General features: G+C 40.3%; 1 protein-coding gene across 1 annotated transcript; it reads right to left on the reverse strand.

Moving 5' to 3' along the window:
• Positions 1 to 31,045: 31,045 nt before the first annotated feature.
• Positions 31,046 to 37,345, reverse strand: LOC135965065 (syncytin-1-like). Its single transcript, XM_065520540.2, has 2 exons — positions 37,102 to 37,345; positions 31,046 to 33,366 (listed from the first exon to the last, which is right to left on the reverse strand). Exons 1-2 carry the CDS (start codon positions 37,306 to 37,308, stop codon positions 32,521 to 32,523), a joined length of 1,053 nt encoding a protein of 350 aa, XP_065376612.1. The 5' UTR covers positions 37,309 to 37,345; the 3' UTR covers positions 31,046 to 32,520.
• Between the last annotated feature and the right edge of the window lie 34,509 nt (positions 37,346 to 71,854).

A 71,854-nucleotide genomic window follows, 5' to 3' on the forward strand; every position in this document is an offset into this window, starting at 1 on the left:
CATCTGAGCATATTTCCTTTTTAACCGTAGCTCTCTAAGGCATCGAAATATCACTTGCCAATTCCACAAGAACAGGCTGAGTGAAAGGCTTCTTGAGGGAAAAGCTGTAACTCTGTGAGATGAATTAACAGAAATCTAAGCAGTTTCTCAGAAAGCTTCTTTCCAGATATCATAAGAGGATATTTCCTCTTTCACCGTAGTCCTCTATGGGCATCGAAATATCACTTTGCCGATTCCACAAGAACAGGCTTAGCGAAAGGCTTCTTGAGGCGAAAGCTGTAACTCTGTGAGATGATTTCACAGAACACGAAGAAGTTTCTGAGAAAGCTTCTTTCTCTTTGTTATTGGAGGATATTTCCTTTGCCCCTATAGTCTTCAAAGGGATCCGAAATATCAGTTCTCACATTCCACAGATATAAGGCTAGCAATCAGATCCAAGAAATACAGATGTAACTCTGTGAGTGGAATTCACACATCACAAAGCGGTTTCTCAGAAAAATTCTTTCCGCTTTTTCTCGGAGGATATTTTCTTTTTCACCATAGCGCTCTAGGCGCTTCCAAATATCACTTTGCCACTTCTACAAGAACAGGCTTAGCGAACGGCTTCTTGAGGGGAAAGCTGTAACTCTGTGAATTGAATTAACAGAACACTAAGCAGTTTCTCAGAAAGCTTCTTTCCAGATGTCATCTGAGGATATTTCCTTTTTCGCATAAGAACTCTAAGGGCACCGAAATATCACTTTGCCCATTGCACAAGACCAGGGTTAGCGAAATGGTTCTTGAGGGGAAAGCTGTAACTCTGTGACATGATTTCACAGAACACAAAGAACTTTCTCAGAAAGCTTCTCTCTCTTTGTTATCGGAGGATATTTCCTTTGGCCCTATAGTCTTCAAAGGGATCCGAAATATCAGTTCTCACATTGCACGGAAATCAGGCTATGCAACAGATTCACGAAATACAGATGTAACTCTGTGAGTGGAAATCACACATCACAAAGCAGTTTCTCATAAAGCTTCCTTCCTGTTTTTCTCGGAAGATATTTTCTTTTTCACCATAGCCCTCTATGGGCTTCCAAATATCACTTTGCAAATTCCACAAGAACAGGCTTAGCGAAAGGCTTCTTGAGGGTAAAGCTGTAACACTTTGAGATGATTTCACAGAACACAAAGAAGTTTCTCAGAAAGCTTCTTTCTCTTTGTTATCGGAAGATATTTGCTTAGGCCCTAGAGTCTTCAAAGGGATCCGAAATATCAGTTCTCAGATTCCACAGAAATAAGGCTAGCAAACATATCCACGAAATACAGATGTAACTCTGAGTGGAAGTCACACATCACAAAGCAGTTTCTCAGAAAGTTTCTTTCCAGTTTTTCTTGGAGGATATTTTCTTTTTCACCATAGCCCACTATGGACTTCCAAATATCACTTTGCCAATAACACAAGAACAGGCTTAGCGAACGGCTTCATGAAGGGAAAGCTGTAACACTGTGAGATGAATTAACAGAACACTAAGCAGTTTCTCTAAAAGCTTCTTTCCAGATTTCATCTGACGATATTTAATTTTTCACCGTAGCCCTCAATGGGCATCGAAATATCACTTTGCCAATTCCAAAAGAACAGGCTTAGCGAAAGGCTTCTAGAGGGGAAAGCTGTAACTCTTTGACATGATTTCACAGAACACAAAGAGGTTTCTCCGAAAGCTTCCTTCTCTATGTTATCGGAGGATATTTCCTTTGGCCCTACAGCCTTCAAAGGGATCCGAAATATCACTTCTCAGATTCCACAGAAATAAGGCTAGCAAACAGATCCACGAAATACAGATGTTACTCTGTGAGTGGAAGTCACACTTCACAAAGTAGTTTCTCAGAAAGCTTCCTTCCAGTTTTTCTCGGAGGAAATTTTCTTTTTCACCATAGCCCTCTATGGGCTACCAAATATCACTTTCCCAATTAAACAAGAACAGGCTTAGCGAACGGCTTTTTGAGGGGAAAGCTGTAACTGCGTGAGCTGAATTAACAGAACACTAAGCACTTTCTCATAAAGCTTCTTTCCAGATTTCATCTGAGGATATTTCCTTTTTAACCGTAGCCCTCTAAGGCATCGAAATATCACTTGCCAATTCCACAACAACAGGCTTAGCGAAAGGCTTCTTGAGGACAAAGCTGTAACTCTGTGAGATGATTTCACAGAACACAAAGAAGTTTCTCAGAAAGCTTCTTTCTCTTTGTTATCGGAGGATATTTCCTTTGGCCTTAGAGTCTTCAAAGGTATCCGTAATATCAATTCTCAGATTCCGCACATATAAGCCTAGCAAACAGATCCACGAAATACATATGTAACTCTGTGAGTGGAAGTCACACATCACAAAGCAGTTTCTCAGAAAGCTTCTTTCCAGTTTTTCTCGGAGGATATTTTCTTTTTCACCATAGCCCTCTATGGGCTTCCAAATATCACTTTGCAAATTCCACAAGAACAGGCTTAGCGAACGGCTTCTTGAGGGGAAAGCTGTAACTCTGTGAGATGAATTAATAGAACACTAAGCAGTTTCTCAGAAATCTTCTTTCCAGATTTCATCTGAGGATATTTCTTTTTTCACATAAGAATTCTAAGGGCTTCGAAATATCACCTTGCCAATTCCACAAGACCAGGCTTAGCGAAAGGGTTCCTGAGGGAAAGCTGTAACTCTGTGAGATGATTTCAAAGAATATGAAGAAGTTTCTCTGAAAGCTTCTTTCTCTTTGTTATCGGAGGATATTTCCTTTGGCCCTATACTCTTCAAAGCGATCTGAATTATCAGTTCTCAGATTCCACAGAAATAAGGCTAGCAATCAGATCCACGAAATACAGATGTAACTCTGTGAGTGGAAGTAACACATCACAAAGCAGTTTCTCAGAAAGCCTCTTTCCACTTTTTCTCGGAGGATTTTTTCCTTTTCGCCATAGCCCTCTAAGGGCTTCCAAATATCACTTTGCCAATTCCACAAGAACAGGCTTAGTGGAAGTCTTCTTGAGGGAAAATCTGAAACTCTGTGAGATGAATTAACAGAAATCTAAGCAGTTTCTCAGAAAGCTTCTTTCCAGATTTCATCTGAGGATATTTCCTTTTTCACATAAGAACTCTAAGGGCACCGAAATATCACTTTCCCAATTGCAGAAGACCAGGGTTAGCGAAAGGGTTCTTGAGTGGAAAGCTGTAACTCTGTGAGATGATTTCAGAGAACACGAAGAAGATTCTCAGAACCTGCCTTCTCTTTGTTATCAGAGGATATTTCCTTTGGCCCTATAGTCTTCAAAGGGATCCGAAAAAAACAGTTCTCAGATTCCACAGAAATAAGGCTAACAAACAGATCCACGAAATACAGATGTAACTCTTTGAGTGGAAGTCACGCATCACAGAGCAGTTTCTCAGAAAGGTTCTTTCCAGTTTTTCTCGGAGGATATTTTCTTTTTCACCATAGCCCTCTATGGGCTTCCAAATATCACTTTGCCAATACCAGAAGAACAGGCTCAGCGAACGACTTTTGAAGGGAATGATGTAACTCTGTGAGATGAATTAACAGAACACTAAGCAGTTTCTCAGAAAGCTTCCTTCCAGATTTCATCTGTGGATATTTCCTTTTTCACCGTAGCCCTCTATGGACATCGAAATATCACTTTGCCAATTCCACAAGAATAGGCTTAGCGAAAGGCTTCTAGAGGGCAAAGCTGTAACTCTGTGAGATGATTTCACAGAATACAAAGAAGTTTCTCAGAAAGCTTCTTTCTCTTTGTTATCGGAGGATATTTACTTTGGCCGTATACTCTTCAGAGGGATCTGTATTATCAGTTCTCAGAATCAACAGAAAATAGGCTAGCAAACAGATCCACGAAATACAGATGTAACTCTGTGAGTGGAAGTCACACATCACAAAGCAGTTTCTCAGAAAGCTTCTTTCCAGATCTCATCTGAGGATATTTCCTTTTTCACCGTAGCCCTCTATGGGCATCGAAATATCACTTTGCCAATTCCACAAGAACAGGCTTAGCGAACGGCTTCTTTAGGGTAAAGCTGTAACTCTGTGAGATGAATTAACAGAACACTAGCCAGTTTGTTAAAAGCTTCTTTCCAGATTTCATCTGAGGATATTTCCTTTTTCACCGTAGCCCTCTATTGGCATCGAAATATCACTTTGCCAATTCCACAAGAACAGGCTTAGCAAAAGGATTCTTGAGGGAAAAGCTGTAACTCTTTGAGATGATTTCACAGAACACGAAGAAGTTTCTCAGAAAGCTTCTTTCTCTTTGTTATCGGAGGATATTTCCTTTGGCCCTATTGTCTTCAAAGGGATTCGAAATATCAGTTCTCAGATTCCAAGGAAATAAGGCTAGCAAACAGATCCACGAAATACAGATGTAACTCTGTGAGTGGAAGTCATACATCACTAAGCAGTTTCTCAGAAAGCTTCTTTCCAGATTTCATCTGAGGATATTTCCTTTTTCGCCGTAGTCCTCTATGGGCATCGAAATATCACTTTGCCAATTCCACAAGAATAGGCTTAGCGAAAGGCTTCTTGAGGGGAAAGCTGTTACTCTGTGAGATGATATCACAGAACACAAAGTAGTTTCTCAGAAACCTTCATTCTCCTTGTTATCAGAGGATATTTCCTTTGGCCCTATAGTCTTCAAAGGGATCCGAAATATCAGTTCTCAGATTCCAAGGAAATAAGGCTAGCAAAGAGATCCACGAAATACACATGTAACTCTGTCAGTGGAAGTCAAACATCACTAAGCAGTTTCTCAGAAAGCTTCTTTCCAGTTTGTCTCGGAGGATATTTTCTTTTTCACCATATCCCTCTATGGGCTTCCAAATATCAGTTTGCCAATTCCACAAGAAGAGGCTTAGCGAACGGCTTCTAGAGGGTAAAGCTGTAACTCTGTGACATGAAGTAACAGAACACTAAGCAGTTTCTCAGAAAGCTTCTTTCCAGATTTCATCTGAGAATATTTCCTTTTTCACCACAGCCCTCTAAGGGCATCGAAATATCACTTTGCCAATTCCACAAGAACAGGCTCAGCGAAAGGCTTATTTATGGCAAAGCTTTAACTCTGTGAGATGATTTCACAGAACACGAAGAAGTTTCTCATAAAGCTTCTTTCTCTTTGCTATCGGAGGATATTTCCTTTGGCCCTATAGTCTTCAAAGTGATCCGAAATATCAGTTCTCAGATTTCACAGAAATAAATCTAGCAAACAGATCCACGAAATAGAGATGTAATTCTGTGAGTGGAAGTCCCTCATCACAAAGCAGTTTCTCAGAAAGCTTCTTTCCAGTTTTTCTCGGAGGATATTTTCTTTTTCACCACAGCCCTCTGTGGGCTATCCTATATCACTATGCCAATTCCTCAAGAACAGGCTTAGCGAACGGCTTCTTGAGGGGAAAGCTGTAACTCTCTGAGATGAATTAACAGAACACTAAGCAGTTTCTCAAAAGCTTCTTTCCAGATTTCAACTGAGGATATTTTCTTTTTCACCGTAGCCCTCTATGGGCGTCGAAATATCACTTTGCCAATTCCACAAGAACAGGCTTAGCAAAAGGCTTCTTGAGGGGAAAGCTGTAACTCCGTGAGACGATTTCATAGAACACAAAGAAGTTTCTCAGAAAGCTGCTTTCTCCTTGTTATCGGAGGATATTTCCTTTGGCCCTATAGTCTTCAAAGGGATCCGATATATCAGTTCCCAGATTCCACAGAAATAAGGCTAGCAAACAGATCCACGAAATACAGATATAACTCTGTCAGTGGAAGTCACACATCACAAAGCAGTTTCTCAGAAAGCTTCTTTCCACTTTTTCTCGGAGGATACTTTCTTTTTCCCCATAGCCCTCTATGGGCTTCCAAATATCACTTTGCCAATTACACAAGAACAGGCTAAGCGAACGGCTTCTTTAGGGGAAAGCTGTAACTCTGTGAGATAAATTAACAGAACAGTAAGCAGTTTCTCAGAAAGCTGCTTTCCAGATTTCATCTGAGGATATTCCCTTTTTCACCATAGCCCTCTATGGGCATCGAAATATCACTTTACCAATTCCAGAAGAACAGGCTTAGCGAAAGGTTTCTTGAGGGGAAAGCTGTAACTCTGTGAGATGATTTCACAGAACACAAAGAAGTTTCTCAGAAAGCTTCTTTTTCTTTGTTATCTTATGATATTTCCTTTGGCCCTATAGTGTTCAATGGGATCCGAAATATCTGTTCTCAGATTCCACAGAAATAATTCTACCAAAGAGATCCACGAAAGACAGATGTAACTCTGTGAGTGGAAGTCACACATCACAAAGCAGTTTCTCAGAAAGCTTCTTTCCAGTTATTGTCTGAGGATATTTTCTTTTTCACCGTAGCCCTCTATGGGCTTCCAAATATCACTTTGCCAATTCCACAAGAAGAGGCTTAGCGAGCGGCCTCTTGAGGGGAAAGCCGTAACTCTGTGAGATGAATTAACAAAACACTAAGCAGTTTGTCAGAAAGCTTCTTTCCAGATTTCATCTGAGGATATTTCCTTTTTCACCATAGCCCTCTATGGGCTTCCAAATATCACTTTGCAAATTCCACAAGAACTGTCTTTGCGAAAGGCTTCTTGAGGGGAAAGCTGGAACTCTGTGAGATGATTTCACAGAACACAAAGAACTTTCTCAGAAAGCTTCTTTCTCTTTGTTACGGAGGATATTTCCTTTGGCCCTATAGTCATCAATGGGATCCGAAATATGTGTTCTCAGATTCCACAGAAATAAGGCGAGCAAAGAGATCCAAGAAATACAGATGCATCTCCGTGAGTAGAAGTCACACATCACAAAGCAGTTTCTAGAAAGCTTCTTTCCATTTTTTCTCTGAGGATATTTTCTTTTTCACCATAGCCCTCTAAGGGCTTCCAAATATCACTTTGCCAATTCCACAAGAACTGTCTTAGCGAAAGGCTTCTTGAGGGGAAAGCTGTAACTCTGTGAGATGATTTCACAGAACACAAAGAAGTTTCTCAGGAAGCTTCTTTCTCTTTGTTATCGGAGGATATTTCCTTTGGCCCTATAGTTTTCCAAGGGATCCGAAATATCTGTTCTCAGATTCCACAGAAATAAGGCTAGCAAAAAGATGCACGAAGTACTGATGTAACCCTGTGAGTGGAAGTCACACATCACAAAGCAGTTTTTCAGAAAGCTTCTTTCCAGTTTTTCTCTGAGGATATTTTCTTTTTCACCATAGCCCTCTATGGGCTTCCCAATTTCACTTTGCGAATTCCACAAGAACAGGCTTAGCGAGCGGCTTCTTGAGGGGAAAGCTTTAACTCTGTGAGGTGAATTAACAGGATACTAAGCCGTTTGTCAGAAAGCTTCTTTCGAGTTTTCATCTGAGGATATTTCCTTTTTCCCCATAGCCCAGTATGAGCTTCCAAATATCACTTTGCAAATTCCACAATATCTGTCTTAGTGAAAGGCTTCTTGAGCGGAAAGCTGTAACTCTTTGGGATGATTTTACAGAACACAAAGAAGTTTCTCAGAAAGCTTCCTTCTCTTTGTTATCAGAGGATATTTGCTTTGGCCCTATAATCTTCAAAGGGATGCGAAATATCTGTTTTCAGATTCCACAGAAATAAGACTAGCAATGAGATCCACGAAATACAGTTGTAGCTCTGTGAGAGGAAGTCACATTCACAAAGCAGTTTCTCAGAAAGCTTCTTTCCAGTTTTTTTCTGATAATATTTTCTTTTTCACCATAGCTCTCTATGGGCTTCCAAATATCACTTTGCGATTTCCACAAAAACAGGCTTAGCGAGGGGCTTCTTGAGGGGAAAGCTGTTACTCTGTGAGATGAATTAACAGAACACTAAGCAGTTTCTCAGAAAGCTTCTTTCCAGATTTCATTTGAGGATATTTCCTTTTTCACCATAGCCCTCTTTGGGCTTCCAAATATCACTATGCAAATTCCCCAAGAACTGTCTTAGCGGAAGGCTTCTTGAGGGGAAAGCTGTAACTCTGTGAGATGATTTCACAGAACACAAAGAAGTTTCTCAGAAAGCTTCCTTCTCTTTGTTATTGGAGGATATTTCCTTTGGCCCTCTAGTCTTTCAAGGGATCCGATATATCAGTTCTGAGATTCCACAGATATAAGGCTAGCAAAGAGATCTACGAAATACAGATGTAACTCTGTGAGTGGAAGACACACACCTCAAAGCTTTTTCTACGAAAGCTTCTTTCCAGGTTTTTTTAAATATATTTTCTTTATTACCATAGCCATCTATGGGCTTCCAAATATCACTTTGTGAATTCCACAAGAACAGGCTTAGAGAGCGGCTTCTTGAGGGAAAGCTGTAACTCTGTGAGATGAATTAACATAACACTAAGCAGTTTGTCAGAAAGATTCTTTGGAGTCTTCATTTGAGGATATTTCCTTTTTCACCATAGCCCTGTATGGGCTTCCAAATATCACTTTGCAAATTCCACAAGAACTGTCTTATCTAAAGGCTTGTTGAGGGGAAAGCTGTAACTCTATGAGATAATTTAACAGAACACAAAGCAGTTTTGCAGTATGCTTCTTTCTCTTTTTTATCGGAGGATATTTCCTTTGGCCCTATAGTCTTCAAAGGGATCCGAAATATCTGTTCTGAGATTCCCCAGAAATATAGCTAGAAAAGAGATCCCTGGTATACAAATGTAACTCTGTGAGTGGAAGTCCCTCATCACACAGTAGTTTTTCAGAAAGCTTCTTTCCTGTTTTTCTTTCAGGATATTTTCCTTTTCACCATAGCCCACTGTGGGCTTCGAAATATCACTTTGGGAATTCCACAAGAACAGGCTTAGCGAGCGGCTTCTTGAGGGGAAAGCTGTACCTGTGTGAGATGCATTAACAGAAAACTAAGGAGTTTGTCGGAAAGCTTCTTGCCAGATTTCATCTGAGGATATTTCCGTTTTCACCACAGCCCTCTATGGGCTTCCAAATATCACTTTGCAAATTTCACAAGAACTGTCTTAGCCAAAGGCTTCTTAAGGGGAAAGTTGTAACTCTGTGAGATGATTTCACAGAACACAAAGAAGTTTCTCAGAAAGCTTCTTTCTCTTTGTTATCGGAGGATATTTCCTCTGGCCCTATAGTCGTCAAAGGGATCCGAAATATCTGTTCTCAGATTCCACAGAATTAAGGCTACCAAAGATATCCACGAAATACAGATGTAACTCTGTGAGTGGAAGTCACACATCACAAAGCAGTTTCTCACAAAGCTTCTTTCCAGTTTTTCTCTGTGGATATTTTCTTTTTCACCGTAGCCTTCTATGGGCTTTAAAATATCACTTTGCCAATTCCACAAGAACAGGCTTAGCGAGCGACTTCTTGAGGGGAAACTGTAACTCTGTGAGATGAATTAACAGAACACCAAGCCGTTTGTCAGAAACCTTCTTTCGAGTTATCATCTGAGGATATTTCCTTTTTCACCATAGCCCTCTATGGGCTTCCAAATATCACTTTGCAAATTCCACAAGAACTGTGTTAGCCATAGGCTTCTTGTGGGGAAAGCTGTAACTCTGTGAGATGATTTCACAGAACACAAAGAAGTTTCTCAGAAAGCTTCCTTCTCTTTGTTATCGGAGGATATTTCCTTTGGCCCTATAGTCTTCAAAGGGATCCGAAATATCTGTTCTCAGATTCCACAGAAATAAGTCTAGCAAAGAGATCCACGAAATACAGATGTAACTCTGTGAGTGGAAGTCACACATCACAAAGCAGTTTCTCAGAAAGTTTCTTTTCAGTTTTTCTCGGAAGATATTTTCTTTTTCACCATAGCACTCTAGGGGTTAAAAATATCACTTTGCGAATTCCACAAGAACAGGCATAGCGAGCGGCTTCTTGAGGGTAAAAGTATAACTCTGTGAGATGAATTAACAGAACACTTAGCCGTTTGTCAGAAAGCTTCTTTCGAGTTTTCATCTGAGGATATTTTCTTTTTCACCATTGCCCTCTATGGGCTTCCAAATATCACTTCGCCAATTCCACAAGAACTGTCTTAGCGAAAGGCTTCTTGTGGGGAAAGCTGTAACTCTGTGAGATTAATTAACAAAACACAAAGCAGTTACTCAGAAAGCTTCTTTCTCTTTGTTATCGAAGGATATTTCCTTTGGCCCTATATACTTCAAAGGGATCTGAAATATCTGTTCTGAGATTAAACAAAAAAAAGGCTAGCAAAGAGATCCCCGATATACAGATGTTACTCTATGACTAGAAGTTTCACATCACAAAGCAGTTTCTCAGAAAGCTTCTTTCCAGTTTTTCTCTGAGGATATTTTCTTTTTCACCATAGACCTGTATTGGCTTCCAAATATCCCTTTGGGAATTCCACAAGAACAGGCTTAGCGAGCGTCTTCTTGAGGGGAAAGCTGTAATTCTGTGAGATGATTTCATAGAACACAAAGAAGTTTCTCAGAAAGCTTCTTTCTCTTTGTTATCGGAGGATATTTCCTTTGGCCCTATAGTCTTCAAAGGGATCCGATATATCAGTTCCCAGATTCCACAGAAATAAGGCTAGCAAACAGATCCACGAAATACAGATATAACTCTGTCAGTGGAAGTCACACATCACAAAGCAGTTTCTCAGAAAGCTTCTTTCCACTTTTTCTCGGAGGATACTTTCTTTTTCCCCATAGCCCTCTATGGGCTTCCAAATATCACTTTGCCAATTACACAAGAACAGGCTAAGCGAACGGCTTCTTTAGGGGAAAGCTGTAACTCTGTGAGATAAATTAACAGAACAGTAAGCAGTTTCTCAGAAAGCTGCTTTCCAGATTTCATCTGAGGATATTCCCTTTTTCACCATAGCCCTCTATGGGCATCGAAATATCACTTTACCAATTCCAGAAGAACAGGCTTAGCGAAAGGTTTCTTGAGGGGAAAGCTGTAACTCTGTGAGATGATTTCACAGAACACAAAGAAGTTTCTCAGAAAGCTTCTTTTTCTTTGTTATCTTATGATATTTCCTTTGGCCCTATAGTGTTCAATGGGATCCGAAATATCTGTTCTCAGATTCCACAGAAATAATTCTACCAAAGAGATCCACGAAAGACAGATGTAACTCTGTGAGTGGAAGTCACACATCACAAAGCAGTTTCTCAGAAAGCTTCTTTCCAGTTATTGTCTGAGGATATTTTCTTTTTCACCGTAGCCCTCTATGGGCTTCCAAATATCACTTTGCCAATTCCACAAGAAGAGGCTTAGCGAGCGGCCTCTTGAGGGGAAAGCCGTAACTCTGTGAGATGAATTAACAAAACACTAAGCAGTTTGTCAGAAAGCTTCTTTCCAGATTTCATCTGAGGATATTTCCTTTTTCACCATAGCCCTCTATGGGCTTCCAAATATCACTTTGCAAATTCCACAAGAACTGTCTTTGCGAAAGGCTTCTTGAGGGGAAAGCTGGAACTCTGTGAGATGATTTCACAGAACACAAAGAACTTTCTCAGAAAGCTTCTTTCTCTTTGTTACGGAGGATATTTCCTTTGGCCCTATAGTCATCAATGGGATCCGAAATATGTGTTCTCAGATTCCACAGAAATAAGGCGAGCAAAGAGATCCAAGAAATACAGATGCATCTCCGTGAGTAGAAGTCACACATCACAAAGCAGTTTCTAGAAAGCTTCTTTCCATTTTTTCTCTGAGGATATTTTCTTTTTCACCATAGCCCTCTAAGGGCTTCCAAATATCACTTTGCCAATTCCACAAGAACTGTCTTAGCGAAAGGCTTCTTGAGGGGAAAGCTGTAACTCTGTGAGATGATTTCACAGAACACAAAGAAGTTTCTCAGGAAGCTTCTTTCTCTTTGTTATCGGAGGATATTTCCTTTGGCCCTATAGTTTTCCAAGGGATCCGAAATATCTGTTCTCAGATTCCACAGAAATAAGGCTAGCAAAAAGATGCACGAAGTACTGATGTAACCCTGTGAGTGGAAGTCACACATCACAAAGCAGTTTTTCAGAAAGCTTCTTTCCAGTTTTTCTCTGAGGATATTTTCTTTTTCACCATAGCCCTCTATGGGCTTCCCAATTTCACTTTGCGAATTCCACAAGAACAGGCTTAGCGAGCGGCTTCTTGAGGGGAAAGCTTTAACTCTGTGAGGTGAATTAACAGGATACTAAGCCGTTTGTCAGAAAGCTTCTTTCGAGTTTTCATCTGAGGATATTTCCTTTTTCCCCATAGCCCAGTATGAGCTTCCAAATATCACTTTGCAAATTCCACAATATCTGTCTTAGTGAAAGGCTTCTTGAGCGGAAAGCTGTAACTCTTTGGGATGATTTTACAGAACACAAAGAAGTTTCTCAGAAAGCTTCCTTCTCTTTGTTATCAGAGGATATTTGCTTTGGCCCTATAATCTTCAAAGGGATGCGAAATATCTGTTTTCAGATTCCACAGAAATAAGACTAGCAATGAGATCCACGAAATACAGTTGTAGCTCTGTGAGAGGAAGTCACATTCACAAAGCAGTTTCTCAGAAAGCTTCTTTCCAGTTTTTTTCTGATAATATTTTCTTTTTCACCATAGCTCTCTATGGGCTTCCAAATATCACTTTGCGATTTCCACAAAAACAGGCTTAGCGAGGGGCTTCTTGAGGGGAAAGCTGTTACTCTGTGAGATGAATTAACAGAACACTAAGCAGTTTCTCAGAAAGCTTCTTTCCAGATTTCATTTGAGGATATTTCCTTTTTCACCATAGCCCTCTTTGGGCTTCCAAATATCACTATGCAAATTCCCCAAGAACTGTCTTAGCGGAAGGCTTCTTGAGGGGAAAGCTGTAACTCTGTGAGATGATTTCACAGAACACAAAGAAGTTTCTCAGAAAGCTTCCTTCTCTTTGTTATTGGAGGATATTTCCTTTGGCCCTCTAGTCTTTCAAGGGATCCGATATATCAGTTCTGAGATTCCACAGATATAAGGCTAGCAAAGAGATCTACGAAATACAGATGTAACTCTGTGAGTGGAAGACACACACCTCAAAGCTTTTTCTACGAAAGCTTCTTTCCAGGTTTTTTTAAATATATTTTCTTTATTACCATAGCCATCTATGGGCTTCCAAATATCACTTTGTGAATTCCACAAGAACAGGCTTAGAGAGCGGCTTCTTGAGGGAAAGCTGTAACTCTGTGAGATGAATTAACATAACACTAAGCAGTTTGTCAGAAAGATTCTTTGGAGTCTTCATTTGAGGATATTTCCTTTTTCACCATAGCCCTGTATGGGCTTCCAAATATCACTTTGCAAATTCCACAAGAACTGTCTTATCTAAAGGCTTGTTGAGGGGAAAGCTGTAACTCTATGAGATAATTTAACAGAACACAAAGCAGTTTTGCAGTATGCTTCTTTCTCTTTTTTATCGGAGGATATTTCCTTTGGCCCTATAGTCTTCAAAGGGATCCGAAATATCTGTTCTGAGATTCCCCAGAAATATAGCTAGAAAAGAGATCCCTGGTATACAAATGTAACTCTGTGAGTGGAAGTCCCTCATCACACAGTAGTTTTTCAGAAAGCTTCTTTCCTGTTTTTCTTTCAGGATATTTTCCTTTTCACCATAGCCCACTGTGGGCTTCGAAATATCACTTTGGGAATTCCACAAGAACAGGCTTAGCGAGCGGCTTCTTGAGGGGAAAGCTGTACCTGTGTGAGATGCATTAACAGAAAACTAAGGAGTTTGTCGGAAAGCTTCTTGCCAGATTTCATCTGAGGATATTTCCGTTTTCACCACAGCCCTCTATGGGCTTCCAAATATCACTTTGCAAATTTCACAAGAACTGTCTTAGCCAAAGGCTTCTTAAGGGGAAAGTTGTAACTCTGTGAGATGATTTCACAGAACACAAAGAAGTTTCTCAGAAAGCTTCTTTCTCTTTGTTATCGGAGGATATTTCCTCTGGCCCTATAGTCGTCAAAGGGATCCGAAATATCTGTTCTCAGATTCCACAGAATTAAGGCTACCAAAGATATCCACGAAATACAGATGTAACTCTGTGAGTGGAAGTCACACATCACAAAGCAGTTTCTCACAAAGCTTCTTTCCAGTTTTTCTCTGTGGATATTTTCTTTTTCACCGTAGCCTTCTATGGGCTTTAAAATATCACTTTGCCAATTCCACAAGAACAGGCTTAGCGAGCGACTTCTTGAGGGGAAACTGTAACTCTGTGAGATGAATTAACAGAACACCAAGCCGTTTGTCAGAAACCTTCTTTCGAGTTATCATCTGAGGATATTTCCTTTTTCACCATAGCCCTCTATGGGCTTCCAAATATCACTTTGCAAATTCCACAAGAACTGTGTTAGCCATAGGCTTCTTGTGGGGAAAGCTGTAACTCTGTGAGATGATTTCACAGAACACAAAGAAGTTTCTCAGAAAGCTTCCTTCTCTTTGTTATCGGAGGATATTTCCTTTGGCCCTATAGTCTTCAAAGGGATCCGAAATATCTGTTCTCAGATTCCACAGAAATAAGTCTAGCAAAGAGATCCACGAAATACAGATGTAACTCTGTGAGTGGAAGTCACACATCACAAAGCAGTTTCTCAGAAAGTTTCTTTTCAGTTTTTCTCGGAAGATATTTTCTTTTTCACCATAGCACTCTAGGGGTTAAAAATATCACTTTGCGAATTCCACAAGAACAGGCATAGCGAGCGGCTTCTTGAGGGTAAAAGTATAACTCTGTGAGATGAATTAACAGAACACTTAGCCGTTTGTCAGAAAGCTTCTTTCGAGTTTTCATCTGAGGATATTTTCTTTTTCACCATTGCCCTCTATGGGCTTCCAAATATCACTTCGCCAATTCCACAAGAACTGTCTTAGCGAAAGGCTTCTTGTGGGGAAAGCTGTAACTCTGTGAGATTAATTAACAAAACACAAAGCAGTTACTCAGAAAGCTTCTTTCTCTTTGTTATCGAAGGATATTTCCTTTGGCCCTATATACTTCAAAGGGATCTGAAATATCTGTTCTGAGATTAAACAAAAAAAAGGCTAGCAAAGAGATCCCCGATATACAGATGTTACTCTATGACTAGAAGTTTCACATCACAAAGCAGTTTCTCAGAAAGCTTCTTTCCAGTTTTTCTCTGAGGATATTTTCTTTTTCACCATAGACCTGTATTGGCTTCCAAATATCCCTTTGGGAATTCCACAAGAACAGGCTTAGCGAGCGGCTTCTTGAGGGGAAAGCTGTAATTCTGTGAGATGAATTAACAGAACACTAAGCAGTTTGTCAGAAAGCTTCTTTCCAGAATTCATCTGAGGATATTTCCTTTTTCACCTTAGCCCTCTATGGCCTTCCAAATATCACTTTGCAAATTCCACAAGAACTGTCTCAGTGTAAGGCTTCATGAGGGGAAATCTGTAACTCTGTGGGATAATTTTACAGAACACAAAGAAGTTTCTCAGAAAGCTTCTTTCTCTTTGTTATTGGAGGATATTTGCTTTGGCCCTATAGTCTACAAAGGGATCCGAAATATCTGCTTTCAGATTCCACAGAAATAACACTAGCAAAGAGATCCACGAAATACAGATGTAACTCTCTGAGTGGAAGTCACACATCACAAAGCAGTTTCTCAGAAAGCTTCTTTCCAGTTTTTTTCTGAGGATATTTAAATTTTCACCATAGCTCTCTACTGGCTTCTAATATCACTTTGCGAATTCCACAAGAACAGGCTTAGCGAGCGGCTTCTTGAGGGGAAAGCTGTTACTCTGTGAGATGAATTAACAGAACACTAAACAGTTTCTCAGAAAGCTTCTTTCCAGTTTTTCTCTGTGGATATTTTCTTTTTCACCATAGCCCTCTATGGGCTTTAAAATATCACTTTGCGAATTCCACAAGAACAGGCTTAGCAAACGGCTTCTTGAGGGGAAAACTGTAACTCTGTGAGATGAATTAACAAACAAAGAAGTTTCTCAGAAATCTTCTTTCTATTTGTTATAGGAGGATATTTCCTTTGACCCAATAGTCTTCAAAGGAATCCGAAATATCTATTCTCAGATTCCACAGAAACAGGGCTAGCAAAGAGATCCAAGAAATACAGATGTAACTCTGTGAGTGGAAGTCAAACATCACAAAGCAGATTCTCAGAAAGCTTCTTTCCAGTTTTTCTCTGAGGATATTTTCCTTTTCACCATAGCCCTCTATGGGCTTCCAAATATCACTTTGCAAATTCCACAAGAAAAGGCTTAGCGAGCGGCTTCTTGAGGGGAAAGCTGTAACTCTGTGAGATGAATTAACAGAACACTAAGCAGTTTGTCAGAAAGCTTCTTTCCAGTTTTCATCTGAGGATATTTCCTTTTTACCATAGCCCTCTAAGGGCTTCCAAATATCACTTTGCAAATTCCACAAGAACTGTCTTAGCGAAAGGCTTCTTGAGGGGAAAGCTGTAAATCTGTGAGATGATTTCACAGAACACAAATAACTTTCTCAGAAAGCTTCTTTCTCTTTGTTATCGGAGGATATTTCCTTTGGCCCTATAGTCCTCAAAGGGATCGGAAATATCTGTTCTCAGATTCCACAGAAATAAGGCTAGCAAAGACATCCACGAAGTACAGATGTAACTCTGTGAGTGGAAGTCACACATCACAAACACTTTCTCAGAAAGCTTCTTTCCAGTTTTTCTCTGAGGATATTTTCTTTTTCACCCTAGCCCTCTATGGGCTTCCCAAAATCACTTTGCGAATTCCACAAGAACAGGCTTACCGGGCGGCTTCTTGAGGGGAAAGCTGTAACTCTGTGAGATGAATTAGAACACTAAGCAGTTTGTCTGGAATCTTCTTTCCAGATTTCATCAGAGGATATTTCCTTTTTCACCATAGCCCTCTTTGGGCTTCCAAATATCACTTTGCTAATTCCACAGGAACTGTCTTAGGGAAAGGCTTTGAGGGGAAAGCTGTAACTCTGTGAGCTGATTTCACAGAACACAAAAAGTTTCTCAGAAAGCTTCTTTCCAGTTTTTCTCTGAGGATACTTTCTTTTTCACCATAGCCCTCTATGGGCTTCAAAGTATCCCTTTTCGTATTCAACAAGAACAAGCTTAGCGAGCAGCTTCTTGAGGGGAAAGCAGTAACTCTGTGAGATGAATTAACACACAAAGAATTTTCTCAGAAAGCCTCTTTCTCTTTGTTATCGGTGGATATTTCCTTTGACCCTATAGTCTTCAAAGGGATCCGAAATATCTGTTCTCAGATTGCACGGAAATAAGGCTAGCAAAGTGATCCACGAAATATAGATGTAACTCTGTGAGTGAAACTCACACATCACAAAGCAGTTTCTCAGAAAGCTTCTTTCCAGTTTTTCTCTGAGGATATTTTCTTTTTCAGCATAGACCGCTATGGGCTTCCAAATATCACTTTGCGCATTCCACGAAAACAGGCTTAGCGAGCGGCTTGTTGAGGGGAAAGCTGTAACTCTGGAGATGAATTAACTGAACAATAAGCAGTTTCTCTGAAATCTTCTTTCCAGATTTCATCTCAGGATAATGCCTTTTTCACCGTAGCCCACATTGGGCTCCCAAATATCACTTTGCAAATTCCACAAGAACTGTCTTAGCGAAAGGCTTCTTGAGGGGAAAGCTGTAACTCTGTGAGATGATTTCACAGAACACAAAGAAGTTTCTCAGAAAGCTTCTTTCTCTTTGTTATCGGAGGATATTTCCTTTTCCTTTATAGTCTTCAAAGGGATCCGAAATATCTGTTTTCAGATTCCACAGAAATAAGGCTAGCAAAGAGATCCACGAAATACACATGTAACTCTGTGAGTACAAGTCACACATCACAAAGCAGTTTCTCAGAAAGCTTCTTTCCAGTTTTTCTCTGACGATATTTTCCTTTTCGCCCTAGCCATCTATGGGCTTCCAAATATCACTTTGCGAATTCCACAAAAACAGGCTTAGCAAGCCGCTTCTTGAGCGAAAAGCTGTAACTCTGTGAGAGGAATTAACATAACAATAAACTGTTTCTCAGAAAGATTCTTTCCAGTTTTTCTCTGAGGATATTTTCCTTTTCACCATAGCCCTCTATGGGCTTCCCAATATCACTTTGCGAATTCCACAAGAACAGGCTTAGCGAGCGGCTTACGGAGGGGAAAGCTATAACTCTGTGAGATGAAGTAGAACACGAAGCAGTTTGTCCGAAAGCTTCTTTGAGATTTCATCTGAGGATATTTCCTTTTTCACAGTAGCCCTGTATGGGCTTCCAAATATAACTTTGCAAATTCCACAGGAACTGTCTTAGCGAGAGGCTTCTTGAGGGGAAAGCTGTAACTCTGTCAGAGGATTTCATAGAACACAAAAAGTTTCCCAGAAAACTTCTTTCTCTTTGTTATCTGAGGATATTTCCTTTGGCCCTATACTCTTCAAAGGGATCCGAAATATCTGTCCTCAGATTCCACAGAAATAAAGCTAGCAAAGACATCCACGAAATACAGATGTAACTCTGTGAGTGGAAGTCACACATCACAAAGCATTTTCGCAGAAAGCTTCTTTCCACTTTTTCTCTGAGGATATTTTCTTTTTCACCATAGCCCTCTACGGGCTTCGCAATATCACTTTGCGAATTCCACAAGAACAGGCTAGCGAGCGGCTTCTAAAGGGGAAAGCTGTAACTCTGTGTGATGAATTAACAGAACACTAGCAGTTTCTCAGAACGCTTCTTTCCGGATTTCATCTGAAGATATTTCCTTTTTCACCATAGCCCTCTATGGGCTTCCAAATATCACTTTGCAAATTCCACCAGAACTGTCTTAAGGAAAGGCTTCTTGAGGTGAAAATTTAACTCTGTGAGATGATTTCACAGAACACCAAGAGGTTTCTCAGAAAGCTTCTTTCTGTTTGTTATCGGAGGATATTTCCTTTGGCCCTTTAGTCTTCAAAGGGATCCGAAATATCTGTTCTCAGATTCCACAGAAATAAGGCTAGCAAAGAGATCCACGAAATACAGATGTAACTCTGTGAGTGGAAGTCACACATCACAAAGCAGTTTCTCAGAAAGCTTCTTTCCAGTTTTTCTTGGAGAATATTTTCTTTTTCACCTGAGGCGTCTAAGGGGTTCCCAATATCACTTTGCGAATTCCACAAGAACAGGCTTAGCGAGCGGCTTCTTGAGGGGAAAGCTGTAACTCTGTGAAATGAAGTAGAACACTAAGCAGTTTGTCCGAAAGCTTCTTCCAGATTTCATCTGAGGATATTTCCTTTTTCACAGTAGCCCTGTATGGGCTTCCAAATATAACTTTGCAAATTCCTCAGGAACTGTCTTAAGGGAAGGCTTTTTGAGGGGAAAGCTGTATCTCTGTCAGATGATTTCATAGAACACATAGAAGTTTCTCTGAAAGCTTCTTTCTCTTTGTTATCGGAGGATATTTCCTTTGGTCCTATAGTCTTAAAAGGGATCGGAAATATCTGTTCTCAGATTTCATAGAAATAAGGCTGGCAAAGAAATCCACGAAATACAGTTGTAACTCTGTGAGTGGAAGTCACACATCACAAAGCAGTTTCTCAGAAAGATTCTTTCCAGTTTTTCTCTGAGGATATTTTCTTTTTCACGAGAGCCCTTTAAGGGCTTCCAAATATCACTTTGCGAATTCCACAAGAACAGGATTAGCGATCGGCTTCTTGAGGGGAAAGCTGTAACTCTGTGAGATGAATTAACATAACACTAAGCAGATTCTCAGAAAGCTTCTTTTGAGTTTTCATCTGAGAATATTTCCTTTTTCACCATAGCCCTCTCTGGGCTTCCAAATATCACTTCGCAAAACCACAACAACTGTCTTAGCAAAAGGCTTCTTGAGGGGAAAGCCGTATCTCTGTGAGATGATTTCACAGAGCACAAAGAGGTTTCTCAGCGGGCTTCTTTCTCTTTGTTATCGGAGGATATTTCCTTTGGCCCTATAGTCTACAAAGGGATCCGAAATATCTGTTCTCAGATTCCACAGAAATAAGGCTAGCAAAGAGATCCACGAAATACAGATGTAACTCTGTGAATGGAAGTCACACATCACAAAGCAGTTTCTCAGAAAGCTTTTTTCCAGTTTTTCTCTGAGGATATTTTCTTTTTCACCATCGCCCTCTATGGTCTTGAAATATCACTTTGCCAATTCCACAAGAACTGTCTAAGCGAAAGGCTTCTTTAGGGGAAAGCTGTAACTCTGTGAAATGATTTCACAGAACACAAAGAAGTTTCTCAGAAAACTTCTTTCTCTTTGTTATCGAAGGATATTTCCTTTGGCCCTAGAGTCTTCAAAGGGTACCGAAATATCTGTTCTCAGATTCCACAGAAATAAGGCTAGCAAAGAGATCCAAGAAATACAGATGTAACTCTGTGAGTGGAAGTCCCACATCACAAAACAGTTTCTGGGAAAGTTTCTTTCCATTTTTCTCTGGGGATATTTTCTTTTTCACTGTAGCCCTCTATGAGCTTCCAAATATCACTTTGGGAATTCCACAAGAACAGGCTTAGCGAGTGGACATTTGAGGCCATAGCTGTAACTCTGTGAGACGAATTAACAGAACACCAGGCAGTTCCTCGGAAAGCTTCTTTCGAGTTTTCACCTGTGGATGTTTCCTTTTTCACCGGAGCTCTCTATGGGCTTCCAAATATCACTTTGCAAATTCCACAAGAACTGTCTTAACGAAAGGCTTCCTGAAGGGAAAGCTGTAACTCTGTGAGATGATTTCACAGAACACAAAGAAGTTTCTCAGAAATCTTCTTTCTCTTTGTTATAGGAGGTTATTTCCTCTGGCCAAAATCTTCAAAGGGATCCGAAATATCTGTTCTCAGATTCCACAGAAATAAGGCTTGCAAAGAGATCCACGAAATACAGATGTAACTCTGTGAGTGGAAGTCACACATCACAAAGCAGTTTCTCAGAAATCTTCTTTCCACTTTTTCTCTGAGGATATTTTCTTTTTCACCATAGCAAACTATGGGATTCCTAATACCACTTTGCGAATTCCACAAGAACAGGTTTAGCGAGCGTCTTCTTGAGGGGAAAGAGGTAACTCTGTGAGATGAATTAACAAACCGCTAAGCAGTTTGTCCGAAAGCTTCTTTAAAGTTTTCATCTGAGGATATGCCCTTTTTCACCATAGCCCTCTATGGGCTTCCAAATATGACTTTGCGAATTCCACAAGAACAGGCTTAGCGAGCGGTTTCTGGAGGGAAAAGCTGTAACTCTGTGAGATGAATTAACACACAAAGAAGTTTCTCAGAAAGCTTCTTTCTCTTTGTAATCAGAGGATATTTCCTTTGACCCTATAGTCTTCAAAGTAATCCGAAATATTAGCTCCCAGATTCTACAGAAATAACGCTAGCAAAGAGATCCACGAAATACAGATGTAACTCTGTGAGTGGAAGTCACACATCACAAAGCAGTTTCCAGAAATCTTCTTTGCAGTTTTTCTCTGAGGATACTTTCTTTATCACCATAGACCTCTATGGCCTTCCAAAAATCACTTTGCGTATTCCACAAGAACAGGCTTAGCGAGCGGCTTCTCGAGGGGAAAGCTGTAACTGTGGGAGTTGAATTAACATAACACTAAGCAGTTTCTCAGACAGCTTCTTTCCAGATTTCATCTGAGGATATTTCCTTTTTCAACATAGACCTCTTTGGGCTTCCAAATATCACTTTGCATATTCCACAAGAACTGTCGTAGCGAAAGGCTTCTTGAGGGGAGAGCTGTAACTCTGTGAGATGATTTCACAGAACACAAAGAAGTTTCTCCGAAAGCTTCTTTCTCTTTGTCATCGGAGGATATTTCCTTTGGCCCTATAGTCTTCCAAGGGATCAGAAATATCTGTTCTCAGATTCCAAAGAAACAAGGCTAGCAAAGAGATCCACAAAATACAGATGTATCTCTGTGAGTGGAATTCACACATCACAAAGCAGTTTCTCAGAATGCTTCTTTCCAGTTTTTCTCTGAGGATATTTTATTTTTCACCATAGTCCTCTATGGGCTTCCAAATATGACTTTGCGAATTCCACAAGAACAGGCTTAGCGAGCAGTTTCTTGACGGAAAGCTGCAACTCTGTGAGATGAATTAACACACAAAGAAGTTTCTCAGAATGGTTCTTACTCTTTGTTATCAGAGGATATTTCCTTTTGCCCTGTAGTCTTGAAAGTGATCCAAAATATCTGTTCCCAGATTCTACAGAAATAACGCTAGCAAAGAGATCCACGAAATAAAGATGTAACTCTGTGAGTGGAAGTCACACATCACAAAGCAGTTTCTACGAAAGCTTCTTTGCAGTTTTTCTCTGAGGATATTTTGTTTTTCACCATAGCCCTTTATGGGCTTCGCAATATCACTTTGCGAATTCCACAAGAACAGGCTTAGCGAGAGGCTTCTAAAGGGGAAAGCTGTAACTCTGTGAGACGAATTAACAGAACACTAAGCAGTTTGTCCTAAAGCATCTTTCAGATTTCTTCTGAGGATATTTCCTTTTTCACCATAGCACTGTATGGGCTTCCAAATATCACTTTGCAAACTCCACAAGAACTGTCTTAGCGAAAGGCTTCTTGAGGGGAAAACTTTAACTCTGTGAGATGATTTCACAGAACACAAAGAAGTTTCTCAGAAAGATTCATTCTCTTTGTTAACGGAGGATATTTCCTTTGGCCCTATAGTCTACAAAGGGATCCGAAATATCTGTTCTCAGATTCCACAGAAATAAGGCTAGCAAAGAGATCCACGAAATACAGATGTTACTCTGTGAGTGGAAGTCACACATCACAAAGCAGTTTCTCAGAAAGCTTCTTTCCAGTTTTTCTCGGAGGATATTTTCTTTTTCACCATAGCCTTCTAAGGGCTTCCAAATATCACTTTGCGAATTCCACAAGAACAGGCTTAGCGAGCGCCTTCTTGAGGGGAAAGCTGTAACTCTGTGAAATGAAGTAGTACACTAAGCAGTTTGACTGTAAGATTCTTCCAGATTTCATCGGAGGATATTTCCTTTTTCACAGTAGCCCTGTATGGGCTTCCAAATATAACTTTGCAAATTCCACAGGAACTGTCTTAAGGGAAGGCTTTTTGAGGGGAAAACTGTACCTCTGTCAGATGATTTCATAGAACACAAAGAAGTTTCTCTGAAATCTTCTTTCTCTTTGTTATCGGAAGATATTTCCTTTGGCCCTATAGTCTTCAAGGGGTCCGAAATATCTGTGCTCAGATTCCATAGAAATAAGGCTGGCAAAGAGATCCACGAAATACAGATGTAACTCTGTGAGTGGAAGTCACACATCACAAAGCAGTTTCTCAGAAAGATTCTTTCCAGTTTTTCTCTGAGGATATTTTCTTTTTCACCTTAGCTCTTTAAGGGCTTTCAAATATCACTTTGCGAATTCCACAAGAACAGGCTTAGCGAGCGGCTTCTTGAGGGGAAAGCTGTAACTCTGTGAGATGAATTAACAGAACACTAAGCAGATTCTCAGAAAACTTCTTTTGAGTTTTCATCTGAGAATATTTCCTTTTTCACCGTAGCCCTCTATGGGCTTCCAAATATCACTTCGCAAATTCCACGACAACTGTCTTAGCGAAAGGCTTCTTGAGGGGAAAACCGTATCTCTGTGAGATGATTTCACAGAGCACAAAGAAGTTTCTCACCAGGCTTCTTTCTCTTTGTTAACGGAGGATATTTCCTTTGGCCCTTTAGTCTTCAAAGGGATCCGATATATCTGTTCTCACATTCCACAGAAATAAGGCTAGCAAAGAGATCCACGAAATACAGATGTAACTATGTGAGTTGAAGTCACACATCACAAAGCAGTTTCTGAGAAAGCTTCTTTCCAATTTTTCTCTGGGGATATTTTCTTTTTCACCATAGCCCTCTATGGGATTCCCAATATCACTTTGCGAATTACACAAGAACAGCCTTAGCTAGCGGCTTCTAAAGGGAAAAGCTGTAACTCTGTGAGATGAATTAACAGAACACTAAGCAGTTTGTCCGAAAACTTCTTTCCAGATTTCTTCTGAGGATATTTCCTTTCTCAACATAGCCCTCTATGGGCTTCCAATTATCACTTTGCCAATTCCACAAGAACTGTCTTAGCGAAAGGCTTCTTGAGGGGAAAACTTTAACTCTGAGATGATTTCACAGAACACAAAGAAGTTTCTCAGAAAGCTTCTTTCTCTTTGTTATCGGAGGATATTTCCTTTCGCCCAATACTCTTCAAAGGGATCCGAAATATCTATTCTCAGATTCCACAGCAATAAGGCTAGCAAAGAGATCCACGAAATACTGAAGCAACTCTGTGAGTGGAAGTCACACATCACAAAGCAGTTTCTCAGAAAGCTTCTTTCAAGTTTTTCTCTGAGGATATTTTCTTTTTCACCATAGCACTCTAAGGGCTTCGCCATATCACTTTGCGAATTCCACAAGAACAGGCTTAGCGAACGGCTTCTAAAGGGGAAAGCTGTAACTCTGTGAGATGAATTAACAGAACACCAAGCAGTTTGTCCGAAAGCTTCTTTCCAGATTTCTTCTGAAGATATTTCCTTTTTCACCATAGCGGTCTATGGGCTTCCAAATATCACTTTGCAAATTCCACAGGAACTGTCTTAGCGAAAGGCTTCTTGAGGGGAAAACTTTAACTCTGTGAGATGATTTCACAGAACACAAAGAAGTTTCTCAGAAAGCTTCTTTCTCTTTGTTATCGGAGGATATGTCCTTTGGCCCTATACTCTTCAAAGGGATCCAAAATATCTGTTCTCAGATTCCACAGAAATAAGGCTACAAAGAGGTCCACGAAATACAGATGTAAATCTGTGAGTGGAAGTCACACATCACAAAGCAGTTTCTCTGAAAACTTCTTTTCAGTTTTTCTCTAAGGATATTTTCTTTTTCACCATAGCCCTCTATGGGCTTCCAAATATCACATTGCGAATTCCACAATAACAGGCTTAGCGAGCGGATTCCTGAGGGGAAAGCTGTAACTCTGTGAGATGATTTCACAGAACACTAGGCAGTTCCTCGGAAAGCTTCTTTCGAGTTTTCACCTGAGGATGTTTCCTTTTTCACTGGAGGCCGCTATGGGCTTCCAAATATCACTTTGCAAATTCCACAAGAACTGTCTTAACGAAAGGCTTCCTGAAGGGAAAGCTGTAACTCTGTGAGATGATTTCACAGTACACGAAGAAGTTTCTCAGAAATCTTCTTTCTCTTTGTTATCGGAGGATATTTCCTCTGGCCAAAATCTTCAAAGGGATCCGAAATATCAGTTTTCAGATTCCATAGAAATAAGGCTTGCAAAGAGATCCACGAAATACAGATGTAACTCTGTGAGTGGAAGTCACACATCACAAAGCAGTTTCTCAGAAATCTTCTTTCCAGTTCTTCTCTGAGGATATTTTCTTTTTCACCATAGCACACTATGGGTTTCCTAATATCACTTTGCGAATTCCACTAGAACAGGGTTAGCGAGCGGCTTCTTGAGGGGAAAGCTGTAACTCTGTGAGATGAATTAGAACACTAAGCAATTTGCCGGAAAAGCTACTTTCCAGATTTCATCTGAGGATATTTCCTTTTTCACCATAGCCCTCTATGGGCTTCCAAATATCACTTTTCAAATTCCACAGGAACTGTCTTAGGGAAAGGCTTCTTGAGGGGAAAGCTGTAACTCTGTGAGATGATTTCACAGAACACAAAGAAGTTTCTCAGAAAGCTTCTTTCTCTTGGTTATCGGAGGATATTTCCTTTGGCCCTATAGTCTTCAAAGGGATCCGATATATCTGTTCTCAGATTCCACAGAAATAAGGCTAGCAAAGAGATTCACGAAATACAAATGTAACTCTGTGAGTGGAAGTCACACATCACAAAGCAGATTCTCAGAAAGCTTCTTTCCAGTTTTTCTCTGAGAATATTTTCTTTTTCACCATAGCCCACTATGGGTTTCCATATATCACTTTGTGAATTCCAGAAGAACAGGCTTAGCGAGCGTCTTCTTGAGGGGAAAGAGGTAACTCTGTGAGATGAATTAACAAACCACTAAGCAGTTTGTCCGAAAGCTTCTTTAAAGTTTTCATCTGAGGATATTTCCTTTTTCACCATAGCCCTCTATGGGCTTCCAAATATGACTTTGCGAATTCCACAAGAACAGGCTTAGCGAGCGGTTTCTTGAGGGAAAAGCTGTAACTCTGTGAGATGAATTAACACACAAAGAAATTTCACAGAAAGCTTCTTTCTCTTTGTTATCGGAGGATATTTCCTTTGGCCCTATAGTCGTCAAAGGGATCCAAAATATCGGTTCTCAGATTGCACAGAAATAAGTCTAGCAAAGAGATCCACGAAATATAGATGTAATTCTGTGAGTGGACGTCACACATCACAAAGCAATTTCTCAGAAAGCTTCTTTCCTGTTTTTCTCTGAGGATATATTCTTTTTCACCATAGCCCTCTATGGGCTTCCCAATATCACTTTGCCAATTACACAAGAGCAGGCTTAGCGAGCGGCTTCTTGAGGGGAAAGCCGTAACTCTGTGTGATGAATTAGAACACTAAGCAGTTTTTCCGAAAGCTTCTTTCCAGATTTCATCTGAGGATATTTCCTTTTTCACCATAGCCCTCTATGGGCTTCCAAATATCACTTTGCAAATTCCACAAGAACTGTCTTAGGGAAAGGCTTCTTGAGGGGAAACCTGTTACTCTGTGAGATGAATTAACACAGAAAGAAATTTCTCAGACAGCTTCTTTCTCTTTGTTATCGGATGATATTTCCTTTGGCCCTATAGTCTTCCAAGTGATCCGAAATATCTGTTCTCAGATTCCACAGAAGTAAGGCTAGCAAAGGGAACCACAAAATACAGATGTATCTCTGTGAGTGGAAGTCACACATCACAAAGCAGTTTCTCAGAGAGTTTCTTTCCAGTTTTTCCCTGAGGATATTTTCTTTTTCACCATAGCCCTCTATGTGCTACCAAATATCACTTTGCAAATTCCACAAGAACTGTCTCAGCGAAAGGCTTCCTGCGGGGAAAGCTGTAACTCTGTGAGATGAATTAACACACAAAGGAGTTTCTCAGAAAGCTTCTTTCTCTCTGTTATCAGAGTATATTTCCTTTGACCCTATAGTCTTCAAAGTAATCTGAAATATTTGTTCCCAGAAACTACAGAAATAACGCTAGCAAACAGATCCACGAAATACACATATAACTCTGTGAGTGGAAGTCACACATCACAAAGCAGTTGCTCAGAAAGCTTCTTTGCAGTTTTTCACTGAGGATATTTTCTTTTTCCCCATAGCCCTCTATGGGCTTCCCAATATCACTTTGAGAATAACCACAAGAACAGGCTTAGCGAGCGGCTTCTTCAGGGGAAAGTCGTAACTCTGTGAGATGAATTAGAAGACTAAGCAGTTTGTCCGAAAGCTTCTTTCCAGATTTCATCTGAGTATATTACCTTTTTCATGATAGCCCTTTATGGGCTTCCAAATATCACTTTGCAAATTCCACAGGAACTTTCTTAGGGAAAGGCTCCTTGAGGGGAAAACTCTAACTCTGTGAGATGATTTCACAGAACACCAAGAAGTTTCTCAGAAAGCTACTTTCTCTTTGTTATCGGAGGATATTTCCTTTGGCCCTATAGTCTTCAAAGGTATCCGATATATTGGTTCTGAGATTCCACAGAAATAAGGCTAGCAAAGAGATATAAGAAATACAGATGTAACTCTGTGAGTGAAAGTCACACATCACATAGCAGTTTCTCAGAAAGCTTCTTTCCAGTTTTTCTCTGAGGAAATTTTCTTTTTCACCATAGCCCTCTATGGGCTTCCCAATGTCACTTTGAGAATTCCACAAGAGCAGGCTTAGCGAGCGGCTTCTTCAGGGGAAAGCCGTAACTCTGTGAGATGAATTAGAACACTAAGCCGTTTGTCCGAAAGCTTCTTTCCAGATTTCATCTGAGGATATTTCCTTTTTCACCATAGCTTCTATGGGTTTCCAAATATCACTTTGCCAATTCCACAAGAACTGTCTTAGCGAATGGCTTTTTGAGGGGAAAGCTGTAACTCTGTGAGATGATTTCACAGATCACAAAGAAGTGTCTCACAATGCTTCTGTCTCTTTGTTATCTGAGGATATTTCCTTTGGACCCTTAGTCTTCCAAGGGATGCGAAATATCTGTTCTCAGATTCCACAGAAATAATCCTAGCAAAGAGATCTACAAAATACAGATGTATCTCTGTGAGTGGAAGTCAAACATCACAAAGCAGTTTCTCAACAGTTTCTTTCCAGTTTTTCTCTGAGGATTTTTTCTTTTTCACCATAGCCCTCTAGGGGCTATCAAATTTCAATTTGCAAATTCCACAAGAACTGTCTTAGGGAAAGGCTTCCTGCGGGGAAAGCTGTAACTGTGAGATGATTTCACAGAACACAAAGAAGTTTCTCAGAAAGCTTCTTTCTCTTTGTTATCGGAGGATATTTCCTTTTTCCCTATAGTCTTCAAAGGGATCCGAAATATCTGTTCTCAGTCTCCACAGAAATAAGGTGAGCAAAGAGATCCACGAAATACAGATGTAATTCTGTGAGTGGAAGACACACATCACAAAGCAGTTTCTCAGAAAGATTTTTTCCAGGTTTTCTCTGAGGATATTTTATTTTTCGCCATAGTCCTCTATGGGCTTCCAAATATGACTTTTCGAATTCCACAAGAACAGGCTTAGCGAGGGGTTTCTTGACGGGAAAGCTGTAACTCTGTGACATGAATCAACACACAAAGAAGTTTCTGAGAAAGCTTCTTTCTCTTTGTTATCAGAGGATATTTCCTTTGACCCTATAGTTTTCAAAGTGCTCCGAAATATTTGTTCCCAGATTCTACAGAAATAACGCTAGCAAAGAGATCCAGGAAAAACAGATGAAACTCTGTGAGTGGAAGTCACACATCACAAAGCAGTTTCTCAGAAAGCTTCATTGCAGTTTTTCTCTGAGGATAATTTCTTTATCACCATAGATCTCTATTGGCTTACAAATGTCACTTTGCGAATTCCACAAGAACAGGCTTAGCGAGTGGCTTCTTGTGCTGAAAGCTGTAACTCTGTGAGATGAATTCACAGAACACTAAGCAGTTTCTCAGAAAGCTTCTTTCCAGGTTTCATCTGAGGATATTTCCTTTTTCACCATAGCCCTCTATGGGCTTTCAAATATCACTTTGCATATTCCACAAGAACTGTCTTAGCGAAAGGCTACTTGAGGGGAAAGCTGTAACTCTGTAGATGATTTCACAGAACACAAAGAAGTTTCTCAGAAAGCTTCATTCTCTTTGTCATCGGAGGATATTTCCTTTGGCCCTATAGTGTACAAAGGGATCCGAAATTTCTGTTCTCAGATTCCACAGAAATAAGGGTAGCAAAGAAATCCACGAAATACAGATGTAACTCTGTGAGGGGAAGTCACACATCTCAAAGCAGTTTCTCAGAAAGCTTCTTTCCAGTTTTTCTCTGAGGATATTTTCTTTTTCACCATAGCCCTCTAAGGGCTTCCCAATATCACTTTGCGAATTCCACAAGAACAGGCTTAGCGAGCGGCTTCTTGAGGGGAAAGCTGTAACTCTGTGAGATGAATTAACAGAACACTAAGCAGATTCTCAGAAAGCTGCTTTTGAGTTTTTATCTGAGAATATTTCCTTTTTCACCATAGCCCTCTATGGGCTTCCAAATAACACTTCGCAAATTCCACAACAACTGTCTTAGCGAAAGGCTTCTTGAGGGGAAAGCTGTATCTCTGTGAGATGATTTCACAGAGCACAAAGAAGTTTCTCAGCGGGCTTCTTTCTCTTTGTTATCTGAGGATATTTCCTATGGCCCTTTAGTCTTCAAAGGGATCCGATTTATCTGTTCTCACATTCCACAGAAATAAGGCTAGCAAAGAGATCCCCGAAATACAGATGTAACTCTGTGAGTGGAAGTCACACATCACAAAGCAGTTTCTCTGAAAGCTTCTTTCCAGTTTTTCTCTGAGGATATTTTCTTTTTCACCATAGTCCTCTATGGGCTTCCCAATATCACTTTGCGAATTCCACAAGAACAGGCTTAGCGAGCGGCTACTTGAGGGGAAAGCTGCAACTCTGTGCTATGAAGTAGAACACTCAGCAGTTTGTCTGAAAGCTTCTTTCCAGATTTCATCGGAGGATATTTCCTTTTTCACAATAGCCCTGTATGGGCTTTCTAATATCACTTTACAAATTCCACAGGAACTGTCTTAGGGAAAGGCTTCTTGAAGGGAAAGCTGTAACTCTGTGAGATGATTTCACAGAACACAAAGAAGTTTCTCAGAAAGCTTCTTTCTCTTTGTTATCGGAGGATATTTCCTTTGGCCCTATAGTCTTCAAAGGGATCCGAAATATCTGTTCTCAGATTCCACAGAAATAAGGCTAGCAAACAGATCCACGAAGTACAGATGTAACTTTTTTAGTGCAAGTCACACATCACAAAGCAGTTTCTCAGAAGGCTTCTTTCCAGTTTTTCTCTGTGGATATTTTCTTTTTCACCGTAGCCCTTTATGGGCTTCCAAATATCACATTACGAATTCCACAAGAACAGGCTTAGCGAGCGGCTTCTTGAGGGGAAAGCTGTAACTCTGTGAGATGAATTAACAGAACACTAAGCAGTTTCTCAGAAAGCTTCTTTCGAATTTTCCTCTGAGAATATTTCCTTTTTCACCATAGCCCTCTATGGGCTTCCGAATATCACTTCGCAAATTCCTCAAGAACTGTCTTAGCGAAAGGCTTCTTCAGGGGAAAGCTGTACCTCTGTGAGATGATTTCACAGAACACAAAGAAGTTTCTCAGAAAGCTTCTTTCTCTTTGTTATCGGAGCATATTTCCTTTGGTCCTATAGCCTTCAGAGGGATCCGAAATATCTGTTCTCAGATTCCACAGAACTAAGGCTAGCAAAGAGATCCACGAATTAGAGATGTAACTCCGTTAGTGGAAGTCACACATCACAAAGCAGTTTCTCAGAAAGCGTCTCTCCCGGCCCGTGGGATCGTCGAAGCAGGCCCTGGAGGAGTGGGTGGGAATTTGGGGAACAAGAGACACGAGAAATGGAGACAAGACAGTGCTCTGATCAAGTCTCGTTTAATGCCGGTAATGCAGTGCCTTATATACACTTGGAGGGGAAGGGGTTAGGCCAGAGGCGGAGATGATCTCATCGCAGAGGGCGTGACCAAGTAGGTATTGGTTTCTCTGGTCGAACGTCATGTTGCACCTGCGCTGTCAGTTGGTAATTTTCCCGGGCACGGGATGGTGCCTGTGCTACAAAGTAACAATTTTCGTGGCCGTGGGTGAAAAACAAGTGAAGAAGAAGCAGGAAGAGCGCCATCTATTATGAGTTATTGATACAAAAGAGAAACAACAAATCTAGGGAGGAGGTAGAAGGTGGAAAGGAATAGAGCTTGGGCGTTTAATCATTAATTATTATTTGCTATGGCCGGGGCGCGCAGCTCCGGACAGGTCCCCCTTTTTATTATTTTATGATAAGAAATGACCCCTCGGGAACTGCGCCTGTCTTAGGTTGGGTCAACTCATCCCCATCTTCTAGGCCCGTCATGGGATAAGGCAGCAGCAAGGGCGGCCCTCCTGTCTTAGGCTCCGATGGGGATAGTGTCCTCTTACCCGTCATTGACTGTCCAGTTCAGCACACAGGGGAGGTGGTCTTATTAAGGTAAATAAGACTCACCATTTTCAGTCATCTCAAGGCGATGATAATGGACCTGTATAGGTTTGGCCTGGAAGGCCTCGATTTGTTGTCTGACAAATGTCATAAGCTTATTGAGGATTATAGTCCCGAGAGTGAGGAAGAGTAGAAGAGTAAGTAAAGGACCAAGAAATGGCAGGAGATAGGGGAGAAGTCCATCGAGTTCAGTCCACAAGGAATTGGCGGCCAGGCCTTTTCTGCGCTTTTCTAGTTCTTCTTGTAACGTTTTTATCTTATCTCTGACGATTCTGGATTTGTTGGCGTAAAAACAGCACTTTTCCTGTAAAGCCAAACAGATCCCTCCCTATTCTGCCGTTAACAAATCTAGACCTCTTCTATTCTGGAGAACTACTTCTGCTAATGAATCTACTTGATCTTGTAAATCTTGTATAGTACTGGATAAGGTCTGTACATCTGAAATTAATTGATTGGATAATTTGGTATATTGGGTTAGTGAGACTCCTAGGCCTGTGGCTCCTGTAGTAAAAGCAGTGGTGATTCCCAGTCCTGCCAACAAGGGAATAAATTGTATGGCTCGTTTTGGTCTATAAATAAAATGTTCAATAGCGGGGATGGGGATAAGTTCATCTCCAGGGATGATATCAATGTCGGGGAGAAGAGTGGCCAGAACACTAAGCCCTGTCCAATGTGTAGGTAGATAAGTATATGCCATGTTGTTTCCACAAACGAAAACCGAGCCATTTACAGCACACAAAGGGTTGGTGGCATTGATTATGGAAGTACAGTTGCCAAACACAACATAGCCTAAATCAATTTCTTTAGTGTTATTATATGATGGTGAAAAGAGGCAAGTGGAATTAGAAAACGTCATCGGTTGAACTAAGGGGGGGGGATAATAGGACAGGAATTATTTACTAAGGATTCATTTGAGTAATTGGCATAGGACAATAAAAGGTTAGGTATAGCTAGAGAAATAGGGGGGCCCATTTTAAGACAAAGCCAACAATCGTGGGCCAGGCTTGTATTGGACATTTGAAGTAAATTGTAAGTAGCGTTGAGGATATCAAAGGTTTGGGCATCGAGCCTAAAATTATCTCTAAGCTCAGGCAAGGCTAAGGGGTGATATTGAAGTTCCAGATATAGAGCTTTATGAATTTCTTCTAATTTTTTCTGGACGGTTTTAATTCTTGCAGTATCTAATGGGCCTCCTCCATCAGAAATGTGAATGGGGGCGGTAGTGCTCCAACAAACAGGCTTTCCTTTTTGGCCGTTACAAGGCGATTGTACAAGTTTATTAGTGGATCCTAATACTTGTACGTCATTAATGCCTCCAGTTTGTGGTTTTAGTAACGTGGCTGTATAATATGTTCTATTGCCTGGTTTGCATTGTTGATAGGAGGTATAACAGGAACTATGTACAGAAGATTGGAAAGAGCTACAAGGGCATTCTAGGAGCGGCCCGCTAGGTGAGGTATCTCTTGGGGTAGACTTACATTTCCATAACTGGTTTGGCATTAGGTAAGCTGTCTTGCCCACGCAAGTCACCTGGGTGATTCTGTCTGACGGAGGTTCAGATACTTGTCCCCCTCTGCAATCACAAGGCTGGCCGTATTGTTTTCGTAATAATTCTCTTGCTTTACGAGGGTCACCAAAACCTGCATAGACTGCCACTATGCTATATAGAGCGATTATTCCCCAAAGGAATCTCATGTTAGGCTTCATTTTCTGAAAAACAAGAAGGAAAGAACTTCTCAGGGAGATTTATCTTCCCTGGACTGACAATGGTTATGATTTATTTGTCTTACCAATCTTTCAGGCCTGGGGGATTTTGGATTAGAGTCTCCTTTTAATATATCGAAAAGAGATTTTAACTCTCCTGTGGTGAGCTTTAAGTACGGTCGAAGCCAATTTATGTCTCCCAGTAATTTTTGGAAATCATTTAAAGTTTTTAAATGATCATGACGTATAACGGCCTTTTGATTAATGATTTTGGGTCCATTAATTTGGAAACCAAGATAGGTGTATGGATCTTGTAATTGTACCTTTTCTGGGGCTATTTGTAGTCCGGCTGCTGTTAACTCTTGTTTGAGTTGGGCAAAACACTGTAAGACTTGTTCGCCAATTTCTCCTGCTATTAAAATATCATCCATATAATGTATAATATACATCTGTGCCCATGTTTTTCTGACTGGCTCTATAGCAGCAGCTACATATTTTTGACACAAGGTAGGACTATTGGCCATACCCTGAGGTAAGACTTTCCATTGATAACGCTTCATTGGTTGTTTAAAATTTGTGGATGGAAGACTAAAGGCAAATCTTTTTTGGTCAGCAGGGTGAAGGGGAATTGTAAAAAAGCAATCTTTAAGGTCAATAACGATTTTAAAATATTTTTGAGTAATCACAACTGGTGAAGGCAATCCTGGTTGTAAGGCACCCATAAGGATCATAGTGATATTTACTGCTCTTAAATCTTGTAAGGGTCTCCATTTACCAGACTTCTTTTTAATAACAAAAATAGGTGTATTCCAAGGAGAATTACTTTCCACAATATGCCCTGCTATCAGATGTTCCTGCACTAACTGTTGGGCAGCACTTAGTTTATCATTGAGTAAAGGCCACTGATCAACCCAAACGGGCTCATCTGACTTCCAAGTAATGGGGTCAGCGCACCTTTGGGGTGCAGGTATGTCAGTGGCCTGAGCTAAAAATTTCCAAACCCCTTTTTATCAAGTTGTCCTGAAACCAGTATAGGCTGTGGGATACCGTTTTCTCCTTTTCCAAGACCTTTACCAGGGGTGTATCCTTGAGTTAACATTTGTGCAGTAACTATATCATTTGGACTACACATTATAATTTTCATTTGAGAGAGCAGATCTCGCCCCCAAAGGTTAACAGGTAGGTGAGGAATGACAAATGGCTTAATGAGGCCTGAATTGTTTTCTTTATCTGTCCATGTTAGGTATTTAGAACTTTGTTTAGGATTACTGCTTTGTCCAATTCCTCTCAAGTGAGGTAAAGTTTCTGTGGTAGACCAATGAGAGGGCCAATCTTCCTGTTTAATGATTGTTACATCAGCCCCTGTGTCTATTAGTCCAGTGAATGCCTTCCCGTCTAACCATAAGGTTAGAGAGGGTTTTTGATTTGTAATTGGTTGCACCCAATATATCTCTGATGATCCGAAACCTTTTATATTTCTATTAGAGTATTGGATATTATTATCTGTTTTAACCAAAGGTAACAGGAGTAACTGAGCTATTCTAACTCCTTGAGGGACAGTAATAATACTATCAATAGCTCTGGCCATAATTTTAATTTCTCCTTCATAATCATTATCGATAACTCCAGGGAGGACTTGTAAGCCTCTCATGGTGACACTACTTCTTCCTAAAAGTAGCCCAAAAGTGTTAGGTGGTAAGGGTCCATATATTCCGGTATTTAAGGTCTGTGGTCCCATTTCAGGTGTTAGTACTGTGTGGGAGGTGGAACTGAGGTCCAATCCCGCACTTCCTGGGGTTGCTCTACTAAGTTTTGAAATGGATTGCTGTTGCTGGCTGGAACAAAGCTGACTGCCCCATATGCTTGTTTCGGGGCCTGAGGCTGGCCCCTCATCCCGTTTCCCTGCCTGGGGGGTAAAGGATTTCCTTGACTGTCAGTTTTAGATTTACATTCGTTTGCCCCGTGCCTTCCTCTTTTACACCTTGGGCAAAGGCCTGGGATTTTTGCTTCTGGACTCTTATTTTGGTTTTCACAGCAATCTTTTGCAAAGTGTCCCCTTTTACCGCATCTAAAACATCCCCCTTTATCTTTACCTTTGTTAATGAGGAAATCTCTTTACTGTTTGGCCGCTAAAAGCGGCGGCCATTGCTAGGCCTTGTTGATATGAGGGCCCAATATCTGAACAAAGGCGAATGTATCCTGTTAAATCTGTTTTCTTTCGATAAGGTCTGATTGCCGCTTGGCAGGAGGGGTTAGCATTTTCATAAGCTAACTGTTTAACATAATCTACACCCGTTTCTGCATTTCCAAAGATTCCACCTGCCGTGGTCATAAGCCTATGCACAAAGTCTGAAAATGCCTCATCGGGTCCTTGTTTAACCGCTGTGAGTGAAGCCCCTGGATCTCCTTTAACGGGAAGTTTTCTCCAGGCTTTTGTAGCAGCAGCCTGGATTTGTGAGAACAGTCCAGGGTCATATTGCATTTGGGTCTGAGTGTCTGCATAATTACCTGAACCAGTTAACATATCAAAATCCCAACCGTTTCCTGCCTGTTGATTTCTTTTAGCTGTATCTCTACAATTTTCAAAGAACTCTGACTTCCAAATTAAGTGGTCTCCCCCAGAAAGAACTGCCCTGACTAAGGTATTCCAGTCTGTAGGAGTGAGCCAATTCTCAGCTACAAATTCCACTATAGCAAGAGTATATGGAGCAGTAGCCCCATACTGAGAGGCAGCAGTCTTTAACTCTTTTATAATAGTAAAATCAAATCCAGTATGATGCCTCCAAGCCTGTCCCTGTTCATCTATGGTTTCAGTGACCGGAAAAACGTCTTTGGGTGAGGAGTCTTCTCTATGTCGGCTAGCAACTAGCCCCCCTCTCGGAACATGTTGTCCAGGCCGCTGAAGTGGGCGCAAGGAACCCTCCATAGCGTCTGAGTTGGGTATTTTTTCATTTCCTGTTTTGAGCTTTTGGAGCCTAATTATCAATGATTGATGTAACTCTTCAAGTTTAATCTGTTCTTCTAGTTGAGCAATTTTTTGCTTTAATTCTTCTTTGGGATCTATTGATGCCATAACAATGGGCGCAGAAGCCTCATTATGTGTCTTATTATATGGGGGTGGGTATGAAGTAAAGGGAGGCAAATCAGGGTTGTGATATTTAGCCGCCTCTTCCTCTAAATCATCCCAATTTATATCCAATTGATTAGGCTTATTAATTTCCTCCTCTTTTTGAAGCATCTGTAAAATTGGGTATTTTTTTGGTTTGTTTTCGTGTGGCATTTCTTTATCTGTTACAGAAGGAGACTTAATTTCCTCATGATCACTTTCGAGGGAAATGAGATCCTCCTCCGTATCTTGCGGAGGCTTTGCGAGGTTAGGGCGGGAGCTAACCTTTAAAATATGCTCTGTCTGAGCGACCGCAGCCATGACTTGCGGATAGACCTCCTTCTTATCTATTAAAACTCTAATGAGGTTCCAATAAGAGAAGGCGGTTACAGGAATTTTTTCCGGCCCAAAAGTATTATAATAGTCCTGAAGACAATCCCCTACTCTACGCCATCTTTTAATATCAATAGTTCCTTCCTGTGGGAACCAAGGGCAAGTGTCTTTTACAAAATCAAAAATTTAAACAAATCGTTACCTTTAACCTTTACTCCTCGTGTCTTTAAAGCCTCTTTTAATTGTCCTACATATATTTGATGTTGGCTTAATTCTTGTCCCATTTCGGATGCGTCACTTACCTTCGATTCAGACGCGGCAGGTTCCCGCGGTGATCGGAAGAATTTGACTCCTTTTATCTTCGTTAGCGGTCGACCGTCCTTTGGCGTCCTCTTCCTCACGGAGTCCCTCGTTTCCAGGTCCCTGTTGGGGCGCCAAGTATCCCGGCCCACGGGATCGTCGAAGCAGGCCCTGGAGGAGGGGTTGGGAATTTGGGGAACAAGAGACATGAGAAACGGAGACAAGACAGTGCTCTGATCAAGTCTCGTTTAATGCCGGTAATGCAGTGCCTTATATACACTTGGAGGGGAAGGGGTTAGGCCAGAGGCGGAGATGATCTCATCGCAGAGGGCGTGACCAAGTAGGTATTGGTTTCTCTGGTCGAACGTCATGTTGAACCTGCGCTGTCAGTTGGTAATTTTCCCAGGCACGGGATGGTGCCTGTGCTACAAAGTAACAATTTTCGCGGCCGTGGGTGAAAAACAAGTGAAGAAGAAGCAGGAAGAGCGCCATCTATTATGAGGTATTGATACAAAAGAGAAACAACAAATCTAGGGAGGAGGTAGAAGGTGGAAAGGAATAGAGCTCGGGCGTTTAACCATTAATTATTATTTGCTATGACTGGGGCGTGCAGCTCGGGACAGCTTCTTTCCAGTTTTTCTCTGAGGATATTTTCTTTTTCACCATAGCCCTCTAGGAGCTTCTTAATATCACTTTGCGAGTTCCACAAGAACAGGCTTAGCGAGCTGCTTCTTCAGGGGAAAGCTGTAACTGTGTGACATGAATTAACAGAACACTAAGCAGTTTCTCAGACAGCTTCTTTAAAGAATTCATCTGAGGATATTTCCTTTTTCACCATAGCCCTCTGGGGTCTTCCAAATATCACTTTGTAAATTCCAAAACAACTGTCTTAGTGAAAGGCTTCTTGAGGGGAAAGCTGTAACTCTGTTAGGTGATTTCACAGAACACAAAGAAGTTTCTCAGAAATCTTCTTATCTTTGTTATTGGAAGATATTTCCTTTGGCCCTATAGACTTCAAAGGGATCCGAAATATCAGTTCTCAGATTCCACAGAAATAAGGCTAGCAAAGAGATCCACGAAATAGAGATGTAATTCTCTGAGTGGAAGTCACACATCACAAAGCAGTTTCTCAGAAAGCTTCTCTCCAGTTTCTCTCTGTGGATATTTTCTTTTTCACCATACCCCTCTATAGGCTTCGAAATATCACTTTGCGAATTCCACAAGAACAGGCTTAGCGAGCGGATTCTTGAGGGTAAAGCTGTAACTGTGTGAGATGAATTAACAGAACACTAAGCAGTTTCTCAGAAAGCTTCTTTCCAGATTTCATCTGAGGATACTTCCTTTTTCACCATAGCCCTCTATGGGCTTCCCAATATCACTTTACAAATTCCACAAGAACTGTCTAAGCTAAAGGCTTCTTGAGGGGAAAGCTGTAACTCTGTGAGATGATTTCACAGAACACAAAGAAGTTTCTCAGAAAGCTTCTTTCTCTTTGTTATCGGAGGATATTTCCTTTGGCCCTATAGTCTTCAATGGGATCCGAAATATCTGTTCTGAGATTCCACAGAAATAGGGCTAGCAAAGAGATCCACGACATACAGATGTAACTCTGTGAGTGGAAGTCACACATCACAAAGCAGATTCTCAGAAAGCTTCTTTCCAGTTTTTATCTGAGGATATTTTCTTTTTCACCATAGCCCTCTATGGGCTTCCAAATATCACTTTGCGAATTCGACAAGAACAGGCTTAGCGAGGGGTTTTCTGAGGGGAAAGCTGTAACTCTGTGACATGAATTAACAGAACACTAAGCAGTTTATCCAAAAGCTTCTTTCCAGATTTCATCTGAGGATATTTCCTTTTTCACCATAGCCCTCAATGGGCTTCCAAATATCACTTTGCCAATTCCACAAGAAGTGTCTTAGAGAAAGGCTTCTTGAGCGGAAAGCTGTACCTCTGTGAGGTGATTTCACAGAACACAAAGAAGTTTCTCAGAAAGTTTCTTTCTCTTTGTTATCGGAGGATATTTCCTTTGGCCCTACAGTCTTCAAAGGGATCCGAAATATCAGTTCTCAGATTCCACAGAAGTAAGGCTAGCAAAGAGATCCACGAAATACAGATGTAACTCTGTGAGTGGAAGTCACACATCACAAAGCAGTTTCTCAGAAAGCTTCTTTCCAGTTTTTCTCTGAGGATACTTTCTTTTTCACCCTAGCCCTCTATAGGCTTCCAAATATCACTTTGCGAATTCCCCAGGAACTGTCTTAGCAAAAGGTTTCTGGAGGGGAAAGTTGTACCACTGTGAGATGATTTCACAGAACACAAAGAAGTTTCTCAGAAAGCTTCTTTCTCTTTGTTATCGGAGGATATTTACTTTGGCCCTATAGTCTTCAAAGGGATCCGAAATATCTGTTCTCAGATTCCACAGAAATAAGGCTAGCAAAGAGATCCACGAAATAGAGATGTAATTCTCTGAGTGGAAGTCACACATCACAAAGCAGTTTCTCAGAAAGCTTCTCTCCAGTTTCTCTCTGTGGATATTTTCTTTTTCACCATACCCCTCTATAGGCTTCGAAATATCACTTTGCGAATTCCACAAGAACAGGCTTAGCGAGCGGATTCTTGAGGGTAAAGCTGTAACTGTGTGAGATGAATTAACAGAACACTAAGCAGTTTCTCAGAAAGCTTCTTTCCAGATTTCATCTGAGGATACTTCCTTTTTCACCATAGCCCTCTATGGGCTTCCCAATATCACTTTACAAATTCCACAAGAACTGTCTAAGCTAAAGGCTTCTTGAGGGGAAAGCTGTAACTCTGTGAGATGATTTCACAGAACACAAAGAAGTTTCTCAGAAAGCTTCTTTCTCTTTGTTATCGGAGGATATTTCCTTTGGCCCTATAGTCTTCAATGGGATCCGAAATATCTGTTCTGAGATTCCACAGAAATAGGGCTAGCAAAGAGATCCACGACATACAGATGTAACTCTGTGAGTGGAAGTCACACATCACAAAGCAGATTCTCAGAAAGCTTCTTTCCAGTTTTTATCTGAGGATATTTTCTTTTTCACCATAGCCCTCTATGGGCTTCCAAATATCACTTTGCGAATTCGACAAGAACAGGCTTAGCGAGGGGTTTTCTGAGGGGAAAGCTGTAACTCTGTGACATGAATTAACAGAACACTAAGCAGTTTATCCAAAAGCTTCTTTCCAGATTTCATCTGAGGATATTTCCTTTTTCACCATAGCCCTCAATGGGCTTCCAAATATCACTTTGCCAATTCCACAAGAAGTGTCTTAGAGAAAGGCTTCTTGAGCGGAAAGCTGTACCTCTGTGAGGTGATTTCACAGAACACAAAGAAGTTTCTCAGAAAGTTTCTTTCTCTTTGTTATCGGAGGATATTTCCTTTGGCCCTACAGTCTTCAAAGGGATCCGAAATATCAGTTCTCAGATTCCACAGAAGTAAGGCTAGCAAAGAGATCCACGAAATACAGATGTAACTCTGTGAGTGGAAGTCACACATCACAAAGCAGTTTCTCAGAAAGCTTCTTTCCAGTTTTTCTCTGAGGATACTTTCTTTTTCACCCTAGCCCTCTATAGGCTTCCAAATATCACTTTGCGAATTCCCCAGGAACTGTCTTAGCAAAAGGTTTCTGGAGGGGAAAGTTGTACCACTGTGAGATGATTTCACAGAACACAAAGAAGTTTCTCAGAAAGCTTCTTTCTCTTTGTTATAGGAGGATATTTCCTTTAGCCCTATAGTCTACATAGGGATCCGAAATATCAGTTGTCAGATTCCACAGAAATAAGGCTAACAAAGAGATCCACGAAATACAGATGCAACTCTGTGAGTGGAAGTCACACATCACAAAGCAGTTTCTCAGAAATCTTCTTTCCAGTTTTTCTCTGAGGATATTTTCTTTTTCACCATAGCCCTCTAGGGGCTTCCAAATATCACTTTGCGAATTCCAGAAGAATAGGCTTAGCGAGGGGCTTTTTGAGGGGAAAGCTGTAACTCTGTGAGATGAATTAACAGAACACTAAGCAGTTTCTCAGAAAGCTTCTTTCCAGGTTTCATCTGAGTATATTTCCTTTTTCACCATAGACCTCTCTGGGCTTCCAAATATCACTTTGCAAATTCCACAAGAACTGCCTTAGTGAAAGTCTTCTTGAGGGGAAAGCTGTAACTCTGTGTGATGATTTCACAGAACACAAAGAAGATTCTCAGAAAGCTTCTTTCTCTTTGTTATCGGAGGTTATTTCTTTTGGCCCTCTAGTCTTCAAAGGGATCCGAAATATCTGTTCTCAGATTCCACAAAAATAAGACTAGCAAAGAGAGCCAAGAAATACTGATGTAACTCTGTGAGTGGAAGTCACACATCACAAAGCAGTTTCTCCGAAAGCTTCTTTCCAGTTTTTCTCTGAGGATTTTTTCTTTTTCACCGTAGCCCTCTATGGTCTACCAAATATCACTTTGCGAATTCCACAAGAACAGGCTTAGCGAACCTTTTCTTGAGGGGAAAGCTGTATCTCTGTGAGATGAATTCACAGAACACTAAGCAGTTTCAAAGAAAGCTTCTTTCCAGATTTCATCTGAGGATATTTACTTTTTCACCGTAGCCTTCTATGGGCTTCCAAATATCACTTTGCAAATTCCACAAGAACAGGCTTAGTGAGCGGCTTATGGAGAGAAAAGCTGCAACTCTGTGTGATGAATTAACACAACACTAAGCAGTTTATCAGAAAGCTTCTTTCCAGATTTCATCTGGGGATATTTCTTTTTTCACCATAGCCCTTTATGGGCTTCCAAATATCACTTTGCGAATTCCAGAAGAACAGGCTTAGCAAGGGGTTACTAAAGGGAAAGCTGTAACTCTGTGTGATGAATTTACAGAACGCTAAGCAGTTTCTCATAAAGCTTCATTCCAGATTTAATCTGAGGATATTTCCTTTTTCACCACAGCCCTCTAGGGGCTTCCAAATATCCCTTTGGAAATTCCACAATAACAGGCTTAGCGAGCGACTTCTTGAGGGGAAAGCTGTAACTCTGTGAAACGAATTTACACACAAAGAAGTTTCCCAGAAAGCTTCTTTCCCTTTGTTATCGGAGGATATTTCCTTTGGCCCTATAGTCTTCAAAGGGATCCGAAATATCTGTTTCCAGATTCTACAGAAATAAGGCTAGCAAAGAGATCCACCAAATACAGATGTAACTCTGTGAGTGGAAGGCACACATCACAAAGCAGTTTCTCAGAAAGCTTCTTTCCAGTTTTTCTCTGAGTATATTTTCTTTTTCACCATAGCCCTCTATGGGCTTCCAAATCTCACTTTGCGAATTCCACAAGAACAGGCTTAGTGAGCGGCTTCTTGAGGGGAAAGCTGTAACTCTGTGAGATGAATTAACGGAACCCTAAGCAGTTTCTCAGAAAGCTTCTTTCCAGATTTAATCTGAGGATATTTCCTTTTTCACCATAGCCCTCTATTGGCTTCCAAATATCACTTGGCAAATTCCACAAGAACTGTCTTATTGAAAGGCATATAGAGGGGAAAGCTTTAACTCTGTGAGATGATTTCACAGAACACAAAGAAGTTTGTCACAAAGCTTCTTTCTCTTTGTTATCGGAGGATATTTCCTTTGGCCCTATAGTCTTCAAAGGGTTCCGAAATATTTGTTCTCAGATTCCACAGAAATAAGGCTAGCAAAGAGATCCACGAAATACAGATGTAACTCTGTTAGTGGAAGTCACGCATCACAAAGCAGTTTCTCCGAAAGCTTCTTTCCAGTTTTTCTCTGAGGATATTTTCTTTTTCACCAAAGCCCTCTATGGGCTTCCAAATATCACTTTACGAATTCCACAAGAACAGGCTTAGCGAGAGGCTTTTTGTGGGCAAAGCTGTTACTCTGTGAGATGAATTAACAGAACACTAAGCAGTTTGTCCAAAAGCTTCTTTCCAGACTTCATCTGAGGATATTTCCTTTTTCACCATAGCCCTCTATGGGCTTCCAAATATCACGTTGCAAATTCCACAGGAACTGTCTTAGCGAAAGGCTTCTTGAGGGGAGAGCTGTAACTCTGTGAGGTGATTTCACAGAACAGAAAGAAGTTTCACAGAAAACTTCTTTCTGTTTGTTATCGGAGGATATTTCCTTCGATCTTATACTCTTCAAAGGGATCCGAAATATCTGTTCTCAGATTCCACAGATAAGGAGAGCAAAGAGATCCACGAAATACAGATGTAACTCTCTGAATGGAAGTCACACATCACAAAGCAGTTTCTCAGAAAGCTTCTTTCCAGTTTTTCTCTGAGGATATTTTCTTTATCACCATGGCCCTCTGTGGCCTACCAAATATCACTTCGCGAATTCCACAAGAACAGGCTTAGCGAACGGCTTCTTGAGGGGAAAGCTGTAACTCTGTGAGATGAATTAACAGAACAGTAAGCAGTTTCTTAGAAAGCTTCTTTCAAGTTTTCATCTGAGGATATTTCCTTTCTCACCATAGTCCTCTATGGGCTTCCCAATATCACTTTACAAATTCCACAAGAACTGTCTTAGCAAAAGGCCTCTTGAGGGGAAAGCTGTAACTCTGTGAGATGATTTCACAGAACAGAAAGAAGTTCCTCAGAAAGTTTCTTTCTCTTTGTTATTTGAGGATATTTCCTTTGGCCCTATAGTATTCAAAGGTATCCGAAATATTTGTTCTCAGATTCCACAGAAATAAGGCTAGCAAAGAGATCCACGAAGTATAGATGTAACTCTGTGAGTGGAAGTCACACATCGCAAAGCAGTTTCTCAGAAAGCTTCTTTCCAGTTTTTCTCTGAGTATAGTTTCATTTGCACCATAGACCTCTAAGGGCTTCCAAATATCACTTTGCGAATTCCACAAGAACAGGCTTAGCGAACCTTTTCTTGAGGGGAAAGCTGGATCTCTGTGAGATGAATTCACAGAACACTAAGCAGTTTCTCAGAAAACTTCTTTCCAGATTTCATCTGAGGATATTTCCTTTTTCACCGTAGCCTTCTAGGGGCTTCCAAATATCACTTTGCCAATTCCACAAGAACTGTCTTAGCGAAAGGCTTCTTGAGGGGAAAGCTGTACCTCTGTGAGATGATTTCACAGAACACAAAGAAGTTTCTCAGAAAGTTTCTTTCTATTTGTTATCGGAGGATATTTCCTTTGGCCCTACAGTCTTCAAAGGGATCCGAAATATCAGTTCTCAGATTCCAGAGAAGTAAGGCTAGCAAACAGATCCACGAAATACATATGTAACTCTGAGTGGAAGTCACATATCACAAAGCAGTTTCTCAGAAAGCTTCTTTCCAGTTTTTCTCTGACTATACTTTCTTTTTCACCCTAGCCCTCTACGGGCTTCCAAATATCACTTTGCGAATTCCCCAAGAACTGTCTTAGCAAAAGGTTTCTAGAGGGGAAAGCTGTAACTCTGTGAGATGATTTCACAGAACACAAAGAAGTTTCTCAGAAAGATTCTTTCTCTTTGTTATAGGAGGATATTACCTTTTGCCCTATAGTCTACATAGGGATTCGAAATATCAGTTGTCAGATTCCATAGAAATAAGGCTAACAAAGAGATCCACGACATACAGATGCAACTCTGTGAGTGGAAGTCACACATCACAAAGCAGTTTCTCAGAAATCTTCTTTCCAGTTTTTCTCTGAGGATATTTTCTTTTTTACCATAGCCCTCTATGGGCTTCCAAATATCACTTTGCGAATTCCACAAGAACAGGCTTAGCGAGGGGATTTCTGAGGGGAATGCTGTAACTCTGTGAGATGAATTAACAGAACACTAAGCAGTTTCTCAGAAAGCTTCTTTCCAGATTTAATCTGAGGATATTTCCTTTTTCACCATAGCCCTCTATGGGCTTAGAAATATCACTTTGCAAATTCCACAAGAACTGTCTTAGCAAAAGGCATCTTAAGGGGAAAGCTGTAACTCTGTGAGGTGATTTCACAGAACACAAAGAAGATTCTCAGAAAGCTTCTTTCTCTTTGTTATCGGAGGATATTTCCTTTGGCCCTATAGTCTTCAAAGGGATCCGAAAGATCTGTTCTCAGATTCCACAGAAATAAGGCTAGCAAAGAGATCCACGAAATACAGATGTAACTCTGTGAGTGGAAGTCACACATCACAAAGAAATTTCTCAGAAAGCTTCTTTCCATTTTTTCTCTGAGGATATTTTCTTTTTCACCAAAGCCCTCTATGGGCTTCCAAATATCACTTTGCAAATACCACAAGAACAGGCTTAACGAGCGGCTTCTTGAGGGGAAAGCTGTAACGATGTGAAATGAATTAACATGAAAAGAAGTTTCTCAGGAAACTGCTTTCTCTTTGTTATCGGAGGATGTTTCCTTTGACCCTATAGTCTTCAAAGTGATCCCACATATCTGTTCCCAGATTCTAAAGAAATAAGGCTAGCAAAGAGATCCAAGAAATACAGACGTAAGTCTGTGAATGGAAGTCACACATCACAAAGCAGTTTCTCAGAAAGCTTCTTTCCAGTTTTTCTCTGAGGATATTTTCTTTTTCACCACAGCCCTCTAGGGGCTTCCAAATATCACTTTGGAAATTCCACAATAACAGGCTTAGCGAGCGAATTCTTGAGGGGAAAGCTGTAACTCTGTGAAATGAATTAACAGAGCACTAAGCAGTTTGTCAGAAAGCTTCTTTCCAGATTTCCTCTGAAGATATTTCCTTTTTCACCATAGCCCTCTCTGGGCTTTAAAATATCACTTTGCAAATTCCACAAGAACTGTCTTACCGAAAGGCTCCTTGAGGGGAAAGCTGTAACTCTGTGAGATGATTTCACAGAACACAAAGAAGTTTCTCAGGAAGCTTCTTTCTCTTTGTTATCGGAGGATATTTAATTTGGCCCTGTAGTCTTCAAAGGGATCCGAAATATCTGTTCTCAGATTCCACAGAAATAAGGCTAGCAAAGGGATCCATGAAATACAGATGTAACTCTGTAAGTGGAAGTCACACATCACAAAGCAGTTTCTCAGAAATCTTCTTTCCAGTTTTTCTCGGAGGATATTTTCTTTTTCACCTTAGACCTCTATGGGCTTCCAAATATCACTTTAGGAATTCAACAAGAACAGGGTTAGCGAACGGCTTTTTGTGGGGAAAGCTGAAACTCTGTGAGATGAAATAACAGAACACTAAGCAGTTTGTCCAAAAGCTTCTTTCCAGATTTCATCTGAGGATATTTCCTTTTTCACCATAGCCCTCTATGGGCTTCCAAATATCACTTTGCAAATTCCACAAGAACAGGCTTAGCGAGCGGCTTATTCATGGGAAAGCTGTAACTCTGAAATGAATTACCACACAAAGAAGTTTCTCAGAGAGCTTCTTTCTCTTTGTTATCGGAGGATATTTCCTTCGATCCCATAGTCTTCAAAGTGATCCGAAATATCTGTTCCCAGACTCTACAGAAATAAGCCTAGCAGAGAGATTCACGAAATACGGATGTAACTCTGAGAGTGTAAGTCACACATCAAAAGCAGTTTCTCAGAAAGCTTCTTTCCAGTTTTTATTTGAGGATATTTTCTTTTTAACCATAGCCCTCTATGGGCTTCCAAATATCAGTTTGCGAATTCCACAAGAACAGGCTTAGCGAGCTGCTTCTTGAGGGGAAAGCTGTAACTCTGTGATATGAATTAACAGAACACTAAGCAGTTTGTCAGAAAGCGTCTTTCCAGATTTCATCTGAGGATATTTCCTTTTTCACCGTAGCCCTCTATGGGCTTCCAAATATCACTTTGCAAATTCCACAAGAACTGTCTTAGTGAAAAGCTTCTTGAGAGGAAAGCTCTAACACTGTGAGATGATTTCACAGAACACAAAGAAGTTTCTCAGGAAGCTTCTTTCTCTTTGTTATCCGAGGATATTTGCTTTGGTCCTATAGTCTTCAAAGAGATCCGAAATATCTGTTCTCAGATTCCAGAGAAATAAGGCTAGCAAAGAGATCCACGAAATACAGATGTAACTCTGCGAGTGGAAGTCACACATCACAAAGCAGTTTCTCAGAAAGTTTCTTTCCAGTTTTTCTCTAAGGATATTTTCTTTTTCACCATAGCAGTCTACGGGCTTCCAAATATCACTTTGCGAATTCATCAAGAATAGGCTTGGCGAGCGGCCTCTTGAGGGGAATGCTTTAACTCCGTGAGATGAATTTACAGAACACTAAGCAGTTTCTCAGAAAGCTTCTTTCCAGATTTCATCTGAGGATATTTCCTTTTTCACCATAGCCCTCTACGGGCTTCCAAATATCCCTTTGCCAATTCCACAAGAACTGTCTTACCGAAAGGCTTCTTGAGGGGAAAGCTGTAACTCTGTGAGATGATTTCACAGAACACAAAGAAGATTCTCAGAAAGCTTCTTTCTCTTTGTTATCAAAGGATATTTGCTTTGGCCCTATCGTCTTCAAAGGGATCCGAAATATCTGTTCTCAGATTCCACAGAAATAAGGCTAGTAAAGAGATCCACGAAATACAGATGTAATTCTGTGAGTGGAAGTCACACATCACAAAGCAGTTTCTCAGAAAGCTTCTTTCCAGTTATTCTCTGAGGATATTTTCTTTTTCACCATAGCCCTCTATGGGCTTCCAAATATCACTTTGCAAATTCCACAAGAACAGGCTTAGCGAACGGCTTATTCACGGGAAAGCTGTAACTCTGTGAAATGAATTACCAAACAAAGAAGTTTCTCAGAGAGCTTCTTTCTCTTTGTTATCGGAGGATATTTCCTTTGGCCCTATTGTCTTCAAAGGGATCCGAAATATCTGTTCTCAGATTCCAGAGAAATAAGGCTAGCAAAGAGATCCACGAAAGACAGATGTAACTCTGTGAGTGTAAGTCACATCACAAAGCAGTTTCTCAGAAAGCTTCTTTCCAGATTTTTCTCTGAGGATATTTTCTGTTTCACCATAGCCCTCTATGGGCTTCCAAATATCACTTTGCGAATTCAACAAGAACAGGCCTAGGGAGGGGTTTTCTGAGGGGAAAGCTGTAACTCTTTGAGATGAATTAACAGAACACTAAGCAGTTTCTCAGAAAGCTTCTTTCAAGATTTCATCTGAGGACATTTCCTTTTTCACCATAGCCCTCAATGGGCTTCCAAATATCACTTTGCATATTCCACAAGAACTGTCTTAGCGAAAGGCTTCTTGAGGGGAAAGCTGTACCTCTGTGAGGTGATTTCCCAGAACACAAAGAACTTTCTCAGAAAGCATCTTTCTCTTTGTTATCGGAGGATATTTCCTTTGGCCCTACAGTCTTCAAAGGGATCCGAAATATCTGTTCTCAGATTCCACAGAAATAAGGCTAGCAGGAGATCCACGAAATACAGATGTAACTCTGTGAGTGGAAGTCACACATCACAAAGCAGTTTCTCAGAAAGGTTCTTTCCATTTTTTCTCTGAGGATATTTTCTTTTTCACCATAGCCCTATATGGGCTTCCGAATATCACTTTGCAAAGTCCACAAGAACAGGCTTAGCGAGCGGCTTCTTGAGGGGAAAGTTGTAACTCGGTGAAATGAATTAAAATGCAAAGAAGTTTCTCAGAAAACTTCTTTCTCTTTGTTATTGGAGGATATTTCCTTTGACCCTATAGTCTTCAACGGGATCCGAAATATCTGTTTTCAGATTCCACAGAAATAAGGCTAGCGAAGAGATCCACGAAATACAGATATAACTCTGTGAGTGGAAGTCACACATCACAAAGCAGTTTCTCAGAAAGCTTCTTTCCAGTTTTTCTCTGACAATAACTCCTTTGTGTTCTATGAAATCATCTCACAGTGTTACAGTTTTCCCCTCAAGAAGTCTTTCGCTAAGACTGTTCTTGTGGAATTTGCAAAGTGATATTTGGAAGCCCATGGAGGGCGCTGGTGAAAAAGGAAATATCGTCATGGAAACTGGAAAGAAGCTTTCTGAGAAACTGCTTAGTGTTCTGTTAATTCATCTCACAGAGTTACAGCTTTCCCCTCAAGAAGTCGTTCGATAAGCGAGTTCTTGTGGAGTTTGCAAGATGATATTTGGAAGCCCATACACGGCTATGTTGAAAAAGAAAATATCCTCAGAGAAAAACTGGAAAGAAGCTTTCTGAGAAACTGCTTTGTGATGTGTGACTTCCACTTACAGAGTTACAGCTGTATTTCGTCGATCTGTTTGCTATCCTTCTTTCTGTCGAATCTGAGAACGGATATTTTTGATCCCTTTGAAGACTATAGGGTCAAAGGAAATATCCTGTGACAACAAAGAGAAAGAAGCATTCAGAGTAACTCCTTTGTGTTCTGTGAAATCATCTCACAGAGTTACAGCTTTCTCTCAAGAATCCTTTCGCTAAGACTGTTCTTGTGGAATTTGCAAAGTGATATTTGGAAGCCCATGGAGGGCTCTGGTAAAAAAGGGAATATCCTCAGATGAAAACTGGAAAGAAGCTTTGTGAGAAACTGCTTAGTGTTCTCTTACTTCATCTCACACAGTTACAGCTTTCCCCTAAAGAAGCCGTTCGCTAAGCCTGTTCCTGTGGAATTTCAAAGTGATATTGGGAGCCCATTGAGAACTATTGTGAAAAAGAAAATATCCTCAGAGAAAAACTGGAAAGAAGCTTTTTGAGAAACTCCTTTGTGATGTGTGACTTCCACTCACAGAGTTACAGCTGTATTTCGTGGAACTGTTTGCTAGCCTTATTTCTGTGGAATCTGAGAACGGATATTTCGGATCCCTTTGAAGACTATAGGGCCGAAGTGAATATCCTCCCATAACAAAGGGAAAGAAGCTTTATGAGAAACTGCTTTGTGTTCTGTTAAATCATCTAACATAGTTACAGCTTACCCCTAAAGAAGCCTTTTGCTAAGACTGTTCTTGTGGAATTTGCATAGTGATATTTGGAAGCCCATGGAGGGTTATGGTGAAAAAGGAAAAATCCTCAGATGAAAACTGGAAAGAAGCTTTCTGAGAAACTGCTTTGTGTTCTGTTAATTCATCTCACAGAGTTACAGCTTTCCCCTCAAGAAGGCCCTCGCTAAGCCTGTTCTTATGGAATTCGGAAAGTGATATTTGGAAGCCCATAGAGGGCTATGTTGAAAAAGAAAATATCCTCAGAGAAAAACTGCAAAGAAGCTTTCTGAGAAACTGCTTTGTGATGTGTGACTTCCACTCACAGAGTTACCTCTGTATTTCGTGGATCTCTTTGCTTGCCATATTTCTGTGGAATCTGAGAACGGATATTTTAGATCCCTTTGAAGACTATAGGGCCAAAGGAAATAACCTCCAATAACAAAGAGAAAGAAGCTTTGGAGAAACTCCTTTGTGTTCTATGAAATCATCTCACAGAGTTACAGCTTTCCCCTCAAGAAGCCTTTCGCTAAGACTGTTCTTGTGGAATTTGCAAAGTGATATTTGGAAGCCCATGGAGGACTATGGTGAAAAAGGAAATATCCTCATGTAATCTGGACAGAAGCTTTCTGAGAAACTGCTTATTGTTCTGTTAATTCATCTCACAGAGTTACAGCTTTCCCCTCAAGAAGCCGTTCGATAAGCGTGTTCTTGTGGAATTTGCAAAGTGATATTTGGAAGACCATACACGGCTGTGTTGAAAAAGAAAATATCCTTAGAGAAAAACTGGAGAGAAGCTTTCTGAGAAACTGCTTTGTGATGTGTGAGTTCCACTCACAGAGTTACAGCTGTATTTCTTGGATCAGTTTGCTAGCCTTCTTTCTGTCGAATCTGAGAACGGATATTTTTGATCCCTTTGAAGACTATAGGGTCAAAGGAAATATCCTGCGATAGCAAAGAGAAAGAAGCATTCAGAGTAACTCCTTTGTGTTCTGTGAAATCATCTCACAGTGTTACAGCTTTCTCTCAAGAATCCTTTCGCTAAGACTGTTCTTGTGGAATTTGCAAAGCGATATTTGGAAGCCCATGGAGGGCTATGGTAAAAAAGGGAATATCCTCAGTTGAAAACTGGAAAGATGTTTTGTGAGAAACTGCTTAGTGTTCTCTTACTTCATCTCACACAGTTACAGCTTTCCCCTAAAGAAGCCGTTCGCTAAGCCTGTTCCTGTGGAATTTCAAAGTGATATTTGGAAGCCCATTGAGAGCTATTGTGAAAAAGAAAATATCCTCAGAGAAAAACTGGAAAGAAGCTTTTTGAGAAACTCCTTTGTGATGTGTGACTTCCTCTCAGAGTTACAGCTGTATTTCGTGGATCTGTTTGCTAGCCTTATTTCTGTGGGATCTGAGAACGGATATTTCGGATCCCTTTGAAGACTATAGGGCCGAAGGGAATATCCTCCCATAACAAAGAGAAAGAAGTTTTATGAGAAACTGCTTTGTGTTCTGTTAAATCATCTAACATAGTTACAGCTTACCCCTCAAGAAGCCTTTTACTAAGACTGTTCTTGTGGAATTTGCAAAGTGATATTTGGAAGCCCATGGAGGGCTATGGTGAAAAAGGAAAAATCCTCAAATGAATACTGGAAAGAAGCTTTCTGAGAAACTGCTTTGTGTTCTGTTAATTCATCTCACAGAGTTACAGCTTTCCCCTCAAGAAGCCGTTCGGTAAGCGTGTTCTTGTGGAATTTGAAAAGTGATATTTCGAAGCCCATATAGGGCTGTGGTGAAAAACAAAATATCCTCAGAGAAAAACTGCAAAGAAGCTTTCTGAGAAACTGCTTTGTGATGTGTGACTTCGACTCACAGAGTTGCAGCCGTATTTCGTCGATCTGCTTGCTAGCCTTATTTTTGTGGAATCTGAGAACAGATATTTCGTATCGCTTTTGTAGAATATAGTTCTAAAGGAAATATCCTCTGATAACAAAGAGAAAGAAGCTTTCCGAGAAACTTCTTTGTGTTTTGTGAAATCATCTCACAGAGTAACAGCTTTCCCCTCAAGAAGCCTTTCGCTAAGACTGTTCTTGTGGAATTTGCAAAGTGGTATTAGGAAGACCTTATAGGACTATGGTGAAAAAGTAAATGTCCTCAGATGAAAAATGTAAAGAAGCTTTCTGAGAAACTGCTTAGTGGTCTCTTAATTCATCTCACAGTGTTACAGCTTTCCCTTCAAGAAGCCGCTCGCTAAGACTGTTCTTGTGGAATTTGGAAAGTGATATTTGGAAGCCCATGGAGGGCTATGGTGAAAAAGAAAATATCCTCAGAGAAAAACTGGAAAGAAGCTTTCTGAGAAACTGCTTTGTGATGTGTGACTTCCACTCACAGAGTTACATCTGTATTTCGTGGATCTGCTTGCTAGCCTTATTTCTGTGGATTCTGAGAACAGATATTTCGGATCCCTTGGAAGACTAGAGGGTCAAAGGAAGTATCCTCCAATAACAAAGAGAAAGAAGCTTTCTGAGAAACTTCTTCGTGTTTTGTGAAATCGTCTCACAGAGTTACAGCTTTCCCCTCAAGAAGCCTTTTGCTAACACTGTTCTTGTGGAATTTGCAAAGTGGTAATTTGAAGCCCATGGAGGGCTATGGTGAAAAAGAAAATGTCTTCAGAAGAAAACTCTGAAGAAGCTTTCTGAGAAACTGCTTAGTTTCTCTTAATTCATCTCACAGTATTACAGCTTTCCCCTCAAGAAGCCGTTCGCTAAGAATATTCTTGGGGAATTTGCAAAGCGATATTTGGAAGCAAATAGAGGTCTATGGTGAAAAATAAAATATCCTCAGGGAAAAACTGGAAAGAAGCTTTCTGAGAAACTGCTTTGTGATATGTGACTTCCACTCACAGTGTTACAGCTGTATTTCTTGGATCTGTTTGCTAGCCTTATTTCTGTGGAATATGAGAACGGATATTTCGGATCCCTTTAAAGACTATAGGGCCAAAGGAAATAACCTCCAATAACAAAGAGAAAGAAGCTTTCGGTGAAACTCCTTTGTGTTCTATGAAATCATCTCACAGAGATACAGCTTTCCCCTCAAGAAGCCTTTCGCAAATACTGTTCATGTGGAATTTTTAAAGTGATATTTGGAAGCCCATGGAGGGCTATGGTGAAAAAGGAAATATCCTCATGGAAACTGGAAAGAAGCTTTCGGAGAAACTGCTTATTTTTCTCTTAATTCATCTCACAGAGTTACAGCTTTCCCCTCAAGAAGCCGTTCGATAAGCGTGTTCTTGTGGAATTTGCAAAGTGATATTTGGAAGCCCATAGAGGGTTATGGTGAAAAAGAAAATATCCTCAGTGAAAAACTGGATAGAAGTTTTCTGAGAAACTGCTTTGTGATGTGTGACTTCCACTCAGAGAGTTACAGCTGTATTTCGTCAATCTGTTTGCTAACCTTATTTCTGTGGAATCTGAGAACCGATATTTCGGATCCCTTTGAAGACTATAGGGCCAAATGAAATATCCTGCGATAACAAAGAGAAAAAAGCATTCGGAGAAACTCCTTTGTGTTCTTTGAAATCATCTCACAGAGTAACAGATTTCCCTCAAGAATCCTTTCACTAAGACTTTTCTTGTGGAATTTTCAAAGTGATATTTGGAAGCCCATGGAGGACTATGGTAAAAAAGGGAATATCCTCAGATGAAAACTGGAAAGAAGCTTTGTGAGAAACTGCTTAGTGTTCTCTTACTTCATCTCATAGAGTGACAGCTTTACCATAAAGAAGCCGTTCGCTAAGCCTGTTCCTGTGGAATTTCAAAGTGATATTTTGAAGCCCATAGAGGGCTGTGGTGAAAAACAAAATATCCTCAGAGTAAAACTGCAAAGAATTTTTCTGAGAAACTGCTTTGTGATGTGTGACTTCCACCCACAGAACTGCAGCTGATTTTCGTGGATCTGTTTGCTAGCCTTATTTCTGTGCAATCTGAGAACGGATATTTCTGATCCTTTTTGAAGAATATAGTTCTAAAAGAAATATCCTTGGATAACAAAGAGAAAGAAGCTTTCCGAGAAACTTCTTTGTGTTTTGTGAAATCATCTCACAGAGTAACAGCTTTCCCCTCAAGAAGCCTTTCGCTAAGACTGCTTTCCTTGAATATGCAAAGTGATATTTTGAAGCCCTTGGTGGGCTATGGTGAAAAAGGAAAAATCCTCAGATGGAAACTGGAAAGAAACTTTCTGAGAAACTGCTTTGTGTTCTGTGAAATCATCTCACAGAGTTACAGCTTTCCCCTCAAGAAGCCTTTCGCTAAGACTGTTCTTGTGGAATTTGCAAAGTGATATTTGGAAGCCCATGGATGGCTATGGTGAAAAAGGAAATATCCTCATGGAAACAGGAAAGAAGCTTTCTGAGAAACTGCTTATTGTTCTGTTAATTCATCTCATAGAGTTACAGCTGTATTTCGTGGATCTGTTTGGTAGCCTTATTTCTGTGGAATCTGAGAACGTATATTTCGGATCCCTTAGAAGACTATAGGGCCAATGGTAATATCCTCCGATAACAGAGAGAAAGAAGGTTTCTGAGAAACTTCTTTGTGTTCTGGGAAATCATCTCAGAGTTACAGCCTTCCCCTCAAGAAGCCTTTCGCTAAGTCTGTTCTTGTGGAATATGCAAAGTGATATTTTGAAGCCCATGGTGGGCTATGTTGAAAAAGGAAATGTCCTCAGATGAAAACTGGAAAGAAGCTTTCTGAGAAACTGTTTTGTGTTCTGTTAATTCATCTCACAGAGTTTCAGCTTTCCCCTCAAGAAGACATTCACTAAGCCTGTTCTTGTGGAATTTGCAAAGTGATATTTGGAAGTTCAGAGAGGGCTATGGTGAAAAAGAAGATATCCTCAGAGTAAAACTGGAAAGAAGTTTTCTGAGAAACTGCTTTGTGATGTGTGACTTCCACTCACAGAGTTACAGCTGTATTTCGTGGATCTGTTTGCTAGCCTTATTTCTGTGGAATCTGAGAACGGATATTTCGGATCCCTTAGAATACTATAGGGCCAATGGTAATATCCGCTAATAACAAAGAGAAAGAAGCTTTCTGAGAAACTCCTTTGTGTTCTGTGAAATAATCTCAAAGAGTTACAGCTTTGCCCTCAAGAACCCTTTCGCTAAGACTGTTCTTGTGCAATTTGCAAAGTAATATTTGGAAGCCCATGGAGGGCTATGCTGATAAACTAACTATAATAAGATGAAAACTGGAAAGAAGCTTTGTGAAAATCTGCTAGGTGTTCTGTTAATTCATCTCACAGAATTACAGCTTTCCCCTCAAGAAGTCGTTCGCTGAGACTGTTTTTGTGGAATTTGCAAGTGATATTTGGAAACCCATGGAGGGCTATGGTGAAAAAGGAAATATCCTCCGATGCATAATGGAAAGAAGCTTTCTCAGAAACTGCTTAGTGTTCTGTTAATTGGTCTCACAGTGTTACAGCTTTCCCCTCAAGAAGTCGATCGCTAAGCCTGTTCTTGTGGAGTTTGCAAAGTGATATTTGGAAGCACTTAGATGGCTATGATGAAAAAGGAAATATCCTCAGATGAAAACTTCAAAGAAGATTTCTGAGAAACTGCTTAGTGTTCTGTTAATTCATCTCTCAGAGTTACAGCTTTCCCCTCAAGAAGCCATTCTCTAAGCCCATTCTTGTGGAATTTGCAAAGTGATATTTGGAATCCCATAGAGGGCTATGGTTAAAAAGAAAATATCCTCAGAGAAAAACTGGAAAGAAGCTTTCTGAAAAACTGCTTTGAGATGTGTGACTTCCACTCTCAGAGTTACAGCTGTATTTCGTGGATCTGTTTGCTAGACTTATTTCTGTGGAATCTGAGAACGGATATTTCAGATCCCTTTGAATACTATAGGTCCAAAGGAAATATCCTCCCATAACAAAAAGGAAGAAGGTTTCTGAGCAATTCCTTTGTGTTCTGTGAGATCATCTCACAGAGTTACAGCTCTCTCCTCAAGAAGCCTTTCAATACGACGGTTTTTGTGGAATTTGCAAAGTGATACTTGCAAGAACATGGAGGGCTATGGAGAAAAAGGGAACATCCTCAGATGAAAACTGGAAAGAAGCTATCTGAGTAACTGCTTAGAGTTCTGTTAATTCTTCTCACAGAGTTACAGCTTTTCCATCAAGAAGCCGTTCGATAAGCCTGTTCTAGTGGAATTTGCAAAGTGATATTTGGAAGCCCATAGAGGGCTATGGTGAAAAAGAAAATATCCTCAGAGAAAAATTGGAAAGAAGCTTTCTGAGAAACTGCTTTGAGATGTGTGACTTCCACTCACAGAGTTACAGCTGTATTTCGTGGATCTGTTTGCTAGCCTTATTTCTGTGGAATCTGAGAACGGATATTTCAGTTCACTTTGAAGTCTATAGGGGCAAAGGAAATATCCTCCCATAACAAAGAGAAAGAATCTTTCTGAGAAACTCCTTTGTGTTCTGTGAAATCACCTCACAGAGTTACAGCTTTCCCCTCAAGAAGCCTTTCGCTAAGACTGTTTTTGTGGAATTTGCAAAGTGATACTTGGAAGCCCATGGAGGGCTATGCTGAAAAAGGAAATATCCTCCGATGAATAATGGAAAGAAGCTTTCTCAGAAACTGCTTAGTGTTCGGTTAATTGGTCTCACAGTGTTACAGCTTTCCCCTCAAGAGGTCGTTCGCTAAGCCTCTTCTTGTGGAGTTTGCAAAGTGATATTTGGAAGCACTTAGATGGCTATGGTGAAAAAGGAAATATCCTCAGATGAAAACTTCAAAGAAGATTTCTGAGAAACTGCTTAGTGTTCTGTTAATTTATCTCACAGAGTTACAGCTTTCCCCTTAAGAAGCCGCTCTCTAAGGCTATTCTTGTGGAATTTGCAAAGTGATATTTGGAAGCCCATAGAGGGCTATGGTGAAAAAGAATATATCCTCAGAGGAAAACTGGAAAGAAGCTTTCTGAGAAACTGCTTTGAGATGTGTGACTTCCACTCTCAGAGTTACAGCTGTATTTCGTGGATCTGTTTGCTAGCCTTATTTTTGTGGAATCTGTGAACGGATATTTCAGATCCCTTTGAATACTATAGGTCCAAAGGAAATATCCTCCCATAACAAAAAGAAAGAAGGTTTCTGAGAAACTCCTTTGTGTTCTGTGAGATCATCTCACAGAGTTACAGCTTTCCCCTGAAGAAGCCTTTCGCTAAGAGTGTTCTTGTGGAATTTGCAAAGTGATATTTGGAAGCCCATGGAGGGCTAAGGTGAAAAAGGAAATATCCTCAGAATGCATACTGGAAAGAAGCTTTCTGAGAAACAGCTTAGTGTTGTGTTAATTCATCTCACAGATTTACAGCGTTCCCCTCAAAGAGTCGTTCGCTAAGCCTGTTCTTGTGGAATTTGTCAAGTGATATTTGGAAGCCCATTGAGGGCTATATTGAAAAAGTATATATCAGATGAGTAGATTGCAAAAATTTTCTCCCATTCTGTAGGTTGCCTGTTCACTCTGATGGTAGTTTCTTTTCCTGTGCAGAAGCTCTTTAGTTTAATGAGATCCCATTTGTCAATTTTGGCTTTTGCTGCCGTTGCTTTTGGTGTTTTAGACATGAAGTCTTTGCCCATGCCTATGTCCTGAATGGTACTACCTAGGTTTTCCTCTAGGATTTTTATGGTATTAGGTCTAACATTTAAGTCTCTAATCCATCTTGAATTAATTTTCGTATAAGGAGTAAGGAAAGGATCCAGTTTCAGCTTTCTACTTATGGCTAGCCAATTTTCCCAACACCATTTATTAAATAGGGAATCCTTTCCCCATTTCTTGTTTCTCTCAGATTTGTCAAAGATCAAATGGCTGTCGATGTGTGGTATTATTTCTGAGGACTCTGTTCTGTTCCATTGGTCTATATCTCTGTTTTGGTACCAGTACCATGCTGTTTTGGTTACTGTAGCCTTGTAGTATAGTTTGAAGTCAGGTAGCGTGATGCCTCCAGCTTTGTTCTTTTGACTTAGGATTGTCTTGGAGATGCAGGCTCTTTTTTGGTTCATCTGACAAAGGGCTAATATCCAGAACCTACAAAGAACTCAAACAAATTTACAAGAAAAAAACAAACAACCCCATCAAAAAGTGGGCAAAGGATATGAACAGACATTTCTCAAAAGAAGACATTCATACTGCCAACAGACACATGAAAAAATGCTCATCATCACTGGCCATCAGAGAAATGCAAATCAAAACCACAATGAGATACCATCTCACACCAGTTAGAATGGCAATCATTAAAAAGTCAGGAAACAACAGGTGCTGGAGAGGATGTGGAGAAATAGGAACACTTTTACACTGTTGGTGGGATTGTAAACTAGTTCAACCATTATGGAAAACAGTATGGCGATTCCTCAAGGATCTAGAACTAGATGTACCATATTACCCAGCCATCCCATTACTGGGTATATACCCAAAGGATTATAAATTATGCTGCTATAAAGACACATGCACACGTTTGTTTATTGCAGCACTATTCACAATAGCAAAGACTTGGAATCAACCCAAATGTCCATCAGTGACAGATTGGATTAAGAAAATGTGGCACATATACACCATGGAATACTATGCAGCCATAAAAAAGGATGAGTTTGAGTCCTTTGTAGGGACTTGGATGCAGCTGGAATCCATCATTCTTAGCAAACTATCACAAGAACAGAAAACCAAACACTGCATGTTCTCACTCATAGGTGGGAACTGAACAATGAGATCACTCGGACTCAGGAAGGGGAACATCACACACCGGGGCCTATCATGGGGAGGGGGGAGGGAGGAGGGGGGAGGGATTGCATTGGGAGTTATACCTGATGTAAATGACGAGTTGATGGGTGCAGCACAGCAACATGGCACAAGTATACATATGTAACAAACCTGCACGTTATGCACGTGTACCCTACAACTTGAAGTATAATAATAATCAATAAATTTAAAAAAAAAAGAAAAAGAAAAAGTATATATCCTCAGAGAAAAACTGGAAGACCCTTTCTGAGAAACTGCTTAGTGTTCTGTTAATTCATCTCACAGAATTTCAGCTTTCCCCTCAAGAAGCCTTTCGCTAAGTCAGTTCTTGAAGAATTTGCAAAGTGATATTTGGAAACCCATAGAGGGCTATGGCGAAAAAAAAAATATCCTCAGAGAAAAACTGGAAAGAAGCTTTCTGAGAAACTGTTTTGTGATGTGTGACGTCCACTCAAAGAGTAACAGTTATATTTCGTGGATCTGCTAGCTTTATTTCTATGGAATCTGAGAATGGATATTTCGGAACCCTTTGAAGACTATAGGGTGAAAGGAAATATCCTTCGATAACAAAGAGAAAAAAGATTCCTGAGAAACTCGTTTGTGTTCTGTGAAATCATCTCACAGAGTTACAGCTTTCCCCTTAAGAAGCCTTTCGCTAAGACTCTTCTTGTGGAATTTGCAAAGTGATATTGGGAAGCCCATGGAGGGCTATGGGGAAAAAGGAAATATCCTCACATGAAAAGTGGAAAGAAGCTTTCTGAGAAACTGCTTAGTGTTCTGTTAGTTTATCTCACAGGGTTACAGCTTTCCTCTCAAGAAGCCGTTAGCTAAGCCTGTTCTTGTGGAAATTGCAAAGTGATATTGCGAAGCCCATAGAGGGCTATGGTAAAAAAGGAAATATCCTCAGAGAAAACCTGCAAAGAAGCTTTCTAAGAAACTGCTTTGTGATGTGTGACTTCCCCTCACAGCATTACAGCTGTATTTCGTGGATCTGTTTCCTACCCTTATTTCTGTGGAATCTGAGAACGGATATTTCGGATATCTTTGAAGACTATAGGCCAATGGTAATAATCTTCGGTAACAAAGAGAAAGAAGCTTTCTGAGAAACTCCTTTGTGTTCTGTGAAATCATCTCACAGAATTACAGCCGTCCCCTCAAGAAGCCTTTCACTGAGACGGTTCTTGTGGAATTTGCAAAGTGATATTTGGAAGCCCATGGAGGGCTATGGTGAAAAAGGTAATATCCTCAGATGAAAACTGGAAATAAGCTTTCTGAGAAACTGCTTAGTGTTCTGTTAATTCATCTCACAGAGATACAGCTTTCCCCTCAAGAAGCCGTTCGCTAAGCCTGTTCCTGTGGAATTTGCAGAGTGATATTTGGAAGCCCATTGAGGGCTACGGTGAAAAAGAAAATATCCTCAGAGAAAAATTGGAAAGAAGATTTCTGAGAAACTGCTTTGTGATGTGTTACTTCTACTCACAGAGTTACAGCAGTATTTCGTGGATCTGTTTGCTAGCCTTGTTTCTGTGGAATCTGAGAACGGATATTTCGGATCCCTTTGAAGACTATAGGGCCAAAGGTAATATCCTCCCATAACAAAGAGGAAGAATCTTTCTGAGAAACTCCTTTGTGTTCTGTGAAATCATCTAAAAGACTAACAGGTTTCCCCTCAAGAAGCCTTTTGCTAAGACTGTTCTTGTGGAATTTGCAAAGTGATATTTGAAAGCCCTTGGAGAGCTATGGTGAAAAAGGAAATATCCTCAGATGAAAACTGGAAAGAAGCTTTCTGAGAAACTGCTTTGTGTTCTGTGAAATCATCTCACAGAGTTACAGCTATCCCCTCAAGAAGGCGTTCGCTAAGCCTGTTCCTGTGGAATTTGCAAAGTGATATTTGGAAGCCCTTTGATGGCTATGGTGAAAAAGAAAATATCCTCAGAGAAAAACTGGAAAGAAGATTTCTGAGAAACTGCTTCGTGATGTGTGACTTCCACGCACAGAGTTACAGCAGTATTTCGTGGGTCTGTTTGCGAGCCTTATTTCTGTGGAATCTGAGAACGATATTTCGGATTCCTTTGAAAACTATAGGGCCAAAGGAAATATCCTTCGATAACAAAGAGAAAGAAGTTTTCTGAGAAACTCCTTTGTGTTCTGTGATATCATCTCACAGAGTTAGAGCTTTCCCCTCAAGAAGCCTTTCGCGAAGACTGTTCTTGTTGAGTTTGCAAAGTAGTATTTTGAAGCCCATAGAAGGCTATGGTGAAAAAGGAAATATCCTCAGATGAAAACTGGAAAGAAGCTTTCTGAGAAACTGCTTAGTGTTCTGTTAATTCATCTCGCAGAATTACAGCTTTCCCCTCAAGAAGGTGTTAGCTAAGCCTGTTCTTGTTGAATTTGCAAAGTGATATTTGGAAACCCATAGAGGGCTATGGCGAAAAAAAAAATATCCTCAGAGAAAAACTGGAAAGAAGCTTTCTGAGAAACTGTTTTGTGATGTGTGACGTCCACTCAAAGAGTAACAGTTGTTTTTCGTGGATCTGTTTGCTAACTTTATTTCTGTGGAATCTGAGAATGGATACTTCGGAACCCTTTGAAGACTATAGGGCGAAAGGAAATATCCTTCAATAAAAAAGAGAAAGAAGCTTCCTGAGAAACTCGTTTGTGTTCTGTGAAATCATCTCACAGAGTTACAGCTTTCCCCTTAAGAAGCCTGTCGCTAAGACTCTTCTTGTGGAATTTGCAAAGTGATATTGGGAAGCCCATGGAGGGCTATGGGGAAAAAGGAAATATCCTCACATGAAAAGTGAAAAGAAGCTTTCTGAGAAACTGCTTAGTGTTCTGTTAGTTCATCTCACAGAGTTACAGCTTTCCTCTCAAGAAGCCGTAAGCTAAGCCTGTTCTTGTGGAAATTGCAAAGTGATATTGCGAAGCCCTTAGAGGGCTATGGTGAAAAAGAAAATATCCTCAGAGAAAAACTGCAAAGAAGCTTTCTAAGAAACTGCTTTGTGATGTGTGACTTCCCCTCACCGCGTTACAGCTGTATTTCGTGGATCTGTTTCCTAGCCTTATTTCTGTGGAATCTGAGAACGGATATTTCGGATCCCTTTGAAGACTATAGGCCAATGGTAATATCCTTTGATAACAAAGAGAAAGAAGCTTTCTGTGAAACTCCTTTGTGTTCTGTGAAATCGTCTCACAGAGTTACAGCTTTCCCCTGAAGAAGCCTTTCGCTAAGACTATTCTTGTTTAATTTGCAAAGTAGTATTTGGAAGACCTTGTAGGGGTATGGTGAAAAAGGAAGTGTTCTCAGATGAAAAATGTAAAGAACCTTTCTGAGAAACAGCTTAGTGTTCTCTTAATTCATCTCACAGTGTTACAGCTGTCCCCTAAAGGAAATGTTCTCAAATTAAAAATGTAAAGAAGCTTTCTGAGAAACAGATTAGTGTTCTCTTAATAAATCTCACAGTGTTACAGCTTTCCCCTCAAGAAGCCGTCCTCCATGAATGTTCTTGTGGAATTTGCAAAGTGATATTTGGAAGCCCGTAGAGGCCTTGGAAAAAAAGAAAATATCCTCAGAGAAAAACTGGAAAGAATCTTTCTGAGAAACTGCTTTGTGATGTGTGACTTCCATTCACAGAGTTACAGCTGTATTTCATGGATTTTTGTGCTAGCCTTATTTCTGTGGAATCTGAGAACGGATATTTCGGATCCCTTTGAAGACTATAGGGCCAAAGGAAATATCCTCCGATAACAAAGAGAAAGAAGCTTTCTGAGAAACTGCTTTGTGGTCTGTGAAATCATCGCACAGAGTTACAGCTTTCCCCTCAAGAAGGCTTTCGCTAAGACTGTTCTTGTGGAATTTGCAAAGTGATATTTGGAAGCCCATGGAGGGCTATGGTGAAAAAGGAAATATCGTCAGAGAAAAACTGGAAAGAAGCTTTCTGAGAAACTGTTTTGTGATGTATGACTTCCACTCAAAGAGTTACAGTTGTATTTCGTGGATCTGTTTGCTAGCTTTATTTCTGTGGAATCTGAGAATGGATATTTCGGATCCCTTTGAAGACTATAGGGCCAAAGGAAATATCCTTCGATAACAAAGAGAAAGAAGCTTTCTGAGAAACTTCTTTGTGTTCTGTGAAATCATCTCAGAGTTTCAGCTTTCCCCTCAGGAAGCCTTTCGCTAAGACTGCTTTTGTTGAATATGCAAAGTGATATTTTGAAGCCCATGGTGGGCTATGGTGAAAAAGGAAAAATTCTCAGATGGAAACTGGAAAGAAATTTACTGAGAGACTGCTTTGTGTTCTGTTAATTCAGAGTAACAGCTTTCCCCCCAAGAAAACGTTGGCTAAGCCTGTTCTTCTGGAATTTGCAAAGTGAATATTCGAAGTTCAGAGAGGGCTACGGTGAAAAAGAGGATATCCTCACAGAAAAACTGGAAAGAAGTTTTCAGAGAAACTGCTTTGTGATGTGAGACTTCCACTCACAGGGTTACAGCTGTATTTCGTGGATCTGTTTGCTGGCCTTATTTCTGGGGAATCTGAGAACGGATATTTCGTATGCCTTTGAAGACTATAGGGCCAAAGGAAATATCCTCCGATAACAAAGAGAAGGAAGCTTCTGAGAAACTCCTTTGTGTTCTGTGAAATCATCTCACAGAGTTACAGCTTTCCCCTCAAGAAGCCTTTCGCTAAGACTGTTCTTGTGGAATTTGCAAAGGGATATTTGGAAGCCCATGGAGGGCTACGGTCTAAAAGGAAATATCCTCAGATGAAAACTGGAAAGAAGCTTTCTGAGAAACTGGTTAGTGTTCTGTTAATTCATCTCACAGAGTTACAGCTTTCTCCTCAAAAAGCCTTTCGCTAAGCCTGTTCTTGTGGAATTTGCAAAGTGATATTTGGAAGTCCATAGAGTGCTATGGTGAAAAAAAATTACCCTCAGAGAAAATCTGGAAAGAAGCTTTCTGAGAAACTTTTTTGTGATATTTGACTTCCACTTACAGAGTTACATCTGTATTTGGTGGATCTGTTGGCTAGCCTTATTTCTGTGGAATCTGAGAACGGATATTTCAGATCCCTTTGAAGACTATAGGGCCAAAGGAAATATCCTTCGATAAGAAAGAGAAAGAAGCTTTCTGAGAAACTTCTTTGTATTCTGTGAAATCATCTCACAGAGTTACTTCTTTTCCGTCAAGAAGCCTTTCGCTAAGACTGTTCTTCTTGAATTTGCAAAGTGATATTTGGAAGCCCATGGAGGGCTATGGTGAAAAAGGAAATATCCTCAGATGAATAACGGAAAGAAGCTTTCTGAGGAACTGCTTAGTGTTCTGTTAATTCATCTCACAGAGTTATAGCTTTCCCCTCAAGAAGTCGTTCGCTAAGCCTGTTCCTGTGGAATATGCAAAGTGATATTTGGAAGCCCTTAGATGGCTATGGTGAAAAAGGAAATAACTCAGATGAAAATTGGAAAGAAGCTTTCTGAGAAACTGATTAGTGTTCTGTTAATTCTTCTCACAAAGTTAAAGCTTTCCCTTCAAAAATCCGTTCGCTAAACCCATTCTTGTGGAATTTGCAAAGTGATATTTGGAAGCCCAGAGAGGGCTATGGTGAAAAACAAAATACCCTCAGAGAAAAACTAGAAAAAAGCTTTCTGAGAAACTGTTTTGTGATTTGTGACTTCCACTCACAGAGTTTCAGCTCTATTTCGTGGATCTGTTTGCTAGCCTTATTTCTGCGGAATCTGAGAACGGATATTTCGGATCCCTCTGAAGACTACACGGAAAAAGGAAATATCCTCCGATAACAAAGAGGAAGAAACTTTCTGAAAAACTCCTTGGTGTTCTGTGAAATCATCTCACAGAGTTACAGCTTCCTCTCAAGAACCCTTTCGCTAAGATTGTTCTTGTGGAATTTTCAAAGTAATATTTGGAAGCCCATGGAGCGCTATTGTGAAAAAGGAAATATCCTCAGATGAAAAATGTAAAGAAGCTTTCTGAGAAACTGCTTAGTGTTCTCTTAATTCATCTCACAGTGTTTCAGCTTTCCCTTCAAGAAGCCGCTCGCTAAGACTGTTCTTGTGGAATTTGGAAAGTGATATTTGGAAGCCCATGGAGGGCTATGGTGAAAAAGAAAATATCCTCAGAAAAAACTGGAAAGAAGCTTTCTGAGAAACTGCTTTGTGATGTGTGACTTCCACTCACAGAGTTAAAGCTGTATTTCATGGATATGTTTGCTAGTCTTATTTCTGTGGAATCTGAGAACGGATATTTCGGATCCCTTTGAAGACTAAGGGGCCAAAGGAAATATCCTCCGATAACAAACAGAATGAAGCTTTCGGAGAAACTCCTTCGTGTTCTGTGAAATCATCTCACAGAGTTACAGCTTTCCCCTCAAGAAGCCTTTCGCTAACACTGTTCTTGTGGAATTTGCAAAGTGGTATTTTGAAGCAGATGGTGGGCTATCGTGAAAAAGAAATTGTCTTCAGATAGAAACTGGAAAGCAGCTTTCTGAGAAACTGCTTTGTGTTCTCTTAATTCATCTCACAGAGTTACAGCTTTCCCCTCAAGAAGCCGTTCGCTGAGAATGTTCTTGTGGAATTTGAAAAGCGATATTTGGAAGCCCATAGAGGTCTATGGTGAAAAATAAAATATCCTCCGAGAAAAACTGGAAAGAGGCTTTCTGAGAAACTGTTTTGTGATGTGTGACTTCGACTCACAGTGTTACAGCTGTATTTCATTGATCTGTTTGCTAGCCTTATTTCTGTGGAATCTGAGAACGGATATTTTGGATCCCTTTGAAGACTATAGGGCCAAAGGAAATATCCTCCAATAACAAAGAGAAAGAAGCTTTCGGAGAAACTCCTTTGTGTTCTATGAAATCATCTCACAGAGGTACAGCTTTCCCCTCAAGAAGCCTTTCGCTAAGACTGTTCTTGTGGAATTTGCAAAGTGATATTTGGAAGCCCATGGAGGGCTATGGTGAAAAAGGAAATATCCTCATGAAAACTGGAAAGAAGCTTTCTGAGAAACTGCTTATTGTTCTGTTAATTCATCTCACAGAATTACAGCTTTCCCCTCAAGAAGCCGTTCGATAAGCGTGTTCTTGTGGAATTTGCAAAGTGATATTTGGAAGTCCATACACGGCTATGTTGAAAAAGAAAATATCCTCAGAGTAAAACTGGAGAGAAGCTATCTGAGAAACTGCTTTGTGATGTGTGACTTCCACTCACGGAGTTACAGCTGTATTTCGTGGATCAGTTTGCTAGCCTTCTTTCTGTCGAATCTGAGAACGGATATTTTTGATCCCTTTGAAGACTATAGGGTCAAAGGAAATATCCTGCGATAACAAAGAGAAAGAAGCATTCAGAGTAACTCCTTTGTGTTCTGTGAAATCATCTCACAGAGTTACAGCTTTCTCTCAAGAATCCTTTCGCTAAGTCTGTTCTTGTGGAATTTGCAAAGTGATATTTGGAAGCCCATGGAGGACTACGGTAAAAAAGGGAATATTCTCAGATGAAAACTGGAAAGAAGCTTTGTGAGAAACTGCTTAGTGTTCTCTTACTTCATCAAACACAGTAACATTTTTCCCCTAAAGAAGCCGTTCTCTAAGCCTGTTCCTGTGGAATTTCAAAGTGATATTTGGAAGCCCATTGAGAGCTATTGTGAAAAAGAAAATATCCTCAGAGAAAAACTGGAAAGAAGCTTTTTGAGAAACTCCTTTGTGATGTGTGGCTTCCACTCACAGAGTTACAGCTGTATTTCGTGGATCTGTTTGCTAGCCTTATTTCTGTGGAATCTGAGAACGGATAATTCGGATCCCTTTGAAGACCATAGGTCCGAAGGGAATATCCTCCCATAACAAAGAGAAAGAAGTTTTCGGAGAATCTCCTTTGTGTTCTCTTAAATCATCTCACAGAGTTACAGCTTACCCCTCAAGAAGCCTTTTTCTAAGACTGTTCTTGTGGAATTTGCAAAGTGATATTTGGAAACCCATGGAGGGATATGGTGAAAAAGGAAAAATCCTCAGATGAAAACTGGAAAGAAGCTTTCTGAGAAACTGCTTTGTGTTCTGTTAATTCATCTCACAGAGTTACAGCTTTCCCCTCAAGAAGCCGTTCGCTAAGAGTGTTCTTGTGGAATTTGGAAAGTGATATTTGGAAGCCCATGGAGGGCTATGGTGAAAAAGAAAATATCCTCAGAGAAAAACCGGGAAGACGCTTTCTGAGAATCTGCTTTGTGATCTGTGACTTCCACTCACAGAAATACAGCTGTATTTCGTGGTGCTGTTTGCTAGCCTTATTTCTGTGGATTCTGAGAATGGATATTTCGGATCCCTTGGAAGACTAGAGGGCCAAAGGAAGCATCCTCCGATAACAAAGAGAAAGAAGCTTTCTGAGAAACTTCTTCGTGTTTTGTGAAATCGTCTCACAGAGTTACAGCTTTCCCCTCAAGAAGCCTTTCGCTAACACTGTTCTTGTGGAATTTGCAAAGTGGTATTGTGAAGCCCTTGGAGGGCTATGGTGAAAAAGAAAATGTCTTCAGATGAAAACTGGGAAGAAGCTTTCTGAGAAACTGCTTAGTGTTCTCTTAATTCATCTCACAGTGTTACAGCTTTCCCCTCAAGAAGCCGTTCGCTAAGAATGTTCTTGTGGAATTTGCAAAGCGATATTTGGAATCAAATAGAGGTCTATGGTGAAAAATAAAATATCCTCAGAGAAAAACTGGAAAGAAGCTTTGTGAGAAACTGCTTTGTGATGTGTGACTTCCACTCACAGTGTTACAGCTGTATTTCATGGATCTGTTTGCTAGCCTTATTTCTGTGGAATCTGAGAATGGATATTTCGGATCCCTTTGAAGACTATAGGGCCAAAGGAAATAACCTCCAATAACAAAGAGAAAGAAGCTTTCGGAGAAACTCCTTTGTGTTCTATGAAATCATCTCACAGAGTTACAGCTTTCCCCTCAAGAAGCCTTTCGTTAAGACTGTTCTTGTGGAATTTGCAAAGTGATATTTGTAAGCCCATGGAGCACTATGGTAAAAAAGGGAATATCCTGAGATGAAAACTGGAAAGAAGCTTTGTGAGAAACTGCTTAGTGTTCTCTTACTTCATCTCATAGACTTACAGCTTTACCATCAAGAAGCCGTTCGCTAAAGCTGTTCCTGTGGAATTTCAAAGTGATATTTTGAAGCCCATAGAGGGCTGTGGTGAAAAACAAAATATCCTCAGAGTAAAACTGCAAAGAATTTTTCTGAGAAACTGCTTTGTGATGTGTGACTTCCACTCACAGAGCTGCAGCTGATTTTGTGGGTCTGTTTGCTAGCCTTATTTCTGTGGAATCTGAGAACGGATATTTCGGATCCCTTTGAAGACTATAGGGCCAAAGGAAATATCCTTGGATAACAAAGAGAAAGAAGCTTTCCGAGAAACTTCTTTGTGTTTTGTGAAATCATCTCACAGAGTAACAGCTTTCCCCTCAAGAAGCCTTTCGCTAAGACTGTTCTTGTGGAATTTGCAAAGTGGTATTTGGAAGACCTTATAGGGCTATGGTGAAAAAGGAAATGTCCTCAGATGAAAAATGTAAAGAAGCTTTATGAGATACTGATTAGTGTTCTCTTAATTCATCTCACAGTGTTACAGCTTTCCACTCAAGAAGCCGTTCGCTAAGAATGTTCTTGTGGAATTTGCAAAGTGACATTTTGAAGCCCATAGAGGGCTATGGTGAAAAAGAAAATATCCTCAGAGAAAAACTGGAAAGAAGTTTTCTGAGAAACTGATTTGTGATGTGTGACTTCTACTCACAGAGTTACAGCTGTATTTCATGGATCTGTTTCCTAGCCTTATTTCTGTGGAATCTAAGAACGGATATTTCGGATCCCTTTGAAGACTATAGGGCCAAAGGAATTATCCTCTGATAACAAAGAGAAAGAAGCTTTCTGAGAAACTCCTTTGTGTTCTGTGAAATCATCTCACAGAGTTACAGCTTTCCCCTCAAGAAGCCTTTCGCTAAGACTGTTCTTGTGGAATTTGCAAAGGGATATTTGGAAGCCCATGGAGGGCTACGGTCTAAAAGGAAATATCCTCAGATGAAAACTGGAAAGATGCTTTCTGAGAAACTGGTTAGTGTTCTGTTAATTCATCTCACAGAGTTACAGCTTTCTCCTCAAAAAGCCTTTCGCTAAGCCTGTTCTTGTGGAATTTGCAAAGTGATATTTGGAAGTCCATAGAGGGCTATGGTGAAAAAAAATTACCCTCAGAGAAAATCTGGAAAGAAACTTACTGAGAAACTTTTTTGTGATATTTGACTTCCACTTAAAGAGTTACATCTGTATTTGGTGGATCTGTTGGCTAGCCTTATTTCTGTGGAATCTGAGAACAGATATTTCAGATCCCTTTGAAGACTATAGGGCCAAAGGAAATATCCTTCGATAAGAAAGAGAAAGAAGCTTTCTGAGAAACTTCTTTGTATTCTGTGAAATCATCTCACAGAGTTACTTCTTTTCCGTCAAGAAGCCTTTCGCTAAGACTGTTCTTCTTGAATTTGCAAAGTGATATTTGGAAGCCCATGGAGGGCTATGGTGAAAAAGGAAATATCCTCAGATGCATAACGGAAAGAAGCTTTCTGAGAAACTGCTTAGTGTTCTGTTTATTCATCTCACAGAGTTATAGCTTTCCCCTCAAGAAGTCGTTCGCTAAGCCTGTTCCTGTGGAATATGCAAAGTGATATTTGGAAGCCCTTAGATGGCTATGGTGAAAAAGGAAATAACTCAGATGAAAATTGGAAAGAAGCTTTCTGAGAAACTGATTAGTGTTCTCTTAATTCATCTCACAGTGTTACAGCTTTCCACTCAAGAAGCCGTTCGCTAAGAATGTTCTTGTGGAATTTGCAAAGTGACATTTTGAAGCCCATAGAGGTCTATGGTGAAAAAGAAAATATCCTCAGAGAAAAACTGGAAAGAAGTTTTCTGAGAAACTGATTTGTGATGTGTGACTTCTACTCACAGAGTTACAGCTGTATTTCATGGATCTGTTTGCTAGCCTTATTTCTCTGGAATCTGAGAACGGATATTTCGGATCCCTTTGAAGACTATAGGGCCAAAGGAAATATCCTCCAATAACAAAGAGAAAGAAGCTTTCGGAGAAACTCCTTTGTGTTCTATGAAATCATCCGAGAGAGTTACAGCTTTCCCCTCAAGAAGCCTTTCGCTACGACTGTTTTTGTGGAATTTGCAAAATGATATTTGGAAGCCCATGGAGGGCTATGGTGAAAAAAGAAATATCCTCAGGGAAAAACTGGAAGGAAGCTTTCTGAGAAACTGCTTATTGTTCTGTTAATTCATCTCACAGAGTTATAGCTGTATTTCGTGGATCTGTTTGCTAGCCTTATTTCTGTGCAATCTGAGAACGGATATTTCGGATCCCTTTGAAGACTATAGGGCCAATGATAATATCCTCCGATAACAGAGAGAAAGAAGCTTTCTGAGAAACTTCTTTGTGTTCTGGGAAATCATCTCAGAGTTACACCCTTCCCCTCAAGAAGCCTTTCGCTAAGTCTGTTCTTGTGGAATATGCAAAGTGATATTTGGAAGCCCATGGTGGGCTATGTTGAAAAAGGAAATGTCCTCAGATGAAAACTGGAAAGAAGTTTTCTGAGAAACTGCTTTATGTTCTGTTAATTCATCTCACAGAGTTTCAGCTTTCCCCTCAAGAAGACGTTCGCTAAGCCTGTTCTTGTGGAATTTGCAAAGTGATATTTGGAAGTTCAGAGAGGGCTATGTTGAAAAAGAAGATATCCTCAGAGAAAAACTGGTAAGAAGTTTTCTGAGAAACTGCTTTGTGATGTGTGACTTCCACTCACAGAGTTACAGCTGTATTTCGTGGATCTGTTTGCTAGCCTTATTTCTGTGGAATCTGAGAACGGATATTTCAGATCCCTTTGAAGACTATAGGGACAAAGGAAATATCCTCCCATAACAAAGAGAAAGAGGCTTTCTGAGAAACTCCTTTGTGTTCTGTGAAATCATCTCACAGAGTTACAGCTTTGCCCTCAAGAACCCTTTCGCTAAGACTGTTCTTGTGGAATTTGCAAAGTAATATTTGGAAGCCCATGGAGGGCTATGCTGAAAAAGGAAATATCCTGAGATGAAAACTGGAAAGAAGTTTTGTGAAAAACGGCTAGGTGTTCTGTTAATTCATCTCACAGAGTTACAGCTCTCCCCTAAGAAGCCTTTCGCTAAGCCTGTTCTTGTGGAATTTGCAAAGTGATATTTGGAAGCCCCAGAGGGCTCTGGTGAAAAAGAAAATATCCTCAGAGAAAAATTGGAAAGAAGCTTTCTGAGAAACTGCTTTGTGATGTGTGACTTCCTCTCACAGAGTAACAGCTGTATTTCGTGGATCTGTTTGCTAGCCTTATTTCTGTGGAATCTGAGAACGGATATTTCAGATCCCTTTGAAGACTATAGGGCCAAAGGAAATATCCTCTCATAACAAAGAGAAAGAAGCTTTCTGAGAAACTCCTTTGTGTTCTGTGAAATCATCTCACAGAGTTACAGCTTTCCCCTCAAGAAGCCTTTCGCTGAGACTGTTTTTGTGGAATTTGCAAAGTGATATTTGGAAACCCATGGAGGGCTATGGTGAAAAAGGAAATATCCTCAGATGAAAACTGGAAAGAAGCTTTCTCCGAAACTGGTTAGTGTTCTGTTAATTGGTCTCACAATGTTACATCTTTTCCCCTCAAGAAGTCGTTCGCTAAGCCAGTTCTTGTGGAGTTTGCAAAGTGATATTTGGAAGCCCATAGAGGGCTATGGTGAAAAAGAAAATATCTTCAGAGAAAAACTGGAAAGAAGCTTTCTGAGAAACTGCTTTGAGATGTGTGACTTCCACTCTCAGAATTACAGCTGTATTTCGTGGATCTGTTTGCTAGCCTTATTTCTGTGGAATCTGAAAACGGATATTTCAGATCCCTTTGAATACTATAGGTCCAAAGGAAATATCCTCCCATAACAAAAAGGAAGAAAGTTTCTGAGAAATTCCTTTGTATTCTGTGAGATCATCTCACAGAGATACAGCTTTCTCCTCAAGAAGCCTTTCAATAAGACGGTTTTTGTGTAATTTGCAAAGTGATACTT

This window comes from Macaca fascicularis, chromosome 9 (genome assembly GCF_037993035.2).
Source record: "Macaca fascicularis isolate 582-1 chromosome 9, T2T-MFA8v1.1".
NCBI classification, from domain to species: Eukaryota; Metazoa; Chordata; class Mammalia; order Primates; family Cercopithecidae; genus Macaca; species Macaca fascicularis.

Coding starts and splice junctions, on each gene's coding strand:
- LOC135965065 (XM_065520540.2), bottom strand. CDS start 37,308: ATGTCTCTTGTTCCCCAAATTCCCAACCCCTCCTCCAGGGCCTGCTTC. Junction 33,367..37,101: donor CTGCCGCGTCTGAATCGAAG/GTAAGTGACGCA, acceptor CTTGTTTTTCAG/AAAATGAAGCCTAACATGAG.